Consider the following 72,089-nt stretch of genomic DNA (forward strand, 5'->3'; position numbering starts at 1 on the left):
ATATCGATAGCGGGGTGTTGTATTTTGGTGACAGATGTGTCCGGATCGGGAGGAACTACAGAGGAAAATCCTAGACGAGGCTCACAAGACTCCCTATGCGATGCATCCTGGCTCCACCAAAATGTACCAGGACATGAAGAAACGTTTTTGGTGGCCTGGGATGAAGAGAGACATCGCTCGATATGTCAGCACCTGCCTAACCTGTCAGAGGGTTAAGGCAGAATATCAGAGACCAGGGGGAGTTTTGCAGCCCATACAGATACCAGAATGGAAGTGGGAAGACATTTCTATGGATTTTATAGTGGGATTACCCAGAACCACGAATGGTTTTGATACCATCTGGGTAATAGTCGACAGATTGACTAAATCAGCCCACTTCTTAGCTATCAGGATATCCTACTCCATGGAACAACTAACTCAGTTGTATCTCAAGGAGATCATTAGATTACATGGAGTCCCACGAACCATTATTTCAGACAGAGACAGCAGGTTCACGTCACACTTCTGGGAGTGTGTACAGACAGCTTTGGGCACGAAGTTAAAGTTTAGCACAGCCTTCCATCCGCAGATAGATGGACAGACGGAGCGAGTAAATCAGGTACTCGAGTATATGCTCCGAGCATGTGCCCTAGATTTCAAGGGAAGTTGGTGTAAATATCTGAGTTTAGCAGAATTTGCATACAACAACAGCTATCAGACCACTATTGGTATGGCACCTTATGAGGCTCTCTATGGGCGGAGGTGTAGATCTCCAATCTGCTGGTATGAGAGTGGTGAACAGAAAGAGCAAGAACTTCAGACAGATCTAGTGGCAGATACCATAACAGCTATACAACAGATCCGCCAGAGGATAGAGACAGCTCAGAGCCGCCAGAAAAGCTATGCTGATATACGGCGCAGACCTTTGGAGTTCCTTAGAGTAGCTCCCATGAAGGGAGTAATGCGTTTTGGGAAGAAGGGCAAGCTAAGTCCCTGATATGTGGGACCATACCTTATCAGCAGAAGACTGGGCAAGGTAGCATATGAGCTAGAGCTACCCCAGGAAATGTCAGCTGTCCACAATGTATTTCATGTCTCTATGCTGAAGAAGCATATCCCAGATGCCACCCAGGTGATTGAGCCCCAGTCGGTACAGATCCGCGAAGACCTCAGCTATGACAGTCGACCTATTCAGATAATAGACCGAGCAGTTAAGAAATTACGGAACAAGGAAGTACCATTAGTCAAAGTCATTTGGCACAGTCACACAGCAGAAGAGGCAACATGGGAGACAGAAGCCAGCATGAGACAGAAGTACCCAGAATTATTCTAAGTTCGAGGATGAACTTTTTATAAGGTATGGGGGATTGAAACGCTTGAAAATTCTCAAAACTATTTTAGAAATATTCTATGATTTTTCTGGAATTTTAGAATATTTTTATGGAATTTTTAGAGTAGCGGAAGTAGCAAAAATAAATAGAAAACGAAAATAGCTTAAGCGGGAATTGAACCCGAGACCTATTGGGTCCTACGACTTATGGTGAACCATGGTAACCAAGTGAACCCAGCAGAGCCGTGCTGAAAGGAAAGGGAAACGATTTTATTTAAGTTGGAGTTGGGCCGGAATTATCACTTAATATAAATAGGAAATAATTAGGTGAAGAGTTAAATTCTTGGATCGTAGCTTTCTCCACCACAACCTAATTCTGCCGCCCACTTCTCCTCTCCCTCTCTCGGCGCCAACCACAAGGAAGGCTGAGGTTCGGCCCAAGGACACTTTCTGGCGACGACTTCGACACGAGGATGCTCCCCTCCGCGAGAGGAACGCATAGACGCGAGAAGATCGTCGAAAGGATCGTCTCCTCCGGAAATCCAGCAATTAGAATTGTAAGAAAATCCTAAAAGGAGGTAAGAAACCCCTCACCTGCAGTATAAGTAGCTTCCGTGTGAATTCCATGTTTTAGTTTAGTAATATGTAGACTTTCGGCACAAGGATGCGAATTAGTGCATACTAAGTGTTCGATTAAATTATTTAGCACAGAAAAATGTAACTTAGGCATTTTAATAGCTCAGTAAATGCAATAGAAGCATTTAAATAGTTTAGTTAGCCTTGCCACAGCATATATGAGACTACGGTCCAATGGGTGGGCACCCACAGTCGCCTCGAGGTTCAGATAACCTAGTAGAAGCAAGGTAAATTAATTAGCTATGATTCAGTATTTTATTTTCAGTAGTGGCACTGTACAGGATTAGATATCCATTGGGCTGAGCTCCCATAGTCGGTCCCTAGGTTTAGATAACCTAGTAAACCTTGCTAAATTCGGGATTTGTGACCCCGGGTTTAGTTGAGGATGCGCGCATAGCCGAGCCCATTAGCAGTATGATTATGTATTTTAATCTATTATATTATAGTTTTTCAAAACTCACCAAGATCAGTTATGTTAGTTGAGTTTGAATTCAGTTCCAGACTAGTTTAATTCATGTTCAGCTCAGTTTTCTTTATTGTTACACATGATAGTTATGGTTAGCTTTGTATGTCATGCTTTGGTGTTCATGTTCAGCTTTTATTACACATGTTTAGATGATAGTATGCCATGACTAGCTTTGATTTCTATGTATGATAACATGCCATGTTTCAGTCTAATCAGTGCACTTTCAAACAGTATGTTTTAAAAGCATATTGCATCGAATGCATGTTTTAGTGAGGTAGATGGTTTCTTACTAAGCGAAAGCTTATAGATACTTTCTTTTCCTTATACTGCAGATAAAGGTAAAGGAAAGATGGACTAGCGGAGGCTGGAGGACAATGCTACGAGGATGTGTGTGGCCAGGAACTTGGAAAGAAGATCTTAGGGAACTCTAGCAAGCTTTGTTTAAACATTAGTACTTTTTAGTGTTTTAGCAATTTGCACTTTAGTATGTTGATCGCTATGAATTAGTTAACCATGCACTCTATTATGCTTAGAACATTGTTCTTTATGATGTTAGAATGTTAGTTGTGGTTGTTAGAGTGTTTCCTAGCCATCTTGGAACATGTAATGTGATTGAGGCACGAAATAGTGCTGAAATCAGGGGTTCTGGTTCGAAATCAGAAACCCAGATCGATCTACAGATCGATCAAAATTGGGTTGTGCCACTGGATCGGTCAGTTGACCGTTCTAGATGCGAACAGAGAGTGAACAGAGAGTACAAGAAGCTCACTGATTGGTCAACTGACCGATCAGTGAGCCACTGGATCGGTCAGCCGACCGATCAGTGTACTCCTGGATCGGTCGGTAGACCGATCCAGCCGCATACAGAAGCAATGTAGCTTATGGATCGGTCAACCGACCGATCCAGAGTTTTTCTCCGTGCCGGTATCAAGCTGGATCGATCTCTGGATCGATCCGACAGCCCAATCGATTCATGGATCGATTGAAATGCCTGATTACAGCTAGCAGGACATCCGAGAGGCATAGATTATCTTCCCTAGCATGTGTACAACTCCTAGGTACACCTAGAATATTAAGTTCAGATTTTACAGTAATCAGTTTAGTAAAATTTTAATCAATCCAGATTTCCGCAATAGTAATTTAGCACAGCATAATGTAGCGATCGGCCTCACAGCCTAGTCAGTAGAAGGTGGGTCGTTACAGTCTTTCACCTGGTTTGCGACACCAGGACTTTCCACCTAGGGTTACCACCCCCTAGGACTTTTGCCTGAAGCCATCGACCTGCCAAGACTTTCCGCATAGGGTTACCACCCCCTATGACCTAGGGTTACCGCCCCCTAGGGTTTTCCCTTTGCCTAACCGCAGCTAGGACTTTTCTCCACCTAGGGTTACCACCCCCTAGGACCTTGGGTTACCACCCCCTAGGGTTTTCACCTTCCTAACCGCAGTTAGGACTTTCCTGAAACACTCATTCAACATGTTAGATAACAACAAGACTTAACTTTGAACCCTTTGCCATTATCAAAACTTGGGTTCGATCGTCGGATGCTTCCCGCACCAACACCTTGTTTACCTTATACCCAGGTTCTGGTTAATACAGTTTCTATTAGAGTGTATACTAAAAGCCTAGATTTTGTATAAATATTTATTTTATAAATAAAGAATCACATTGGTCAAATGTTTACATTTATATGCTAAGTGTAATTATTTAATTAATTTATATTGTGGATAACATGGTGTGTGGTGTCACACATAGAAGATCATGTTATCAATTCCTTATAAATTATAAACAGTAGCTCACGACTAAGATGGAAAAGAACAAATCATTGGAATAGTCGTAGTGTAATTTGGTATTAGTTTATCTTAACTATAAAATTACACTAGTACACTTTGAGTGTATTGAGCAGAACCATTTAAGGTAAGTTCTTTTTAGACTGACTGAATAAAAGAACAAGACCTTTGTTATTGTGGAAGTGTGTGCTCTTAATCCTGATATAATAACAAGCACATATATCTAGTATTTATTTCTTTGACTTATCAATGGGTGAGATTTAGTTCGATAAATCAAGAGGCTCGATAAGTTGGGAAATGATATTATTTATAGTGTGTGTTGTTGATTATAGAAGAAATCTGTGTCCTAGTAATCTAGGTTGATAATGTCCCCAAGAGGAGCTCATAAGGATTGCCATGTAAACCCTGCAGGTGGACTTAGTCCGACATGACGATAAGGTTGAGTGGTACTACTCTTGGAGCTAGATATTAATTAAGTGAGTTGTCAGTAACTCATTTAATTAGTGGATATTCTATATCTTAAATACAGGGAGACTAACACACTCATGGTAAGAAGGAGCCCATATAGTAATATGGGATTGACGCGGTAGTTCAATAATAATTCTTTAGTGGAATGAGATATTATTGATGAAATTAAGTTGGCTGTTCGGGGCGAACACAGGAAGCTTAATTTCATCGGGAGATCAAAATCAATTCCTCCTCTCAGTTCCTATCGTAGCCTCTTATTTATAAAGTGTTATACCCACATATACCCACCCTCCTATCCAACCTTAGGTGGCCGGCCAAACAAGCTTGGAGTCCAAGCTTGGGCCGACCAAGCTAAAGGTTGAGCCAAGTAAAGGTGGCCGACCATAGCTTGGAGTCCAAGCTTGGGGTGGCCGGCCATATAAAAGGATTTTATTTTTAAAATCTTTTCTTATGTGGATACCATGGTTTTAAAAGAGAGTTAAAAATTTAAATCTTTCCTTTTATAGCTTTCTACAAAAGATTAAGTGAAAGGTTTGATATCTTCCCTTATTTGTAGTTAAAATGAAGATTTTAATTTTTTGTTAAAACTTTCCTTTTTTGTAACTATCTTCATGATTTAAAAGAGAGTTTTAAAATTAAATCTTTCCTATTATAGTTTCTACAAAAGATTAAGAAAAAATTTGTTATCTTTCCTTATTTGTAGATCGAGAGGAAGATTTTAATTTTAAAGAAAACTTTTCTTTTTGGAAATCATCCACATGTTTTAATAGAGATATTTTAATTTATAAAATTTCCTTTTATAACCAACCATGAAGGGAAAAATTAATAGAGAAATTTTTATTTTAAAAATTTTCGGAAACAAATAAGGAAGTTTTAATTTTGTATTTAAAACTTACCTTATTTGGAGCACATGAGGTGGCCAACCATGTAAAGGGTTAAAAGGAATTTTTAATTAAATTTTCCTTATTAACCAATGGCAAGGAGAATAAGGGAATTTTAATTATAATTAAATTTCCTTATATACCAAGACCAAGGAACATAAAAGAGGGGGTAGAGGTGCCTCACCTCACAACATATCTTCTAGTATTCCCCTCCTCTCTTCCTTGGTGTGCCCGACCCTATTCTTCTCCTCTTCTCTTCTTCTTTAGTGGCCGGTGCATCACTCTCTTGGAGTTCTTGTTGGTGGCCGGTTCTTGCTAGGAGAAGAAGAAGGAGAGAAAGGAGGCTTTGCTCTTGCATCCCTTGGAGCTTGAAGGTTGGTGGCCGAAACTTGCAAGAAGGAAGTTGTCTTGTTGGTTCTCATCTCGGTAGATCGTTGCCCATACAACGTCTGAGATAAGAAGAGGAATATGATAGAAGATCAAGAGGTTGTTACTTACAAAGAAAGGTATAACTAGTAATTCTATTCCGCATCATTCTAGTTTTTCCTTTGTAGGAATTTTGAAATACCAAACACAAGAGGCATATGATTCTAGGTTTCGAATTAGTGATTTGAGTTTTGTGTTCTTTTCTTTTCTTTTTCGATCTTGTGATTCGATTGTTCTTTTTGGTTAAACTTAGGGTTACTATAAGGAGATTGAATATTGAATTTCTTTAAAAGGCTTTGTCAAGGAAGTGGTGGATGATCCCATAACCAAGAAGGCCTAGTGCCTCGCTATGTTTAACCTGAAAGCCAATTTTAGAAATAAATATTTAATCAACTTTGTAACATGGGAGGATTTGGATTAATAATGTTAAGCATCGTTTGCGATCCAAGTCTAAACCTCTAAGAACAGATAAGTTAAATTTGGAATCAATAATGTGCGCTTGCGATTCCTAATTTAATTTTTAAAGAACACAATAGGTTGTTAGGAATGGTTCACGACTTGTACAAAATTTTTGTACAGGAGAACTGGTATGATATTCCGAGTATCAACCAATAGTTTCTCCCCTTTATTTCAATTTTGCATTGTTCCTTTATATATATATATATATATATTCAGGAGATTGTACTTATATTTATTACTAGTTGTTATGTCTTACTATGCATGTCAACTTGGTATCCGCTGAGGAGTTGACTCACCCCGTTGATGTTACCATTTCAGGTTGATGCTGTTGGGAGGTTCCAGTCACTAGTCCCCCTCCAGATCGTAAGGATTTTTCATTTGGTCTTTTGTTTTACTATTATACTATCTAGTCTATGTTTCAGACTTGTGTTGGTTTTGCACCATGGATTTTGTATGGTCTTTTATGTGTCGATGGGTGTTATTCGATATGCCTTGCTACGTGCCTGCCCAAATGACAGAAGAGGTAAGTGTAGATGTTGTTTTTTTTTCATATTTGTGTTGACAATCGAAGGTTGTTTTATAGTTAAATTACATGGTTATGGATTGTTTTATTATTATTATTGTTTTGGCCATGTTGGCTGTGTATGAGTTGATGCAGTAAAGTTTCATATTGTCACCCGTACAGGGGAGATGCTGTCGAAATTTCTTCTGGCAAGGACTACCTGGGGCGTGACATTGAAAATCCATATGGGCACTCCTTTAATTTAATTATTAAATCATAAAATAAATTTTAAACTTCCACTGCACATAAATAGAATACGTGAATTTCAAATTCCGATCCAACATTCTCATCATCACAAGTTTTGATATCTAATTGAAGACATGTTATTTTTTTATAGCCAGTATGATGATAAGGACATCACTGAATAAGGCGATGAAGCTTATTGCAGCAGACCTAGAGGCGTGTAAAGAAACCATCATTGATCTTACCAAAGTGGCACTCAAGAAAGGAACACCCTAACTCTGGTTATAACCCCAACACAGGTGGCTCCCCAATTGGCGACAAAAGCACTAAAGCCTGATGGGAGAGTCGAAGATATCTCCAGTGCATCGATCTGACGCCTCAAGACTGACTTCGTTTGTGGAGTCAGAGGTCCCCCTCAAAATTTCAAGGAAGAGGTGTCGCCCGTCTGGACCCTTGGTCGACCACTTGGGCCTATTCCTCCCTGTACGAGTCCTAACCAGATCCCTTAACCCATTGATCTGTTTGCCAATTTAGCCACCAAACCTGCCAGTTGGGTCAGAGAGATGCCTGGTTATAGCCAATCTTTCCTTGATGCAATTACCACCATCTCCTAGGACCGTAGTTTTGTTAGAGTGTATACTAAAAGTCTAGCCTTTTGTAAACATTTATTTTGAAATAAAGAATCATATTGATCAAATGTCTACATTTATATGCTAAGTGTAGTTGTTCAATTAATCTATATTGTAGATAACATGGTGTGTGGTGTCATACACAGAAGATCATGTTATCAATTCCTTATAAATTATAAACAGTAGCTCACGACTAAGATGGATAGGAACAAATGATTGGAATAGTCGTAGTTTAATTTGATATTAGTTTATCTTGACTATAAAATTACACTAATACACTATGAGTGTATTGAGTAGGACCATTTAAGGTAAGTTCTTTTTATACTGACTGCATAAAAGAACAAGACCTTTTTTTTTATTATGGAAGTGTGTGCTCTTAATCCTGATATAATAACAAGCGCATATATTTAGTATTTATTTCTTTAATTTATCAAAGGGTGTGATTTAGTTCGATAAATCAATAGGCCCGATAAGTTAGAAAATAATATTATTTATATGGTGTGTTGTTGATTATAGAAAGAAACTGTGTCCTAGGAATCTAGGTTGATGATCTCCCCAAGAGGAGCTCATAAGGATTGTCATGTAAACCCTGCAGGTGGACTTAGTCTGACATGTTGATGAAGTTAAGTGGTTCTACTCTTGGAGCTAGATATTGATTAAGTGAGTTGTCAGTAACTCATTTAATTAGTGGATATTCTATATCTTAAACACAGGGAGACTAACACACTCATGGTAAGAAGGAGCCCATATCGTAATATAGGATGGTGCGGTAGTTCAATAATAACTCTTTAATGGAATGAGATATTATTGATGAACTCGAGTTGGGTGATCGGGGTGAACATGGGAAGCTCAAGTTCATCAGGAGACCAAAACCAATTCCTCCTCTCGGTCCCTGTCGTAGCCTCTTATTTATAAAGTCTTATACCCACCTAAACCCACCTTATCCATTCCAAGGTTGTCGGCCAATCCAAGCTTGGAGCCCAAGCAAGGGCCGACCAAGATAAAGCTTGAATGGGTTGAGGTGTGGCCGACCCTAGCTTGGAGTCCAAGCTTAGGTGGCCGACCACATATAAAATAAAAGGAGTTTATTTTAAAGTCTTTCCTTATGTGGAAGCCATGGTTTTAAAAGAGAGTTTAAAATTTAAATATTTCCTTTTATAGCTTTTTACAAAAGATTAAGAGAAATGTTTGATATCTTTCCTTATTTGTAGTTAAAAGGAAGATTTTAATTTTTGATAAAACTTTCCTTTTTTGTAACCATCCTCATGATTTTAAAAGAGAGTTTTAAATTAAATTTTACCTTTTATAGTTTCTACAAAGGATTAAGAGAAAAGTTTGATATATTTCCTTATTTGTAAATTGAAGGGAAGATTTTAATTTTGGAGAAAACTTTCCTTAATGAAATCATCCACATGTTTTAATAGAGAAATTTTAATTTATAAAAGTTTCCTTTTATAACCAACCATGAAGGGAATTTTAAAGAGAAATTTTATTTTAAAAATTTTCGGAAACAAATTATGAAGTTTTAATTTTGTGTTTAAAACTTTCCTTATTTGGAGGAGTTGTAGGGGCCGACCACATTGATAGAAGAAAAGGAATTTTTTTTATTAATTTTCCTTTCTTTAGCAAGGAAAATAAGGAAGTTTTTATTAAAACTTTCCTTATTTGCCAAGACCAAGGAATATAAAAGAGAGGATAGAGGTGCCTCACCTTAATACAACATATCATCTAGTATTCCTCTCTTCTCTTCCTTGTGCTGGCCGACCCTTCTCTTCCTCTTCCTCTCCTATTCTTCTTCCTTGTGTGGCCGGTGGCATCTTCATCTCAAGGAGCTTGGTGGTGGCCGGATCTTGTTAGAGGAAGAAGGAGAGATAGGAGGCTTAGTTTCTTAGCATCCCTTGGAGCTTGGTTGGTGGCCGAAAGTTCTTCATCTCTTGAAGATTAGTGGTGGCCGAAACTTGCTTGGAGTGTTGGGACCGATTATGTAGCTAGAGGGGGGGGGGTGAATAGCTCGGTGCACTCGTCTTGATCTTCGTTGCTTGTTTTTTCAAGATATGCAGCGGAAAATACAAAGAAACAAAATACACAACGCTAACAAGAGGATTTACTTGGTATCCACCTCACAAGAGGTGACTAATCCAATGATCCACACACTCACGCACCCTCCACTAATAAAACACTCCTTTTCGGTAACTACCGAAGGCGGAGAAGCCCTACAATACTCTCAATACAACAAGAAAGCAAGGGAAGACAAATACAAGAAATATCTTACAAGATATGGAATGAAAACCCTAACCCTAGCTTCTTCCTCTTGTTGTAGTCACGCCTCTTGACTTGGATGTCTCTCCAAGATCCTTCAAGAACTGGCGGCGAGAGTGGAACTAGATGTGGAGAAGCTGTTGTGTTGATCGGAGATGAACAGTGTGAGCTCTACCGAAGGAATCGCACGCCAACGGCTTTATCCAGTGCCAACGGTCGGATCCCGATCGATTGGATTGCACCCAATCGATCGGGGAGGCTTTGGATCGATCGGTCGATCGATCTAGAGCACCTCTGTGCTCTCGAGAATTGCCTGGATCGATCGGCTGATCGATCCAGCCTTTATCGCGCAAAATCGCAGCTCCCAATCGATCCACTGATCGATTGGGGGATCTGGATCGATCGACCGATTGATCTAGCGCCGTTCTATGCGATCGCGCACTTGTCCCAGTCGATCCATTAATCAATTGGGAGGAGGCTTGTTGCAAAGACTCGCCCAATCGATCGGCCGATATATTGGGCATGCGCCAATCGATCGGCTGATCGATCCAGCTCATGATTTCTCCCTAAAATCAAGTCTAAAGCCTCCTAAACCAGCATCCAGTCACCTATGACCTGTTGGTACATTATGCCTAGCATCCGATCACCCTTGACCTGCTAGAACTTGCTCACCGAGTGTCTGGTCAACCTTGACCCACTTGGACTTATCTTCACCAGGTGTCCGATCAACCTTGATCCACCTGGATTTCCCATGCGAAGTATCCGGTCAATCCCTTTGACCTACTTGGGTTTCTCAACACCAAATGTCCGATCATCCTTGATCCATCTGGATTTTTCTTGTGCCAAGTATCCGATCAATCCCTTTGACCTACTTATACTTCCCAACACCAGATGTTCGATCATCCTTGATCCATCTGGATTTTCCTTGTGCCAAGTATCCGGTCAATCCCTTTGACTTACTTGGACTTCCCTTCTGCCTAGCTTCACTCACTGGGACTTCATGTCTGCCTGGCTTCACTCACCAGGACTTCCCTTCTGCCTAGCTTCACTCACTAGGTTTTTCACCTGGCTTCACTCACCAGGATTTCCCTTCTGCCTAGCTTCACTCACTAGGACTTCATGTCTGCCTGGCTTCACTCACCAGGACTTTCTCCTGGCTTCACTCACCAAGATTTCTCTTTTGCCTAGCTTCACTCACTTGGTCTTTCACCTGGCTTCACTCACCAGAATTTCCTTGTCAAGTATCCAGTCAACTTTGACCTACTTGACTCTCCTTCACACATGAACAATTGCACCAGCAATCTTCATGTATTGACTACATGTATTGTCAAACATCGAAACCACAACATCAACACAACATCAAGACTCGAGCTTGACTCAATTCAAGCTCAGTCAACATGGTCAACCTTGACCTGGGGAATATTGCACCAACAATCTCCCCCTTTTTGATGTTTGATAATACCTTCTTTAAGTTAGGCTAATCCCATAGCCTCAACCTTCTTCATGCCACTAGGTAATGAAGACGTAAGTTAAACCCTACATTCTCCCCCTAAGAGGGCAAACTCCCTCTTAGATAATGAAGGCCTAACTTAAACCCTTCATTCTCCCCCTATTGACACACATCAAAAAGAAACTCTCCCCCTGAACAATTACTCACCCATTGTTCACAACTTCACTAGTTGTTCACAACACGATTCAAATAAAGGTCCCATACCCTTTATTTTCATCAAATGCTCATCCTTGAGCATATACCACTAAACAATGAAGATATCCACTCTCCATTGTATTCCAATGCTCAGCCTTGAGCATTTTCACTAAAGAAGGTAAAACCACCTTCCAAGGTGTATGAAAATAATTTTTCATGTCCTTAAAGAGTAACTCCCCCTAAAGACATGCACGTAACTTCTGTCATTGCACCAAAAATGACTTGGAATCCCTAAACCTTTAGGAAACCCAAAATAGAAGTTTTGAGGTTCATACATTCAATAATGAAACCAAACCTCAACCTAAACCTCTACTTAGTCTTTCTTAACCAATCCAGCCTTGTTTTCATCATGAAAACTCCCCCTAAATGTATAAAAATGTGTGTTGAGGGGTTAGGAATGGTTACCTAGACTAAAGATGGTCCAAAATACTGAAATCAGGCTTTACCAACCAAAATCAGCATTCCCAATCGATTGGAGTTGGGTCCCAATCGATTGGACCTGCTTGAATCGATCCACTGATCGATTTAGGAGAGCTGGATCGATCGGTGGATCGATCCAGGAAGCTTCTATTCGTGAGAAGCTTGATCTCAATCGATCGCTTGATCGATTGAGACCCTTCAATCGATCGGGTGATCGATTGAAGCTCTGAAAAAGCTGAAATTCCATTTCAGTCCATTTCAGAAACCCCAAGAAAAATCTACAAAATTTCAAAAATCGTGAAACTTGTTGTAGACATTATTTAGGGCATATAGTATTATGGAAAAATAGTTTTCTAAGAAAATACTTCATATTTTCAAAGATTGACACTAAAACTTGTAAAAACTTTAGTGTTTTCTTCAAGTTTGTGCTCAACTATTCAATGATGATTACTATCAAAAGATAGCCTTCACCAAGGTTTTCCAAAAGAATTTTAAAATGATTTTCAAAACCAATATCCAACCATATTCCTTGGGCTCAATGCACATGACTTGCACATTAGCTTTCCCAATGATTGAAAAACACATAACTATGTGTTTCGATGAACCTAAAACTCAAAAGAATGCACTAAATAAACGTCTTGAGTTTTGTTCATCATTCCAACATCTCACTTGTATCTAATGTGTACTAAAACCACATACAAGTCACCTTATAGTTCTTTTGTGAGATGAAAAGTTTGGTTTTGCCCTAATCTAGGGATCATGCATATCTACCTAGGCATTTTGAGGTTATGAACACCCACCAAGGATGTTATTTGTTAATAAATGCCATTTGTCCTTATATTGCAAAGAATTAAAATAATGCATGATATGTTATGGCATACATCAAAAAGAAATAATTTTCAAAAGAAAATATCCTATAACTACATGATGTATGTATGACATGACATGGTATTTTTGTGGTTTTCATAATAAAGTATGAATGCAAAAATAAACATGATGTCATGGCATATGATGGGCAAACAAAGTATGACAAGTTTTAGCACTAATGAAATATACCTAGATTACCTATCTAAGTATCCTTAATCCTTAGCTAAATTAAAATTTCACCCTAGATTGCCCACTATTTCCCAAGAAAATGCCAAACCCCAATTTTGACATTTTTTTTGCTTTTCCTAATTTTGTGCCAATTCAAATTAAGCATATTCCTCAAATTTTGGCGCAAATTACTCTCTCAAAGAGTAACCACCTGAGTTAAGGCATAAATTACCTTTAATTTCCTAAGAACATACCAAAATCCCAACTCGATAGTTCTTATGATTTTCCCAATTTGTGTCACTTAAAATATCATCCAATTTCTCAAAATGTGACACCTTTACTCTTACCAAAAGTAAGCATTTAATCCTTATCATTTTCAAAGATTAACAATAACCTTGAAAATGCTCTTAGAGTGTCAACTTCATCATGATTGGGTTAACTACCCTTTCAATTTGAGTTGACACTCTCTAACCCATCTATGGGGTAGAGAATATGCTCCTAGGAACCCAAAACCTATTTGTGCTCCTTGGATGCTCTAGGTATTCACTAGGGATAACTTCCCTAGATACCTTCCTAGTGACCTTGTTAGGCTTCTTAGAAGCCTTGGTCACATTTTCTAGGTCAACCCTAAGGATTTCTCCCCTTGTGACCTTTTTAGTGACTTTCTTGGACTTCTTAGAATTCTTAGTCACATTTGTTGCAAAAATACTCTTAGGGATGACTTTCCTAGTATTTTTGACTTGACCATTTGACCTAGGGTTGGTTTCATAGCTATATGGAACCCTATGGTAAGAAATAACATCCTTCTTAGCCTTAGGTTTGTATCCCAATCCTCTATGTCCATTGGATGGCTTTTGTACTCCTAGACCTAGGCCATGCTCATTTTGCCCTTTTAGGATATGTTCCATCCTTTTTAGGATCTTTTCCATTTTATCAAGTCTTGACCTCAAGACTTGATTTTCTTTCCATAAGTCCTTAGTTTTTGATTTATCATTAAGTCCTTGAGAATTTTTATTTTTAGGCTTATAACTAAAATCCTTAGAGTCATTGCCTAAATTCTTATCTACCTTCCTAACCCTAGGTATGGTAGTTTTAGCATGAAGAGCCATATGTTTTTCTTTAAAGCTCTCATGCTTTCTATTCTTATGGTAAATAACATTAAAATAATAAAAATTAGAACTAGCATGCTTTTTTGTAATACCCACTAAGCTTGTAAGCTAAATATATGAATGTGGGATTTTTCCTTAGAAAAATAATAGGAAGTGAGTTGAAGCAAAAAGAAATAAAATGAAATAAAAAGAAGAGGAGGTCAAGGATTGAACCATGAACCTCTTATATTATATTTCATAGAATTAATTAGTAGAAACCAATTGGGATAGAGAGAAGATGTTGATAGCAAAGGAGGGAAACTCATGATAAAGGTAAGAGTAAAAGCTAGCCAAAAGAAAATAAGAAAAGAGCAAGAGAAGGGCAACTTGCCTTCCTTCTTTCTCTCCCTCTTTCTCTCTTCATTTTGCCGAAAATTTAAAGAGGGAATTAAGAGGATTCATTCCCCCTTATTTCATCATGAATGGTGAGAATAAATTAGGAAATAAAATAAATAAAAGAAAAATAGAAAATGGGTTAAGGGAGAAGGAAAGCAAAAATCAATTTTGCTACCTCTTCCCCCTTAACATAAAAGGGAGCAAGAAAAGAGAAAGTTATTTTTCTCTCATTTCCTCATCCTCCCTCTTCCTCACCGAGAACACCCACTCCCTCTCCTCCATCTTCGGCCCCAAAGCTAAGGGTTTTCTCCTAAGAAAGCTAAAGATACAAGGAGGACTTAGCAAGGGAATCAAGGGAAAGGAACTAGAAGAAGAGGCTACTTCTTCCATCACTATACCTTAGATCCACAAGCGAAAAGGATGTAAGCTTCCCCTCACCTGTGGTACAAGGCTTTTTATGTGATTTTCAGATTTTATAAGGATTAGAAAACCTAAGAAAGAATTTAAGAAAATTCGGCTAAAGAAAGGGTTTTCAAATCTAGGAAGGTTTAAACAAGTCCTTATTTCATGATATGTTTTCTATGCTATGTAGGAAGGATTTTCTTCATATTTTTATACCTAAATGATGCTTGATCAGAGAAGTACCTAACCCTAGAATTTTGGCCAAAAATATTTTAAAGAGGTTAGAGAAAACATTGTTTAACCAAACTAGTACAAGATTTCCTCTATGAACAACTAAGGGTCTTTTATTGGTTTTCTTGCTTGAAAGTTACTTGGAACCAAAGTAAATCCATTCATATGTTTCGGCCAAGAAAAGGGTTTAGGGTTAGGTAGACCTTTAAATTTAAGTAACCATGTTTGTAAGATACAATATAGAGTTCTCGTAAAGAATTGCATGTTGAACATTGCTAGAAATTCATGAACTCTTATGTGAGATTTTCGGCTATGATAAGATGGATAGTTTAGAAAAGCTTAAACAAAATTCTAATATGCTCAAGACCTCTGTGATATTATGATATGAAAGTTGTTTAATGCTCTTATGTTTAAATTGAGTATAGAAAATTAGTTACAGGATATATGACATGTAAGAGCACAAGGGTCCTAGCTTGTTTATGGACCAACTTTGTATATGATGTTCTTAGTAATTTTTGCCATGAAACTTACTTAGGTTTTCCATGCTTTAGGCCACTTAAAACCTAGTTTAAAGATTGGTAGGTTTCGGCCATGAGGAAAAATAAAAGATAAAGGGAAAGAAACCTAGGAAGCCTAAGACACAATTCACATGTATGTTTATTATGCTTGTCTTTATACATGCTATGAAACTTGTATGATTTCTTATGCTTTTAGGCTATTTGAAGCAAGTTTACATACTGTTGAGTTTCGGCCAAGTAGGGTTTAAAAGACCTAGAGGCCTTAGAAATGAAACCAAATGTGTTAAAAGTGCTTCTTATGAAAATAGGATAATGTGTTGATTGTGTCACATGCTTGTATAATTTTTCCATGACCTAAATGGACCATTGTATGTTTCGGCCATGAAGGAATAGATGCCCTAGAAACCCTAGAACAAGAATTAAATATGATTATGTCACTTTACATGGAATATGATAAGTAGAAAGACAAAGTTCCCATGCTATATGTTGTTTAATGACCTAATTGAGGCTAGGGTAAGTTTCGTCCATACATGTTGTATAATGTTTTGTTATGAATTTATACATGATGTTAGTTCAAGTTCACATGCTTGTATGTTTGTTTTTAGCCCTCATGAACACTTGTTAAAAGTTTGACATGACATATGTTAAGGGCTTGAAGGACTTAAGAACTAGCTCAATATGCTTACTATGTTACTTGAAAAAAATGCTATAAATATGGTTTAAGGTTTCCATGCTTTCATGACATTTGGGACCTTATCTATATACTGATAGGGTTCAGCCACATGGGTTTAAGGACTTAGAGAACTTAGAAACCAAGTAAATCATACTTATAATGCTTCCTATGAAATTCATGTAATGATAATTTAGGTTCCACATGCTTGGAGATTGTTTTTACCTAAATTGAGACCTAAGGGGGTTCAGCCATGATAGGAACCCAAGGGTTTAGGAAGCTTAGAACCCAAGTTAACTATGTTACCATGTTTCTTATGATAGTATAATCACATGATACACCCTTATGCTTAACCATGTATGCTTGTGATTTATACCTTTTTATGATATGATATGTGGATAGAGATATGCATGTTTTTATGATATGATATGTGTTTAGAAATATGCATGCTTTGATGATATGTTATGTGCTTAGAATATGCATGCTTGATGATATGCTATATGCTTAGAATATGCATGCTTTTTATGATATGCTATGTGGAAGGAAATATGCATACTTTGATGATATGCTATGTGCTTAAAATATGTATGCTTTTATGATATGCATGTTAATATGATGTATGCCTAAGTGATGCATACTTTTATATGATGTATGCCTAAGTGATGCATACTTTTATGACATGATGTATGCCTAAGTGATGCATACTTTTATATGATGTATGCCTAAGTGATGCATACCTTTATGACATGATGTATGCCTAAGTGATGCATACTTTTATATGATGTATGCCTAAGTGATGCATGCTTGTATGATGTATGATATGTATAAGTATGACATGTACTTTACTTTGTAAGGCTTGTACCAAGGGTGGACTCCTAATCAGTCTATAGGCCTTGCTTTGTGATCTAGGCTAATAAGGGATGGGCTCCTTAGTACGCCCCTAAGCCTTGCTTTGTGATCTAGGCTAATAAGGGATGGGCTCCTTAGTACGTCCCTAGGCCTTGCTTTGTGATCTAGGCTGATAAGGGATGAACTCTTTAAGTATGCCCCTAGGCCATGCTTTGTGATCTTGACCTAGTTCCTAGTATGATTCAAGACTTGCTACCTTGGATATACTTAGGACGCGCGCATTTATGTTATGTATGTATGGTACAAGCCGGGGCCCTGAATATGTTGATATTATGTTCAAGTATATATGTAAGAAGAAATGGTTTTAAAGATCATGAGACATATACATGTTTTTCGGATACATGTTTTCAAAATCATATTGCATATACCTTATGATCATGTTGTGATGATGCTATGATTTATGATATGCCATGATTGGATATGAGTATGTTATGTTTCATGCTATGCTTGATATGCCATGTTACTTTATGATGATGCTATGATATGCCATGATTAGATATGAGTATGTTATGTATCATGCTATGCTTTAAGAGATGATATGCCATGACTAGTATGATTTTGTTATGTTGCATGATATGTTTAAAGAGTATGATATGTTATGTCATGATTAGTTGAGATCATGTTATGTCGAGATATTCTTTGATCATGTGATGATTTTTGGTTTTAGTGAGTAGGAAAGGAACTTACTGAGCCATGAGTGCTCATAGCTTACTTTCCTTGTACCACAGATAAAGGAAAAAGCTGGATGAGCTAAAGGAGCAGCAGGAGAGGCAAGGAGATGTGTGTGGCGGTGGCTAGGCAACCAAATAAGAACCTGCTTTAAGAACCTTTTAAGAATTACGTTTTGGTTTCGTAAATAGTAGTACTATATGGGTGACTTGATGTCATGTTTTTATTTATCTTGTTATCATGTTATGGAAACCATATTAGTGTAGTTCGGTTTTATTAATCTAAGAATTTTTTTTTTAAGTCTTCCGCTGTAGTATGTACGTAGAGTATCGTAGCCCCGTCCCTTAGGGTTAGCAGGGAGGGCGGGCGTTACAGGTTGGTATCAGAGCCAAGTTATTGCCAGCTCACTACACACACATCAAGCCTCCGACCTGCCGCTCCAAGTAAGAATGCTTATGTTTAATTTTCTTGTTATATGTTTATGTTTGATTTTCTTGTCATATGCTTATGCTTTATTTTCTTTCTTGTTATATTGCCTATGCTTTATTTTCATTACTACATTGCTTATGCTTTATTTCCTTATGTTACATTGTTTGTCATTATATTCCTTATTTTTCCTTATGTTGTTTATGCTTTAGTTTCATGTTTTACTTGCTTATGTTTGATTCCTTATTTTATGCTTTTAGTTATAAATTAGATTAGGATTACATATTGGTAGGTTAGGAATAATACCAGAACAAATAGATAGAAACAAAACAGTAAGTTAGATTGGCTAAAAACGATAACCAAGCACTGACCGGAGGACAAAAATCGCACAATACCAGAACCGATTGGAAAGGAAACAGTGGAATAAACCAAAAGGTGATCCGGCCAATAAGCAGACCAAGTACCCTCAGTGTGCCACATGTGGGAAGATGCATTTTGGAGTATGTCTTCTGAGCACCAAAAAGTGCTACAACTGCGGAAAGGAAGGTCATTTGATAAGAGATTGCCCTACTCAGCCTCAGGCACCACCTTCACAGAACTTCCAGAACAGGAGTGCCCCCGCACAGCTTCACCAGATGCAAGCTGCCATAGAAGGGACTTCAATCAGCCAAGGAAGATTGGAGGCCCCTCCCACTATGACCAATGCCAGAATCTACTCACTTACCCAGGAAGACGTGGCGAACGCCTCTACTGTTGTCACAGGTCAGCTACTTATTTACAATCAGTATGCTGTAGTATTATTTGATATCGGGGCAACACACTCGTTCGTCTCAACACCTTTTATGAAGAAGCTAGATATACCACTCTGAACTCTAGAGGACACGTTCTTAACAACCTTACCATCCGGGGAGATTATGCCATCGGACCATATGCTGCAAGCAGTACTCATTCGGATCGCAAACAGAGAACTCTACTGCAATCTGATAGTACTTGATATGCAAGATTATGACATAATTTTGGGCATGGATTTCCTTAGCAAGTACGGCGCTTCAATCGAGTGCCGCAAAAGAAAAGTGATTTTCCGACCCGAAAATGAACCAGAGTTTGAATTTTACGGGGAATCGAAAGGAACGGAGAAGTTATTGTCATCTATTAAAGCACAAAAGATGTTAGATAAAGGATGTATGGGATTTCTAGCACACGTGGTTGATACCAATCAAGTCAAAGACCCGAAGTTAGAAGACGTCAGAGTAGTATGCAACTATCCAAAAGTATTTCCTGATGAACTACCAGGGTTGGCCCCTGACAGAGAGATAGAATTCGGAATCGAATTGATTCCTGGTACTCAGCCGATTTCAAAAGCACCTTATCGTATGGCTCCGGCTGAATTAAAGGAGCTTCAGGAACAGTTATCCGAATTACTCGACAAGGGACTTATTCGTCCTAGTCACTCTCCATGGGGAGCTCCAGTACTATTCGTAAAGAAGAAGGATGAGTCTATGCGAATGTGTATAGACTACCGAGCGCTGAATAATGTGACGATCAAGAATCGGTACCCACTCCCGCGGATCGATGACCTGTTCGATCAACTGAAGGGTGCGACTGTTTTCTCAAAGATAGATCTACGATCCGGTTATCATCAAGTGAAGGTGAAACCAGATGATATACCAAAAACGGCATTTCGAACCCGATATGGACACTATGAGTTCATAGTTATGCCTTTCGGAGTAACCAACGCTCCTGCAGTATTTATGGACCTGATGAATCGAGTATTTACAGCATATCTTGATAAATTTGTAATCGTCTTCATTGATGATATACTTATCTACTCGAGAACCCCGGAAGAACATGCTGAACACCTGAATACTGTACTACAGATCCTCCAAGAGAAACAATTATATGCAAAATTCTCCAAATGCGAGTTTTGTCTTGACCGGGTAATATTCCTAGGACATGTCATCTCCAAGGATGGAGTTATGGTGGATCCAAGTAAAATCGAAGCTGTAAATAACTGGAACCGACCAAGGAATGCCAGCGAAGTCAGGAGTTTTCTCGGACTAGCAGGCTATTACAGGAAATTTGTAGAGAATTTCTCCAAAATCGCAGCCCCTATGACAGCCCTCACCAAGAAAAATACAAAGTATGAATGGACAGAAGCTTGCGAGGAGAGTTTCGCGGAATTAAAAAGGAGACTGACAAGTGCTCCGATTCTTACTCTTCCGGAAACCAACAAAGGCTTCAATATGTACAGCGATGCTTCCATCACAGGACTTGGAGCTGTACTCATGCAAGATGGCAAAGTTATTGCCTACGCTTCAAGAAAACTTAAAGAACATGAGAAGAATTATCCCATTCACGACTTAGAACTAGCAGCCGTGGTCTTCGCTCTAAAAATATGGAGACATTATTTATATGGAGCTCAGTGTAAGATTTATACTGACCATCAGAGTCTGAAATATTTCTTCACACAAAAAGACCTAAATATGAGGCAACGTCGATGGCTCGAGTTAGTTAAAGATTACGACTGCGAGATTCTTTATCACCCAGGGAAGGCGAACAAAGTGGCCGATGCACTCGTCGAAAATTGCTCCGCCTCAATCCTAGAGGTGGAGGCTTCTTCATCTTCATCTTGTACATGGAACAAGGAGTATGCCCTCTCCTTGCCCTCTTCATTGCATTCCTTTGAAGATGAGGCTTCTTGGACTTCTTCTTCTTCGGAAGTTGAGCATCTCTCAACTTCGGAGTCCTCTTCCTCTTGATCTTGATCCAATGAGTCACCCTCTTTGGATTCTTCTCGGATTGGTACAGTGGAGGGGATCTCATGAATCTTTGCCAACTTGCTCCATAGCTCCTTGGTATATTTGAATTCTCCGATTTGAGCCAAAATATTGCTTGGCAATAAATTGACCAATAGCTTGGTCACTTTATCATTTTCCTTGCTCCTTTGAATTTGCTCTTGGCTCCATTTGCTTTTCTTGAGAGGCTTGCCCTTAGAGTTTGTTGGAGCTTCAAATCCTTCCATGAGAGCAAACCATTGCTCTATCTCCATCATCAAGAAATTCTCGATCTTTGATTTCCAAAGATCGAAGCTTGTTGAAATAAATGATGGAGGCACCCTTGTATCGAATCCAAGCTCGTCTTGGAATTCCATTTGAAGTTGAGCTTCTTGTGATGAAGTCTTCGACTTGTAGAATTGCTTCAACTTCTTCACCCTCTAGCTTGTTGACCCTTCCGGCGATGATTCCGGTGAAGAGCGGCCTCGCTCTGATACCACTTTTTGGGACCGATTATGTAGCTAGAGGGGGGGGGGGGGTGAATAGCTCGGTGCGCTCGTCTTGCTCTTCGTTGCTTGTTTTTTCAAGATATGCAGCGGAAAATACAAAGAAACAAAATACACAATGCTAACAAGAGGATTTACTTGGTATCCACCTCACAAGAGGTGACTAATCCAAGGATCCACACACTCACGCACCCTCCACTAATAAAACACTCCTTTTTGGTAACTACCGAAGGCGGAGAAGCCCTACAATACTCTCAATACAACAAGAAAGCAAGGGAAGACAAATACAAGAAATATCTTACAAGATATGCAATGAAAACCCTAACCCTAGCTTCTTCCTCTTGTTATAGTCACGCCTCTTAACTTGGATGTCTCTCCAAGATCCTTCAAGAACTGGCGGCGAGAGTGGAACTAGATGTGGAGAAGCTGTTGTGTTGATCAGAGATGAACAGTGTGAGCTCTACCGAAGGAATCGCACGCCAACGACTTTATCCAGCGCCAACGGTCAGATCCCGATCGATTGGATTGCTCCCAATCGATCGAGGAGGCTTTGGATCGATTGGTCGATCGATCCAGAGCACCTCTGTGCTCTCGGGAATTGCCTGGATCGATCGGCTAATCGATCCAGCCTTTATCGCGCGAAATAGCAGCTCCCAATCGATCCACTGATCGATTGGGGGATCTGGATCGATCGACCGATCGATCCAGCGCCGTTCTGTGCGATCATGCACTTGTCCCAATCGATCCACTGATCAATTGGGAGGAGGCTTGTTGCGAAGACTCGCCCAATCGATCGACCGATCGATTGGGCATGCGCCAATCGATCGACCGATCGATTGGGCATGCGCCAATCGATCGGCTGATCGATCCAGCTCATGATTTCTCCCTAAAATCAAGTCTAAAGCCTCCTAAACCAACATCCGGTCACCTATGACCTGTTGGTACATTATGCCTAGCATCCGGTCACCCTTGACTTGCTAGAACTTGCTCACCGAGTGTCCGGTCAACCTTGACCCACTTGGACTCATCTTCACCAGGTGTCCGATCAACCTTGATCCACCTCGATTTCTCGTGCCAAGTATTCGGTCAATCCCTTTGACCTACTTGGGATTCCCAACACCAGATGCCCAATCATCCTTGATCCATCTGGATTTTCCTAGTGCCAAGTATCCGGTCAATCCCTTTGACCTACTTGTACTTCCCAACACCAGATGTTCGATCATCCTTGATCCATCTGGATTTTCCTTGTGCCAAGTATCCGGTCAATCCCTTTGACTTACTTGGACTTCTGTTCTGCCTAGCTTCACTCACTAGGACTTCATGTCTGCCTGGCTTCACTCACCAGGACTTCCCTTCTTCCTAGCTTCACTCACTAGGTCTTTCACCTGGCTTCACTCACCAGGATTTCCCTTCTGCCTAGCTTCACTCACTAGGTCTTTCACCTGGCTTCACTCACCTGGATTTCCCTTCTGCATAGCTTCACTCACTAGGACTTCATGTCTGCCTGGCTTCACTCACTAGGACTTTCTCCTGGCTTCAATCACCAGGATTTCTCTTCTGCCTAGCTTCACTCACTAGGTCTTTCACCTGACTTCACTCACCAGGATTTCCTCGTCAAGTATCCAGTCAACCTTGACCTACTTGACTCTCCTTCACACATGAACAATTGCACCTGCAATCTTCATGTATTGACTACATGTATTGTCAAACATCGAAACCACAACATCAACACAACATCAAGACTCGAGCTTGACTCAATTCAAGCTCAGTCAACACGGTCAACCTTGACCTGGGGAATATTGCACCAACATGGAGAAGAAGGAAGCTTGGGTGGATTCTCATCTCGGTAGATCGTCGCCAACATGACGTCCGAGATAAGAAGAGGAATACGATAGAAGATCGTGAGGTCTATATGCTACAAAAGGTATAACTAGTTATTAGTTTTCGCATCATAACTAGTTTATCTTTTTGTTTAGATCTTGAAATACCAAACACAAGAGGCTAATATTTCTAGGTTTCGGATTTATGATTCGAATTTGTGTTTCTTTTATTTTTTCGATCTTGTGATTCAATTGTTCTTATTAGTTAAACCTAGGGTTACTATACGGAGATTAAATATTGAATTTCGTTGAAAGGATTTTTCTAGGAAGTGGTGGATGCTCCCATAACTAAGAAGGCCTAGTGCCTCGTCATGTTTAACCTAGAAGCTGATCTCTTAAATAAATATTTAATCAAATTTGTAACATAGGTGGATTTGGATTAATAATGTTAAGCATCGTTTGCGATCCAAGTCTAAACTTCTAAGAATAGATAAATTGAATTTGGAATCAATAATGTTAAGTTCTGTTTGCGATTCCAAATTTAATTTCTAAAGAACACAATAGGTTGTTAGGAAAGGTTCAGGGCTTGTACAAAATTTTTATACAGGGGAACCGATACGATATTTCGAGTAGCAACCAACAAGTTTTCCCGCCCCCTATAGAATTAGGAACCTACTGTTGGAATGTATACTGAAAGCCTAAGCTTTTGTAAACATTTGTTTTGAATAAAGAATCACATTTGGTCAAATTATCTACATTTATTTGTAGTTGTTCAATTAATTTATATTGTAGATAACATAACATGTGGTGTCACATGCAGAAGATGATGTTATCAGTACCTTATAAATTATAAACAGAAGCTCACGAGCAAAATGGAAAGGAACAAATCATTAGAAGGTCGTAGTGTAATTAGATATCAGTTTATCTTAACTGTATAATTACACTAGTACACTTAAAGTGTATTGAGTAGGACCATTTGAGGTCGTTTCTTTTATACTGACTTTATAAAGGAACAAAGACCTCAGTAATTATGGAAGTTTGTGCTCTTAATCCTAATATAATAACAAGCACATATATTTGATATTTATTTCTTTAATTTATTAATGGGTGAGATTTAGTTCGATGAATCAATAAGCCCGATAAATTGGGAAATGGTATCACTTATAGTGTGTGTTGTTGATTATAGAAGGAAGTTGTGTCCTAGAGATACTAGGTTGATAATGTCCTCAAGAGGAGCTCATAAGAATTGTCATGTTAAACCCTACAAGTGGACTTAGTCCGACATGATGATAAGGTTGAGTGGTACTACTCTTGGACTAAGATATTAATTAAATGAGTTGTCAGTAACTCACTTAATTAGTGGACATTCGATATCTTAAACACAGGGAGACTAACACACTCATAATAAGAAGGAGCCCAAAAATGTAATTTGGGATTGGTGCGGTAGTTCAATAATAATTCTCTAGTGGAATGAATTATTATTGATAAAATTAAGTTGTGTGTTCGGGGAGAACACGGGATGCTTAATTTTATCGGGAGACCAAAACTAATTCCTCCTCTCGGTCCCTATCGTAGCCTCTTATTTATAGAGTACTATACCCACCTATACCCACCTTCTGTACCCACCTAAAGGGGGCCGGCCAAGCTAGCTTTGGAACCAAGCTAGGGCCGGCCTAAGCATGGGTTTAGGGTGGCCGGCCCTAGCTTGAACCAAAGCTAGTAGGGCCGGCCATAATTAAATTAAAAAAGATTTTTAATTTTAATTTTTATTATGTGGAAGATATAATTTATTAAAGAGAATTAGAATTAAAATATCTCTCTTGAAAAGGATCTACAAAAGATTAAAGAAAGAGATTAGATCTCTTTCCTTATTTGTAGATTGGTGAGATATTTTATTTTCTCTTTAAAAATTATTCACATGTTGTAAAATTAAAATTATAGAAATTTCTTATTATCAACCATGAAGAGATTTTTTGAAGAGAAATTTTATTTTTTAAAATTTCCGGAAACAAATTAGGAAGTTTTAATTTGTTGATTAAAACTTGTCTAAATTTATTTCTCTTAATGTGGCCGGCCAATATTGATCTAATTGGGAAATTTTATTTTATTTTTTCTCAATTAAATTATGTCAAGAAATTAAGGAAATTTTATTGTAATTAAATTTCCTAATTTGTCAAGGCCAAGGAATATAAAAGAAGGGGTGGGGGTGCCTTCATGAGATGAACATCTATTATTTCTCTCCCTCTTTTCCTTGGTGTTGTGGCCGACCATCATCTCTTCTCCTCTTCCTCTTTGTGGTGGCCAAAACTCTCTATTGATTGGAGCTCTTGTGGAGGCCGGATACTACTTGGAGAAGAAGAAGAAGGAGAGAAAGCTTGCATCTCTTGGAGCTTGGTTGGTGTTTTTCTTCTTCCTTGGTGAAGCTTTATAGTTTTGGCCGAACCTTGCTAGGAGGAGAAGAAGGTGCTTGGTGGTTTCTCATCTCGGAAGATCGTTGCCCACACAACGTCTGAGGTTAGAAGAGGAATACGGTAGAAGATCAAGAGGTTTTTCTACAAGGTATAACTAGTAATTTTTCTTTCCGCATCATACTAGTTATTTTTGGAAATAATACCAAATACAAGAGGCTTACGTTCTAGTATTTCGAATATGTTTTTTGAAGTTGTGTTTTTTTAATTTTCCTTGTGATTTGATTGTTCTTTTCAGTTAACCTAAAGTTATTTTAGGAAATTAAATATTAGATTTCTATAAAAGATTTTGTCTAGTCGGTGGTGGTTGCTCCCATATCCAAGAAGGCCATGTGCCTCGCCACGTCAGTACTGAGAACCGATTATGGAAATTAATATTTAATGGAATTAATAACTTAAGGTGATTTGGGTCGAACGTGTTAAGTTCCGCAGGAGATCCAAGTCAAAACCTAAAAGAACAAATAGATTAAGTTTTGGATCAAACGTGTTAAGTTCCGCAGGCGATCCAAAATTTAATTTAAAAGAACACATGGTAGCTAGGAAAAGGTTCAGACCTTTGTACAAAATTTTTGTACAGTGGAACCTCTAGGTTTTCCGAGTAGCAACCAACAATTGGTATCAGAGCTAGGGTTTTGCCTCTGTGTATTTGGTATTAGGTTAATTATGCACATGTCATACATAATTTAGGTAGGTTAATAGTAGGATGTGCTAACTTTGTGGATGCAGGATCTAGCTATTATGGCTTTTAATTATTATGTGTGTGATTGGACCCTTGGACATGTCAAGAGCATTTATATGTGTGTGCATGATTGTATTAAAATACAGCAGGAGTTGTATTTAGTTTTATTAGGATTTTATTTTTGATCTAGATACATGTACATTCCTTTTATGGAATATAGGATCAAAAATGTAAAATTCTATTTATGTCGCGGATCGAATCTTGCAAAGCGTGGAACCTTCTAAGGACCAGAGGCGCAGCGGAACTAGGAGCAAGATGGAGGCGACAGCTAGACCCGGTGGCGGTGGCCAAATATGGCAGCAGCTTGGGATGACAACACACGGAGGACAACTAGAGACAAAAGCCATAATAGTTGAAAATTAGATTTTCTATTTATTGCTTTTATATTGTGCTGTGTGTGCATGTTAGTTTACAAGTTTAGTAGGCTAGCATAGTTAAAATTCCTCATTTATAAATAACTAAGTGGGAGAGGAATTTTTAAGTAAATCCTATGGTCTCCATTACTGGTTTGTAAGTGATGCAAACAAGCTTACGCGTTGGCTCTGAGTGCCTTCCTCCATAACGGATGAGCTTGTTTGTGGATCACTAGAACAGACTTCCATTTTTAGATGACTATAGGAAGTTAATTAAGAGCGTGTGATCTTCTCCAACGGAAGGGGCATAATCTTATTAATGGACTTAGTGTCAAGTAGTGGTATACACTTAGACACATCTAATAGTATCCTCCCCATCGGAGTCACTGCTATTATTTGTGTGACCAAATGATACCAACTATTAATTTTATTTGTAAAAAAGTTAGGTTGACAAGATAATAAAATTAACGGGTTAAAACCCTCCTTTTACAAATGTTGAATTTGTATATGTTCACACTAACGTGGCATACAAAATTCACGGTGTTTTGAGGTGTTGGTTAATTTAAAATAGTATTGTTTGAGGAATCAATATTATTCTAAATTTAGAGTTCTGACCAAAAGTTATTTGTGATTCTTAGAATGACTTTCAACCCACTGTCCATCATACTTCAACAGAATAGACTTACTGGACCTAATTACATAGATTGGAAAAGGAACCTGGACATTGTCCTTACTGCTGAAAGCTATAAATTTGTACTGACTAGGCCTTGTCCTGAAGCACTTACTGGTGAATCTACCCAAGAGGAGATTGAATATCATAGGAAATGGGTAAAAGCAGATGAGATGGCGCGGTGTTACATTTTGGCTTCAATGTCAAATGTATTGCAACATCAGCATCAAGATTTACCAATAACCTATGATATTATGAACAATCTCAAGGAACTCTTTGGTCATCAGGATAAGACTTCTAGGCAAGAAGCCATGAGAAAGATAATGACAACCACCATGCAAGAGGGTACTCCTGTAAGGGATCATATCCTAAAGATGATGGCTTATCTGAACGAGATACAGATCCTTGGAGGAGAAATTGATGGGGAAACCCAGATCGATATGATTCTCCAAACGCTACCTAGAAGTTTTGAGCAGTTCCGCCTGAACTATAATATGAATAAGAGGATTTATTTATTAGCGGAACTACTGACAGAACTTCAAGCAGCAGAAGGATTTATTCGTCACAATTCTCAAATTCACTATGCTGAGAATGGTTCTACTTCTAAACCGAGAGGAAAGAAGAAGAAGAAACAAGGTGGCTCAGCAAAGAAAGTGAATAAATCTCAGAGTACAGGATTTAAAGCTGGAGTGAAGAAGCCGAAGGGCAAATGCTTCATCTGCAAGCAGTCAGGGCATTGGAAGGCGGACTGTCTTCGTAGGAATCAGAACAACAAAGGTATATCTCATGCTCTAGTTGTTGAAACATGTTTAGCGGTGTTATCTACCAGCACCTGGTGTGTAGATACGGGAGCCACTGATCATGTCTACAATTCCTTGCAGGGGTTCCAGGAAACCCGACGACTATCTGAAGGAGAGATTACCGTCTACATGGGCAATGCTACTAAGGTGGAAGCTGTTGCAGTGGGAGACGTCTACTTATCTTTTAATAGAAATAGAAATTTGATTTTAAGAAATTATCTTTATGTACCCAGTTTTAGAAAGAATTTAATTTCAGTTTCTAAACTGTTTTTAGATGGATATTCAGTTTCTTTCAGTAATGATGTAATTATTAAAAGAAATAAAGTGATTATCTGTTCTGGTGCATTAGTTGGCAATTTGTATATTTTAAATCCAATTTCTTCCACAAGGCAAAACATGGAAATTTATAACTCATCTTCTAGCTCTAATAAAAGAAAAGAACCTTCGGAAATGAACCAAGCATATCTTTGGCATCTAAGGCTTGGTCATATTAACTTAAGTAGGATTTAGAGGCTTATAGCTGATGGACTTTTGAGTTCATTAAAGTTGGAAAATTTTTCAACTTGTGAATCTTGCTTGGAAGGTAAAATGACTAAGAGACCGTTCAAGGCCAAGGGGTAAAGAGCCAAAGAAGTGTTAGAATTGGTTCATTCTAATTTGTGTGGTCCTATGTCTGTCCAGGCAAGAGGTGATTTGGAATATTTTGTCTCTTTTATAGATGATTATTCAAGATATGGATACATTTACCTAATGCGCCGCAAGTACGAGTGCTTTGATAAGTTCAAAGAATACAAGGCTGATGTGGAAAAACGATTAGGTAAAAGTATCAAGACACTACGATCTGATCGTGGTGGCGAATACCTCTTAGGAGAGTTTAGGAATTACTTATCAGAGGTCGGGATTCAATCCCAATTGTCTGCACCTGGAACACCCCAACAGAATGGTGTAGCAGAACGAAGGAATAGGACTCTTATGGAGATGGTTAGATCGATGATGAGTTATTCAGAATTACCAAATTCGTTTTGGGGATATGCTCTGGAAACAGCAGTATACGTTCTGAACTTAGTACCTTCTAAATCAGTTTCTTCTACTCCCATAGAATTGTGGAATGGGCGAAAACCCAGTCTAAGACATATTCGGATTTGGGGTAGTCCAGCACATGTGCTGAAACCAGATGCTGATAAGTTAGAATCCCGTACAGAAGTTCGCGTGTTTGTAGGATATCCCAAAGGAACGAAAGGTGGTTTATTTTATAGTCCTAAAGACCAGAAGGTCATTGTTAGCACCAATGCCCAGTTTTTAGAAGAAGACTATATAATGGATCACAAGCCCAGTAGTAAAGTTGTTTTAGAAGAACTAAGAGAGGACACGTCTACTTTAGTACCAACAGTACAAGATGAAGTACCACAAGAGACTGCAACACGTGTCACACATGATACACAACCACAGACAGTGCCTCGTCGTAGTGGGAGGGTTGTAAGGCACACTACAACAAAAATATTAAAAGACAACGGTTAAAAACCGTTGTCATAGGCCCTTTAAACCCGTTGTAACTGACACTATTGTTAAATGTGTAGTAAAAGACAACGGTTTGAAACCGTTGTCTTTGACCACATTAGACAACAGTCATGCAACGGATTTAAAGTGTTGTCTTTTAATACCAAAGATAACAGTTCTGCAACAGTATAAAACCGTTGTAATTGCCAGTTTTGCAAAAATTTGATCGCAGATATGCTTTTGACAACAAATACACTGTTGTCTTTCTTCAAAATTTAGTTTAAAATCATTGTCTTTGAATACTTTTCACAACGGTTAAAAAATCGTTGTCTATGTTGATTAGAAAATGCATCACGAATAGATAAAACATTATAATTCTTTTGAACACAAACTGGTACAACATATATACATTCACAAAAACTGTTTTCAACATATATACATTCAGTTGTCTTTTATACATCTTGTCTCAATCAAAAACTGGTACAACATATATGTACATTCACTTAAATTTATAAACTTCTACAATTACTACAAGCTATCCAAACATGACCACAAGTAGTTTATCAGACCATAACCACAAAAGATAAGACCATAAAATTAAGTTTATCAGACCACAACCATCTTCACGTACTGGTCCATTTTCTGCATACAGAATTTCATAGACTTAGCTTACAAACCCAGCTTTCTCCCTTTTCTGAAAATAAAATATAATTAAAGCCATAGAAAAAAGTATAAACATGCATGTATAAACTGATAATCATTGCAAACTGATAATTGAAACGAATAAATCTAATAAACCACTACAAACTAAATTGGTAATTGAAACAAACAAGCTCCAAAAGTAGAAAACTTATCAACATGTATAAATAATTATAAACTTCTTGCAGCTTTGCATCTTTTGTACAGTAGAAACCAAATTGTGAAGTACGTACATAAATCTAGACCTTCTGAAATGTTTAAGTAAAAGAATGGACAAATAAGCACGAGAAACGTTGCCGCTTCACATTTTCATGAGTAGTCAAGCAAGTGAGCATGAAAAAAGTTGATGAATATATAAACTTGACATTATATCTTAAACCATGTATTATGTGAAAGCAGCTAGATCGAATAGCTAACAGCAGCAACAAAAAGAAGGAATCATAGAGGAAGTCATGTACCTTATGTCTCAACATTACAGCAGCAACACTCTAGTAAGATCTCAAAGCTTGAGGATGTGCAGTTTGCATAAAAACCACAAAGCAGTATACTGAGCAACTACCTTTTTCATCAGTATTTAAGTCGCATGCACCCTTTCTGAACATTGCTTTAAGTTTCTGTATGCGTTCAACATTTGAAGAATTTTTTTCAATCAATATATAAGAATTGGCAACCACTGTTATAGCCTTGCATATAGCAAAATGAATAAAGCTCAATGGAGTGAATAGCTTCATGTAGCTGAAACCAAAAAATTGGGACAAGCATAGCTTAATGGAGATGATGTAAGAATTGGCAACAAGTTAATTCCAATAAACTGACCAGTCCTGCCCCAACATGATCACGAATGAAAGTTGCATCGATGTATCGCTCTTCCTCTATAGCTCTCTGTGGCAACAAGAGTGCTTAGAATATAAATTAAATACAATAAGTGTATAAGACAAGTTTCATACATTCATAATAGTCAATGCTGCTCCAACAATATCCTTTTTGTAGCACCAGTTATGGCCAACTTCAGCTTTGCAGCTTCTCCATAATCCTCTCTTAAAATAGCCTCATTCAATTGTGACTGAAATAAGGCCATCACATAGCATGAAACTATCAGCAAAACTAAAGCCACAGTAGTATGAACAAAATTGTACACTAGAACATAATAAACTTGACTCTAACAAGAGGAAATCAAGTTTGGTATATTTAGTTAAGCTTCAACTTCTAATTTAGTGGTGTTGTTTGTGCTACTCTCTTTGGGCATAACAAGCCAGAGTGACCATGGTCCAAAACTTTGAACAAGACTGATTTTACCAGCTAGTTGATGGCCTATACCATGTGAATCATTTTCATATAACCTTTACAAACCTATAATAAGATCTGAACTAACATTGGCATAAACCAAATTGTGCTAACTATACCAATTTTATGGATCAGTATAACTGTTAGAACCAGCTGATATCATTTCAACTCGTCACAAGTGAAAATATTCGTGACCTATACCATATGTTGCTTTCGTTTTTAAAAATCGTTGTTTTAAAAATGCACATGAATACTCATTTTCATTAGATTAGGAGTCTCCAATACGGAAGCTGAAAAATGCACATATGAAAATATTCACCCTTGTTTTATCTCGTATAACAAACAGTAGAGTAGTCTTACGAGGACAAAACCGTCTCAGCATCACCTGTCATGAGGTAAACGAAAGCAACTAAGCAAAACTCAAATTAAAAGTATATGTAAAAAAGTTATTGTAAGACTCAATTTGTTCAGGGGAATATGGTTTGGTTGAAGCAGCAATTCGCCAGCTCCTACTCTGCAAGCAAGTACGTGTTGAATTCAAGAGTAAAGCCAACAAGTAGGAAATTAATGGGTAATTATGAAGAATATTTTACCATTTTTTACTAGCTATTAGCTAGGCCACAATCACTACAGCTGTTCTGGTTATGGAACTTGTTGGCTGATGCCTTCATGTATTCGTCAGTTAAATTTATATCAGAGTTCATAAATTTGAACCATAATGATGAAAAAGATGCACTTAAGGAGGAGACTTAATTTTTTTGAGACTTACTCAAGTGGGGATTTGAAAACAAAGAAGCATGCACCAATTGCCAAGTAGCACAGCAAGGGAACAAGCCCCTTTAAGTAATGTGAAGTTCCATCCTGTAAAAGTACCATTAGTTGAGTCTTGCAGGAAGAATTTTGGTTGAATCCTAGCATTTCAAAATAACTGAAAAACAACAACAGAAGTTAGTGTAACTAACAAGCATACCCCAATGAGTTACCTGTAACGTGAATGCTATTACTAGTATTGCCATGATCAATGAGCCAGTTTCTAACAGATTAAGATCAAGATCCATCTTGATTCCCGTTATCCAAGCCACCATAACACATAATGGAACCTTAAAAGGGCAAATTAGTACATTGTAAGCTATTCTTTAACATATACACAACATTTCATTTCAAAGCTACATCAAATTAAATCCTTACAACAAACATGGAGATCTGGGTTGCTGAACCAAGGGAAACACCAAGAGTAATATCCTGTGTGAGTTCAACAAGAAAAAATAATTATCACCATGAGAACAATCGTGTTTGACATTTGTTTTCCTTTATTCTTTGATTTGGGTGGATAAGCTAATTCATACGAGCAATGCAAATGTAAGTAATAGAAATGCATTTAGCAGCATCACAAATATGGAAACAATTTGATATGAAATATTATGTTTTAAGAAATTTATACTGACATATTTGCCTTGTGTTGCTCAACAAGTTATGCACCTTCATGCATCAATATCAGAAACAGTATGATCTCACACATAATGCCCAAATGTTCTTGTGAGTCCAGCTATGTGTATCTATTATGAGAAAATATACAAAGACCAAGTCATTTAAAGTTTAGTGTTCCAAAAGAAATAAACACGTCGAGTTAGTATAATTTAACCGTTAGCAAGCTCATGATAACATGCACATCAACAACAAAAGAGTCATGAATTAGAATTGCGTACAGATTACTAAAACAATTTTATAAGATAAATTGGCTACATATTGTGATTGCTAACATAAAATGCAGATCATTTGTCTGTAAGTGTTGAAGTACCAATCACAACGCAAGCAGCAGGCAATAAGATCCATCGAACCACCAAACACAAGACGGTTAAGTGGACCAAACACAAGACGGTTAAGTGGTTACCCATAAATTGGTTTGATACTCCATGGAGAATGAGCAACAGAAACTAGAAACTGTGATGAAGACGGCGATAACTTCAGTATGTCTTTCATCTGGTAAGAAATTGCAGTCCACACAAAGGATCTGAAACCCTGCCAAAGTATATAAAAATGACGATCGAAATTACGTCTTTTATAGAGAAACAAGATCAATGAAAACTACCAAAAAGGCAGGTACAAGAATGAATCGACAAAGAAGCCCTACTCTACAAGGTCGGAAATAAGAGCCAAAGGAAGGGAACCTGAGTGAAGTAGACCAAAGTGACGAGCCAAAGGAAGAAAGCTCCGAAGGAGGCCCGCATCCGCGTCGCCCAGGAAATCCACATCTCGATCTGCCGTACGGTGCTCAACTAACGCAGCCCTGAAAACTGGGGGGCGAACAAATCAAGAATGCACTCGACGGCGAGATGACCGGGAAGATTTGCTCCGGAGATTTGGTTTTCCCCTTGGGGATTGGCTTCGGTTCGTCCCCTCTTCGTCCCCCTCACCCAAACTCCTCCACAATGATGACGAGTTCATGTTCGGAGATCTCAACGACAACATCCTCATCAAGAAGCAGGTAAGATGAAACCCTAATGAGTAAGCAGAGGAAAGAGGTGAAGGGAGACATTAACCTGATGACACTTCCACCGGACAAAAGAGAGAGCATCGACCATGCCCTAGACGCAGTCAAGCTAGCAAACAAGGTTCGGCGAGTTCTCGTCATTGGCGCATGTTCCGGTGAACAAACTCATCACCTTCCTCCACCTCCTCTCCACTTAAAAATTTGTGGAGAGGGGTTCGCCGGAGAGGGGTTGAATGAAGATGCTTAGGTTTTCGGTAGCAGGAGCGTGAAGAGATCGTATGGAGAGAGGGAAATAAAAATGGATAAGAGGGGTTCAGGAAGGCTAAGGCGGAAAACACGGCGCCAAAAATTTTTCACAGAGAGGGAAAAACACCGAAAGAATAAAGTAAAAGACAACGGTTTACAAAACTGTTGTCATATCGCCTAAAAAAGTGCTTAAAGACGACGGTTTTAGATAACCGTTGTAAAATGCGTTGTTGATTTAAAAAAATATTGTTCAACGACAACGGTTTTCACAAAACCGTTGTCTTTTGTATTTTATGGGAGCTCAAAGACAACGGTTTTATCTAAAACCGTTGTCTTTTACCAAATTTACAACAGTTTCTTCTAAAACCGTTGTCTTTGTGGTGTTGTCGTTTAACATTTTTGTTGTAGTGGCAGCCTGAAAGATTCATGTTTTTGGGAGAGTCTTCGGACTTGATCCCGGGTAAATATGAACCTGATCCCCAAACATATGACGAAGCACTCCAAGATATAGATGCAGCATCTTGGCAAAAGGCGATGAATTCTGAAATAGAGTCTATGTACTCTAATAAGGTCTGGGAGCTTGTAGAACCACCTGATGGTGTAAAAGCCGTTGGATGCAAGTGGATCTACAAAAGGAAAAGAGGGACAGACGGGAAGGTAGAAACTTTCAAAGCTAGGCTTGTTGCGAAAGGGTATACTCAGAAAGAGGGAATCGATTATGAGGAAACCTTTTCACCGGTAGCCATGCTTAAGTCTATCCGGATACTCTTATCCATTGCTGCTCATATGGATTATGAGATTTGGCAAATGGATGTCAAGATAGCTTTCCTTAATGGAAGTCTTGAAGAGAACATCCATATGAAGCAACCAGAAGGGTTCATTGAAAAAGGCAAAGAGCATCTAGTGTGCAAGCTCAATCGGTCCATTTATGGACTGAAGCAAGCTTCAAGGTCTTGGAACATTCGGTTTAATGAAGTAATCCAGTCATATGGATTTATTCAGTGTCCGGATGAGTCTTGTGTATACAAGAAGTGTAACGGAAACGTGGTGGTATTTCTTGTACTATACGTAGATGATATTTTGTTAATTGGCAACAATGTCAAGGTATTATCAGACGTAAGGGTATGGTTGTCCAAACAATTTGATATGAAGGACTTAGGAGAGTGTGCACACATTCTTGGGATCAAAGTGATAAGGGATCGCAAGAAAAGAATGTTGTGTCTGTCCCAAGCTTCATATATAGATACAATCCTTGCTCGTTTTAGTATGCAGGATTCCAAGAAAGGTTTCTTACCTTTTAGGCATGGAATAGCTCTATCTAAAGAGATGTCTCCAAAGATATCAAAGGAGATAGAAGACATGAAAGTAGTTCCTTATGCTTCGGCTGTAGGAAGCCTTATGTATGCAATGCTATGTACGAGACCTGATATTTGTTTTGCCGTGGGCATGGTCAGCACATATCAGAGTAACCCTGGACAAGGACATTGGACTGCGGTAAAGAATATATTAAAGTACCTGAGAAGGACTAGAGATTATATGCTAATTTACCAAGCAGACGATTTGCTCCCTGTGGGTTACACGGATTCAGATTTCCAATCAGATAGGGACAATAGTAAGTCTACATCAGGCTATGTGTTTACTTTAGGAGGTGGAGCCATTTCATGGAGGAGTGTTAAGCAGAAATGCGTATCGGACTCAACCATGGAAGCTGAATATGTAGCAGCCTCTGAGGCAGCTAAAGAAGCAGTATGGCTCAGGAACTTTCTAATGGACTTAGATGTGATTCCTGGTTTGCCCAAAATCATCACAATTTATTGTGATAATAGCGGTGCAGTTGCAAACTCGAAGGAACCACGAGCTCATAAGGCAAGTAAACATATAGAGAGCAAGTACCACCTGATACGAGATATCGTGAAGCGAGGAGAAGTTGTCATCGCCAAGATTGCATCAGCGGATAACCTGGCAGATCCTTTCACTAAGGCCCTTCCGGCGAAAGCTTTCGATCGGCATGTGGAGGGAAAGGGAATCAGATATATGGTAGAAGATATGGCAGCTTAGTCATTAGTATAAGTGGGAGATTGTTGGAATGTATACTGAAAGCCTAAGCTTTTGTAAACATTTGTTTTGAATAAAAAATCACATTTGGTCAAATTATCTACATTTTTTTGTAGTTGTTCAATTAATTTATATTGTAGATAACATAGCATGTGGTATCACATGTAGAAGATGATGTTATCAGTACCTTATAAATTATAAACAGAAGCTCATGACCAAAATGGAAAGGAACAAATCATTAGAAGGTTGTAGTGTAATTAGATATCAGTTTATCTTGACTGTATAATTACACTAGTACACTTAGAGTGTATTGAGTAGGACCATTTGAGGTCGTTTCTTTTATACTGACTTTATAAAGGAACAAAGACCTCAGTTATTATGGAAGTGTGTGCTCTTAATCCTAATATAATAACAAGCACATATATTTGATATTTATTTCTTTAATTTATCAATGGGTGAGATTTAGTTCGATGAATCAATAAGCCCGATAAATTGGGAAATGGTATCACTTATAGTGTGTGTTGTTGATTATAGAAGGAAGCTGTGTCCTAGAGATACTAGGTTGATAATGTCCTCAAGAGGAGCTCATAAGGATTGTCATGTTAAACCCTGCAGGTGAACTTAGTCCGACATGATGATAAGGTTGAGTGGTACTACTCTTGGACTAAGATATTAATTAAATGAGTTGTCAGTAACTCACTTAATTAGTGGACATTCGATATCTTAAACACAGGGAAACTAACACACTCATAATAAGAAGGAGCCCAAAAATGTAATTTGGGATTGGTGCGGTAGTTCAATAATAGTTCTCTAGTGGAATGAATTATTATTGATAAAATTAAGTTGTGTGTTCGGGGCGAACACGGGATGCTTAATTTTATCGGGTGACCAAAACCAATTCCTCCTCTCGGTCCCTATCGTAGTCTCTTATTTATAGAGTACTATACCCACCTATACCCACCTCCTGTACCCACCTAAAGGGGGCCGGCCAAGCTAGCTTTGGAACCAAGCTAGGGCCGGCCTAAGCATGGGTTTAGGGTGGCTGGCCCTAGCTTGAACCAAAGCTAGTAGGGCCGGCCATAATTAAATTAAAATATATTTTTAATTTTAATTTTTATTACGTGGAAGATATAATTTATTAAAGAGAATTAAAATTAAAATATCTCTCTTGAAAAGGATCTACAAAAGATTAAAGAAAGAGATTAGATCTCTTTCCTTATTTGTAGATTGGTGAGATATTTTATTTTCTCTTTAAAAATTATTTACATGTTGTAAAATTAAAATTATAGAAATTTCTTATTATCAACCATGAAGAGATTTTTTGAAGAGAAATTTTATTTTTTAAAATTTCCGGAAACAAATTAGAAAGTTTTAATTTGTTGATTAAAACTTGTCTAAATTTATTTCTCTTAATGTGGCCGGCCAATATTGATCTAATTGGGAAATTTTATTTTATTTTTTCTCAATTAAATCATGTCAAAGAAATTAAGGAAATTTTATTGTAATTAAATTTCCTAATTTGTCAAGGCCAAGGAATATAAAAGAAGGGGTGGGGGTGCCTTCATGAGATGAACATCTATTATTTCTCTCCCTCTTTTCCTTGGTGTTGTGGCCGGCCATCATCTCTTCTCCTCTTCCTCTTTGTGGTGGCCGAAACTCTCTATTGCTTGGAGCTCTTGTGGAGGCCGGATACTACTTGGAGAAGAAGAAGAAGAAGGAGAGAAAGCTTGCATCTCTTGGAGCTTGGTTGGTGTTTTTCTTCTTCCTTGGTGAAGCTTTATTGTTTTGGCCGAACCTAGCTAGGAGGAGAAGAAGGTGCTTGGTGGTTTCTCATCTCGGAAGATCGTTGCCCACACAACGTCTGAGGTTAGAAGAGGAATACGGTAGAAGATCAAGAGGTTTTTCTACAAGGTATAACTAGTAATTTTTCTTTCCGCATCATACTAGTTATTTTTGGAAATAATACCAAATACAAGAGGCTTACGTTCTAGTATTTCGAATATATTTTTCGAAGTTGTGTTTTTTTTATTTTCCTTGTGATTTGATTATTCTTTTCGGTTAACCTAAAGTTATTTTAGGAAATTAAATATTAGATTTCTATAAAAGGTTTTGTCTAGTCGGTGGTGGTTGCTCCCATATCCAAGAAGGCCATTTGCCTCGCCACGTCAGTACTGGGAACTGATTATGGAAATTAATATTTAATGGAATTAATAACTTAAGGTGATTTGGGTCGAACGTGTTAAGTTCTGCAGGAGATCCAAGTCAAAACCTAAAAGAACAAATAGATTAAGTTTTGGATCAAACGTGTTAAGTTCCGCAGGTGATCCAAAATTTAATTTAAAAGAACACATGGTAGCTAGGAAAAGGTTCAGACCTTTGTACAAAATTTTTGTACAGTGGAACCTCTAGGTTTTCCGAGTAGCAACCAACACCTGCATGGGGGCGGGTCCCTTGCATTCTCCCGTGGATCTAAATTTTACAGGTCATCGAGAGGATTTTTCAAGTGAAGAGGGCATCCTATTCATCGTGGAGCTATCCCAAGACCCAATTCAAGAAGAGCATAGGTTGGATCTCACTCTCTATGGTCTAGGGGTCCTCTCATGGAAGAACGGTGAAGAAACGACTAAGGACATGCCCTTAAGAGCTTTAGTAGAGGAACTTCTGCTGAATGGGGCCAAGATTATGCCCTAATTGATGGTATTTGACCAGCGATACCTTGAGATCTGTGTTGGGGTTGCAAGGTTGCAAACATAGTCCCATATTGGAAACAGATGGGAAAGATCATGGGTTTATAAGAGAAAAGATATCTCCATTGGCATGAGGCCTTTTGGGGAGAGCCCAAGAGCAAAACCATGAGGGCTTAGGCCCAAAGTGGACAATATCATGCAATTGTGGAGATATCTAAATTATTTTCAATCCTACAAGTGGTATCAGAGCCACGTACGAAGCGTATACATGTTTTAATTTGTATTTTTATGAAAATTATAGATCTGTAACTTTCTGTGAATTTATGAATTTTATAGTTTTTATGGGTATTTTTCTCGTAGAAGCGAAGCACAAGTGTTTAGACACTTATAGGCTTCGACTATTGAGAAGATATTTTAGAAATGGCAAGGTTTCACCCCAAATTATTTTGGGACAGCGGGCTAAGGCGTTGTAGGATCGCTAAGGAACACTCGCGATGGTAGGGGTGCTGCCCCTGACCCCGCAAGGGGCTTTGTTCCGCGATTGCACCCGAAAATCGCTAAATGGGGCCGCCGAGAATTTTTACTCATAAAAATTGTAAAAATTGTAAGAAAAATTACAAAAATTTATAGAAATTACATAATTTAGAATTATGTATTATTTTGTGATGATCATGGCCCAAAAGACCCAATTAGATTGGAAATTTGTATTGTAATTCATATTATGGCCTGCGTGCCATTTTCTGTGATGTACGTGTTGTATATGATACGCAACCTGCGCGTCGTGCCTTTCCTATTTTTATATTCCTGTTGTAAATAGTTTAGACTCGAATGTAACTTGAGTTTCACCTTTGTAATGTACAAATTGGAGCGGTGGAAGATCCACTCGAGACGGAGTTACGAGGAGGGCGCGAGCAACACAAGATGGTCAAAGGAAGGAGCTTGAGAAGCTGTTGACCTTAGGTTGACCATCCGATCTTCTCATTGGCTTGAGAAGATCGTAGTAGGGCCATGACTAATCACAAAATATTTAATTAATTGCTTGTGTGTGTATATGTGATGCATGCTAGAATAGTAATTAATTAGCGCCTTAATGATTAGATTAGATCTAAATTGTGTACATGATGCGCCCTAACGATTAGATTAGATCTAAATCGCGTATATGATACACCTCGTCGATTAGATTAGATCTCAATCACGTCAACTCGTAATGCCTACCATGTCGCGATACCTATCACTACCTTGATCACAAGTTGTTGTTGAATCTGCCAAAGTAGAGCAACACATATTATCTTGGTAGGGTACGGAGGGACAATCTTGGTCCCGCCTATCAACGCATGGGTGAGTACAACTCAATTAGATTGAGTAACTAGTTAACTCAATTGGATCGATTTAACTATAGGCATTTTCCAATGGTTGGTAGATAGGTCAAAATCACGTTTATATTAACTCTTGGGTGTATTAGCCAAAGCTAACTCGAGTTTTAATATAAATGTGGATTTTGATCCTATAAACAAGAGTTGCATAGAGATGTAATTGGTAATTAGTTACCTACCGATCATATTAAGTCTTGGGTGATTTAGCCAAAGCTAACTCAAGGCGTAGTATGATGTGGATCTTGTTCCACTTGAATTATAGAATTCAATGGGAGCACCATTTAATTAAAGGCCTAATTAAATGATTAATAGAATATGATATTTATTTTTCTACATTTTTCTATTGTAGATAACCATGACGTCAAATACGAACTCTTTCTCCCTGCGTTCTGTCCTTGAGAAGGACAAGCTCAACGGAGCTAATTTCCTGGACTGGTACAGGAACCTGAGAATCGTTCTCACACAAGAACGTAAACTGTACGTTCTGGAGCAGGCCATTCCGGAGGCACCTCCTGCCACGCGAGCTGACCGTGATGCTTACAAGAAGCATCAAGATGACGCATTAGATGTGTCATGTCTTATGCTCGCGACCATGAACTCTGAGCTTCAGAAGTAACACGAGTTGATGGGTGCTTATGATATGGTTGAACATCTTCGTCAACTATATCAAGGACAACCGAGGCACGAGAGATTCGAGATCTCTAAGGCACTGTTTCAGTGTAAGATGCAAGATGGGAATCCCGTAGGCCCATATGTACTCAAGATGATTGGGTACATAGAAAACCTACAAAGGTTGGGATTTCCCCTTGGCCAAGAGCTGGCCACTGACTGTTAGAGTGTATACTAAAAGACTAACTTTTGTAAACATTTATTTGTTGAAATAAAAGAATCACATTGGTCAATTTCTGTATTTATTTGTTAAATGTAATTGTTCAATTAATTTATATAGTAGATAACATGGAGTGTGGTGTCACACTCAAAAGATCATGTTGTCAGTTCTTTATGAATTATAAACAGTTGCTCGCGACTAAGATGGAAAGGAATAAATCATCAGTATAGTCGTAGTCTAATTAAGTATTAATTTATCTTGACTAATAAATTCCATTGATACACTTTAAGTGTATTGAGTAGAATCATTTAGGTAAGTTCTTTTTGTACTGACTTAGTAAAAGAACTAAACCTTAGTTATTATGGAAGTGTGTACTCTTAATCCTAATATAATAACAAGCACATATATTTAATATTTATTTCTTTGACTTATCAAAGGGTGAGGTTTAGCTCGATAAATCAATATGCCCGATAAGTTGGGAAATGATATTACTTATAGTGTGTGTTGTTGATTATAGAAGGAATTTGTGTCCTAGTTATCTAGGTTGAGAATGTCCCCAAGAGAAGCTCATAAGGATTGCCATGTTAAACCCTGCAGGTGGACCTAGTCCAACATGACAATGAATTTGAGTGGTACTACTCTTGGAGCTAGATATTAATTAAGTGAGTTGTCAGTAACTTACTTAATTAGTGGACATTCATAATCTTAAACACAGGGAGAATAATACACTCATGATAAGAAGGAGCCCATAATGTAATTTGGGATTGGTGCGGTAGTGCGATAATAACTCTTTAGTGGAATGAGTTATTATCGATGAACTTGAGTTGTATGTTCAGGGCGAGCACGGGATACTCAAGCTCATCGGAAGGCCAAAACCAATTTCTCCTCTAGGTCCCTGTCGTTGCCTCATTATAGCCTCAAGTCCATCCAAATGTAAGGCTCTTCTTGGTGTCCAAGAAGGGGGCCGGACCATTGCTTGGTGACCAAGCAATGACCGACCACATCCTCTTATAGGGGTCGGCCCTATAGGTTGGTGACCAAGCTTGTAGGGGCCGACCAAGATTAATTCAAATAGGAGGGGTGTTTTGAATTTTTAAAATCTTCTCTTTGAAGAAAACTATAAGTTTTAAAAGAGAGATTTTAATTTTTAAAACTTTCCTTATTTGAATTAGGCCACATGTTTTAATAGAGAGTTTTAAAAGTTTTAAAACTTTCCTTTTTTAACCATCCTCATGGTTTAAGAAAAAAAGGGAGATAAGTTTTAAAATTAAAATTTTCTATCATCATGTTAAAAAAGGAAATTTTATAAGAGAGTTTTTAAATTTTAAAACATGGTTTTAATTTTTAGAAACTTTCCTTTTTTAACTCCTACTTTAGGAAAGAGAGCTTATAGAATTTTATAAGAATTTTTCTTGTAAAATTTTATATAAAAATTATTTATTTCTTTCTCTTGTGGGGGCCGACCAACCTTTCTTGGTGCCCAAGCAAGGTGGCCGGCCATATTAAAATTATAAAATCATCATCCAATTAATTTTGGTGATTGATTCAATCAAGAGGAAAGAAAAGGAAAAATAAAAGGGAAAAGGAAAAACTCTTGGATGATTTTATTTTTTGTAAATTTTTTTTCCTTATTTACCTTGGGCAAGTAATATAAAAGAAGGGGTGAGGGGGCTTCATGAGACACAACTCTTATTCTTTTGCTTGGGTGATCTCTTGGTGGTCGGCCCTCTCCTTTCTTCCTTTCCCTTTGTTCTCTTCTCCTTGGTGGTGGTGGTGGTGGTGGCCGAATTCTAGAGGAAGAGGAAGGTCTCTTTTGGGTGGTGTTCATCTTGGAGGATCGTCGCCCACACAACATCCAAGGTGAGGCGAGGAATACGGCAGAAGATCTTGAGGTCATTAGCTTACAAAGAGAAGGTATAACTAGTATTTTTCTTCCGCATCATACTAGTTATTTTTCTTTGTATGAATTCTAAATACAAGAGGCAATTAGATCTAGTTTAATTGAATTTATTTTTCGATTTTGTGTTTTCTTCTTTTTCGAATTTGTGATTCGATTGTTCTTTTTGGTTAACCTAGAGTTATTTAAGGAAATAAATATTAGCTTTTTTTAAAAGGCTTTGCCTAGGCGGTGGTGGTTGCTCCCATATCCAAGAAGGCCATGTGTCTTGCCATGCAGTCCTGGAAGCCAATTTTGGAAATTAATATTTATGGAATTAATAACCTAGGTAGATTTGAATCAATAGTGTTAAGTTCCGTTTGCGATTCAAATCTAAACCATTAAGAACAGATAAGTTAAATTTGGAATTAATGATGTTAAGTTCCGCCTGCGATTCCTAATTTAACTTCTAAAGAACACAATAGGTTATTTAAGGAAAGGTTCGACACTTGTACAAAATTTTTTTATAGAGTGGAACCGGTACGTTTTCCTAGGATTAACCAACACTGACTTGATCTTGCAGTCCTTGCCAGAGAGCTACAGTCAGTTTGTTATGAACTACAATATGAACGAAATTGACAAGCCACTGCCCGAGCTGTTTAGCATGTTGAGAACTACTGAGCTCAACCTTAAGAAGGTTAAGCCTAACTCTATTCTGATGGTTCAGAAACATAAGGGCAAGGGCAAGCCCAAAGGTAAAGGAAAGTCCCAAGCCAAGGGCAAGGGCAAGACACTGAAACCCAAAGGAGGGGTCGCCAAGGATACTACTTGCTTCCACTACGGTCAGATCGGGCACTGGAAGAGGAACTGCAAAGTGTACCATGAAGATCTTAAGAAGAAGAGAAGTGAGACTTCCACTTCAGGTATCTATGTTATAGAAGTCAATCTATCTATTTCTTCATCATGGGTATTAGATACCGGATGTGCTTCTCACATTTGTACTAATGTGCAGGCGCTAAGAAATAGTAGGGCATTGACGAAGGGCGAGGTGGACCTACGCGTAGGCAATGGAGCATGGGTTGCTGCTGTTGCTGTAGGAACTTATCATCTATCTCTGCCTTCTGGGCTTGTATTAGAATTAGATGAATGTTGTTATGTGCCTGCTTTAACTAAGAACATAATTTCAGTTTCTTGTTTGGACAAGAAAGGTTTTTTATTTATAATAAAGAACAAATGTTGTTCAGTTTATTTAAATGATATGTTCTATTGTAGTGCACATCTGATGAACGGACTCTATATTCTAGATCTTGAGAACCTTATCTATAACATTAGTACCAAGAGGTTCAAGTCAAATGACATGAACCAAACCTATATCTGGCACTGTCGTTTAGGTCATATAAATGACAACTGCTTATCCCAGCTCCATAAGGATGGTTTGCTGGACTCATTTGATTTTGAATCATATGAGACATGTGAGTCATGCCTTCTAGGTAAGATGACCAAGACTCCCTTTAGTGGACACACTGAGAGAGTGACTGACTTGTTAGGTCTTATACTTAGTGATGTATGTGGCCCTTTCAATGTCACTGCTAGAGGTGGTTATAGGTATTTCATTACATTTACTGATGACTTCAGTAGATATGGTTATGTGTACCTGATGACACATAAGTCAGAATCCTTTGAAAAGTTCAAAGAATTCAAGAATGAAGTACAAAACCAGATTGACAAGAGTATTAAGATACTTCGATCAGATCTAGGTGGTGAATACCTTAGCCATGAGTTTCGTGACTATCTAACTGAGTGTGGGATTCTATCCCAACTCACTCCTCCTGGAACACCATAGTGGAATGCTGTATCTGAAAGGAGGAATCATACCCTATTAGATATGGTACGGTCTATGATGAGTCACATAGATCTTCCTACATTCCTTTGGGGCTATGTTCTAGACACAGCAACCTTCATTCTCAACTAAGTTCCATCTAAGGCTGTAATAAAGACACCATATAGGATATGGACTGGGAGAGATGCCCAGGTGTCTTTTATAAGGATTTGGGGTTGTGAGGCTTACGTTCGACGTCAAGTCTCGGACAAACTGGGACCCAAATCTGATAAGTGCTATTTTATTGGATATCCCAAGGAAACGAAGGGATATTACTTCTACATTCCCATTCAACACAAGATAGTTGTGGCTAAGACTGGGGTATTTCTAGAAAGGGATTTTGTTTCTAGAAAGACTAGTGGGAGTACGTTCGATCTTGAAGAAGTTCAAGATGTGAACCATAGCACTGAAGCCTCGATGGAAGTTAAACTAGAACCACAAAGTGTTGTGGATGATGTTGTTCCACAAGGAGTTGAGGAACAACAACCAGTTCAAGTAGACCTACCTCTTCGCAGATCTGATAGGGTACGTCGTCAGCCTGAGAGATACTCATTTCTCTTGTCTGACCATGATGACGTTGTGCTCATTGAGGATGAGCCTACCCCCTATCAGGAAGCTGTGATGAGATCAGATTCCGAGAAATGGCTTGAGGCCATGAGATCCGAGATGGAATCCATGTACACCATCCAAGTATGGACTTTAGTTGATCCACCTTAAGGGGTCAAACCCATAGGGTGTAAGTGGGTCTTTAAGAGAAAGACTGATATAGATGGACTTATTTATAAGGGTCACTTGGTAGCTAAAGGTTTCAAGCAAATTCATGGTATTGACTATGATGAAACCTTTTCTCCAGTAGCGATGTTTAAATCCATTCGTATCATGCTTGTTATTGCAGCGTACCACGATTATGAGATCTGGCAGATGGATGTCAAAACCGTGTTTTTGAATGGAAACCTGCTCGAGGATGTGTACATGACACAACTTGAGGGTTTTGTAGATCCACAGCATACTGGCAGAGTATGCAAGATGCATAGGTCCATTTATGGACTAAAGCAAGCTTCTCGGAGCTAGAATATTCGATTTGATGATGCAATCAAACAGTTTGGTTTCATCAAGAATGAAGATGAAACTAGTGTCTACAAGAAGGTTGTTGGGAGCACAGTATCTTCCTTATATTGTATGCGGATGACATACTACTCATTGGGAAAGGTATCCTTTTGCTGCAGTCTGTCAAGACTTGGCTAGGGACTTGTTTCTCAATGAAGGACTTAGGTGAAGCATCCCGCATTCTTGGCATACAGATCTATAGAGATAGATCTACGAGATTACTTGGCCTAAGTCAGAGTACATACATTGACAAGGTATTACTTCGGTTTGCCATGCAGAACTCCAAGAAGGGATTTCTGCCGATGCCACATGGTGTGAGTCTTTCGAAGACTCAAGGTCCCTCTTCTAGAGAGGAGAGAGACCGCATGGATCAGATCCCTTATGCCTTAGCCATAGGATCTATCATATACGCCATGCTATGTACTCATCCTGATGTCTCGTATGCTTTGAGCATGATGAGCAATTAACAGTCAGATCCAGGTGAAATTCACTGGATAGCGGTTAAGAATATTCTTAAGTACTTGAGAAGGACTAAAGAATATTTCTTGATATATGGAGGCGATGACGAGGTAGTTGTAAAGGGTTATAGTGATGCCAGCTTCCAGACCGACCAGGATGATTATTGATTGCAGTCAGGGTTTGTGTTTTGCATAAATGGTGGTGTTGTGAGCTGGAAGAGTTCAAAGCAGGACACAGTAGCTGATTCTACGACAGAGGCCGAGTACATTGCTGCATCAGAGGCAGCAAAGGAGGCAGTTTGGATCCGCAAGTTCATCACTGAACTTGGGGTGGTTCCCAGTATCGCTGACCCTATTGTGCTCTATTGTGACAACAATGGAGCTATAGCACAGGCGAAGGAACCTCGCTCACACCAACGGACCAAACACATACTACGGCGCTTCTATCTCATTCGAGAGATTATCGAGAGAGGAGATATGAAGATTTACAGAGTACCTATAGAGGTTGACATCGCAGATGCCTTGACCAAGGCTTTGGCATAGAGGAAGCATGATGGTCACACTAGGTCATTGAGGCTTAGAGCCTACACTGATTGACACTAGTGCTAGTGGGAGATTGTTAGTTAGAGCCTTAGAGCCAATGATTTGATGATTGTATCATGGACTTGTTGTATCATATTCTTATATAAATAAAGGCATTTGTTTTGGGGTTATTATACTTACTTGTATTGGTGTCAAATAAACTAAGTATAATAGCGTCCTTGAGTAGAAGGTTCTTACCTATATCAATCGATTGGTTGAATCGATAGTGAGATGATATAGGGAACACTACTCTTAATCATTCCTAGTCGAGTATTAACATTCAGGGACAATGTTAATGCAATAAGACTAGCATGTAGGTCAGCTCGATGACTTGATCTCACAAGTCATGGATATAGAGATATCAAGTTGACACATGGGTATGCATTGGAGAATGTATACTGAATGACCCGCCATGAGAAAGTATCATGGATCGTTAAATGAGTGGCATATACTTTCTCATGTGTCTATTAGTATGACTACTAGTCCTTAGACCTGAAGTCAACATGGTTCCCTACACAAGGAGTTATGCACTTTGGTTTCGTCTAACGTCACCCGTAACTGGGTGGACTATAAAGGCGATTACTGGATATGTAACTAATTATGCAGAGGGATGTGAGTGATGTAGATGGGATCTATCCCTCCTATATGACGGGAGCGACATCGATATTTTTGATAGAGTGAGACCACGAAATGCATGGCCATGCCCAAATGAGTCAATATGATATATTGAGCTCATTTGATTTTGTGAGTCTACTTGGAGATCAAGATTTAAATTGGTCAAAGGATGACACGGTCTATGCCTTATATTGATCAATCTACATGTCTAGGATAGAAGGACACTTGTCATATATTGTGAGGAGTCACAATTAGTAGTCACAAGGTGATGTTGGATCTCAACATTCTTGTAACTTGGGTAGTAATGATGTGTTGCTAGATACCGCTCATTACTTATGCTCCTAAATGGGTTTAGGGGCATTGCCAACGTTACAAGAACCTATAGGGTCACACACTAAGGACAATTAGATGGAGATTAGGTTCATATAATGAACCAAGAGGATTAGATTCATGTGATGAATCAAATTGGATTAAGAGTAATCCTAATTGGGCTAATTGAGTTGGACTCAAGTTGATTCATGTGTTCAATGAGTCTAATTTAGATTATGACTCATTGAATCAATTTAATTAAATGAATTAGATTCATTATATTAAATTGTCTTGAATTAAATGGTTGGATTAGATCAACCATGAGAGAGATTAAGTCAAGTTTGACTTGACTTGAGAGGAAGAGGAAGAGTCAAGTTTGACTTGATTATTTGCCACCTCATTTGTGAGTTGGCATTAGGAGGACTAATGATGATGTGCCACATCATCATAGTTGGCACATGTGTGTGTCACCTCATGGAGGTTACAAGTCCCCTCCTTAATGGCCTCCACATTTAATGAAAGGGAGTTACACTCCTTAATGTGGCCGACCACTTTTGTAGTGAATGAAAATTTGATTTTTCATTCAAGAGCATTCACTTCATCTTCTTCCTTGCTCTCTCTTCTTGCTCTCCCTCTCCTCTCTTGGCTGAACCTTACTAAGGTGCTAGCACACCTTTGTGTTAGGTTTCTCCGCCTAGTTTGTTCGTGTGGATACTTCTAGAGGATTGTCTACTTTGACAATCTTGAGATCCGGCACCTTGGACGAGCGGGATTCGCGAAGGGCGCTCATCAAGGGTAAAGGCTCTTCTCCTAGTTTAGATCTAGGCTTTAGTAAACTCGTACTCATATTTTTGTTTTATTTTACTTCGCACGGATTCGGTGGCTTGGGGTTTCGGGGTTTCCGTGACGCGAAAAAGCGGTTTTCGCGGCCCAAAAAATCCAACAGTTACAATCCCCTATACCTTATAAAAAGTATGTCCTTGAACTTAGAACAGCTGTGGATACTTCTGTCTCATATCATCCTCGCATTCCCATGTTGCTTTTTCACACTGTTGACTTTGCCACAGCACTTTTACTAATGGTATCTCTTTGTTTCTCAGTTTCTTAACTTCTCGATCTATTATCTGAATAGGTCGACTCTCAAAACTGAGATCCTCTTAAAATTGTACCATCTGTGGCTCAATCACTTGATTTGTATCGGGAACATGCTTCTTCAGCATTGAGACATGAAAGACATTATGAATAGCTAACATTTCCTGAGGTAGTTCCAGCTCATAAGCTACCTTGCCAACCCTTCTAGTGATTCGGTATGGCCCCACATAACGTGGACTCAACTTTCCTTTCTTTCCAAACCGCATCACTCCTTTCATAGGAGCTACTTTGAGGAACACTAAGTCCCCAACCTCAAATTCCAGTGGTCTATGGCGCATATCCGTATAGATCTTCTGCCGACTCTGAGCCATTTCTATCCTCTTGCGAATGTTCTGAATGACTTTGGTGATGTCCTCGATAAGGTCTGTCTGGAGTCCCATTTCTTTCTTTTCACCACCTTCTTACCAATAGATAGGAGATCTACATCTCCTCCCATATAGAGCCTTATAGGGTGTCATTCCGATAGTAGCTTGATAGCTATTATTGTATGCAAATTCTGCTAAGCATAGGTATTGACACCAACTTCCTTTGAAATCTAAAGCACATGCTCGTAGCATATCCTCTAAAACTTGGTTCACACGTTCTGTTTGCCCGTCAGTTTGGGGATGAAATGCAGTGCTAAACCACACCTCTCTGAACACACTCCCAGAAGTGTGAAGTAAAATGACCATCTCTATCAGAAATTATGGTTTTGGGAACTCCATGCAATCGGATAACCTCTTTCACATACAAATGTGCTAATTGCTCAATAGAGTAGGATATTCTGATAGCTAGGAAATGAGCAGACTTGGTTAATCTGTCCATTATTACCCAGATCACATACTAACCATTCGTAGTTCTGGGTAGTCCTACTATAAAGTCCATAGATATATCCTCCCACTCCACTCTGGTATTTGGATAGGCTGCAGAACTCCGCCTGGTTTCTGATGTTCTGCTTTAACCCGTTGACACGTCAGACAGGTACTGATGTATCTAGCAACATCTCTCTTCATTCCAAACCACCAGAAGCGTTCCTTTAAATCTTGATACATCTTGGTGGAACTAGGATGCATTTCATAGGGTGCTCTATGGGCTTCATCTAGAATTTTCCTTCGTAGTTGTTCTTGATTAGGGACACAAAGACGATTACCACAATATAGCATCCCACAGTTTGATATTCGAAACTCCCCTTTTCCTCCTTCTTTTATTCCCTGCTTGATCTTCTAAATATTAGGATCTTTATCTTGCCCTTTCTGTATATCGTCAAGCAAGGTTGAAACTAGTGTCAAAGTGGAGAGCTGCCCAGCAATAATTTCTAGCTCAAAATTTACTACTTCCTTCCATAGGGGTTGGGACATGGAAGATAAGGACAATAAAGTTACGCAAGGTTTTCTACTTAGCGCATCTGCCACCTTGTTCGCCTTCCCTGGATGGTAGAGGATTTCACAATCATAGTCTTTGACTAACTCAAGTCATCTCTGTTGTCTCATGTTTAGGTCTTTCTGAGTGAAGAAATACTTCAGACTCTGGTGATCTGTGTAAATCTTGCACTGAGTTCCATATAAGTAGTGCCTCTAGACTTTAAGAGTGAAGACTACTGCTACTAACTCGAGGTCATGAGTGGGGTAGTTCTTCTCATAATCTTTGAGTTGTCTCGAGGCATAGGCAATGACTCTACCATTCTGCATCAGTACAGCTCCGAGTCCCAATTTAGAAGCGTCGCTATATATATCGAAGCTCTCGCTATTTTCTGGAAGAGTCAGGATTGGAGCACTGGTCAGTCTCCATTTTAGGTCAATGAAACTCTTCTTCCCATTCTCCGTCCACTCAAATTTTCTATTCTTTCTGGTAAGTGTTGTCAATGGAGAGACAATCCTTGAGAAGTTCTCAATGAATTTCCTATAATAGCCTGCTAATCCAAGGAAACTTCTACTTTCACTGACATTCCTGGGTCTATTCCAATTACTCACAGTTTCTATTTTTGTCGGGTCTACCATGACCCCATCCTTGGAAATAATGTGACCTAGGAAGGTCACTTGATCGAGCCAAAACTAGCACTTGGAGAATTTCGCGTACAACTGTCTCTGCTATAGAATCTGTAATACTACCTTCAGATGTTCAGCATGTTCCTCCTGACTTTTGGAGTATATAAGAATATCGTCTATAAAGACGATTACAAACTTATCCAAATACGCTTTGAACACTTTGTTCATCAGATCCATAAACGTAGCCGGAGCGTTCGTCACTCCAAAAGGTATGACTACAAATTCATAGTGTCCATACCTCGTTCGGAATGCCGTCTTCGGTACATCATCTGCCCTCACTTTCACTTGATGATATTCGGACCGCAAGTCTATCTTGGAAAAGATTGTATCTCCCTTTAACTGATCAAATAGATCATCAATCCTCGGCAAGGGATACCTGTTCTTGATTGTTACTTTGTTCAGCGCTCGGTAGTCCACACACATTCGCATAGACCCATCCTTCTTCTTTATGAACAACACCAGAGCTCCCTATGGTGAGTGACTAGGGCGAATGAAGCCCTTATCGAGTAGCTCCTGTAGCTATCCCTGAAGTTCTTTTAATTCTGCCGGATCCATGCAGTAGGGTACTTTTGAGATTGGATGGGTATCAGGGGTGAGTTCAATCTCAAATTCAACTTCCCTATCCGACGCTAAACCTGGCAAATCCTCGGGAAACACTTCCAGGTAGTCACACACGACTCTAACTTCCTCTAGCTCTTGATTTCTTTCTTGCTGGGTATTAACCACATGAGCTAGAAACCCAGCACATCCATCAGCTAACATCTTCTGAGCTTTCAGGGCTGATAAAAATTTCTGGGTTCTCTTCTTTGGATCTTCGATGAACTCAAACTTAGACCCTGCCTCAAGTTGAAATAGAACCCTTCGCTTACGACACTTGATGGAAGCACCATACTTGCTCAGGAAGTCCATCCCAAAAATAACTTCATAATCAGACATATTCAGCAAGATCAGATCGCTGTACAGTTCTCTATCTGAAATTTTGACTGGCACAGCTTGCAGCCAGTGCGTAGATGTCATTATCTCTCCCGAGGGTAGTGTCCTCGAGAATTGTCCACTTAGGACCTCCGAGGGTATACCTATTCTTTCAGCAAATACTATGGAGACAAACGAATGGGTTGCCCTGGTATCAAATAACACAGTTGCATATTGATTAAAAATGCATATCTGACCTATGACAATGGTGGAGGCGTTTGCTACCTCCTCTCTAGTAAGGGAGAAAACTCGAGCATTTGTAGAACTTGGTGGAACTTCCAGTCTACCTTGGCTAATATGAGGACCCTCTAACGCGGCCTGCATCTGGTGTAGTTGTGCTTGCTGGCCTCCATATTGCACAGGTTGTGCAGGAGAAAGGTTGATCTTGGTTGGGAAATTCTTGGCCATATGCCCCTCTTGACCACATGTATAACAACCACTCGTTCCCTTACGACAGATTCTAGGATGCATCTTTCCGCAGGTGGAACATGTGGCATACTTAGGTTGCTTGTTTACAGATCCTCCCTTCTTATTACTCCACTGCTTCCTCTTGGAGCTCCCTTTCCAAGTTGACCCATGACTTTGGGGTTTCTGAGTGTCAGAACTCCCTTGACCTTTGTTCTCCATTAGTACTGGCTTCTGCTGCTTGATACTATTCAGATAATGCTCCGTGATCAGGGCACTACTAATCAACACTTCTGCAGTCTGTAGTCTATTAATTCCGCCAGCTACATTCAGAGCTATCTCAGGCCTCAACATCTTGAGCATTAGTCTTACCCTTTCTCTTTCTGTGCTGACCAACTCGGGACATAGGTGAACCAACCTATTGAATTTCTTCACGACTTCATCTACTGATAAACTTCCTTGTCAGAATTTCGTGAACTCATCGTAATGTTTGTTTGTGACTCGCATATGGAAGAACTCTTCGAAGAACTCAGTCTTGACGTCAGAACAGGTCATTTGATCTACTTTTCATTTTGCCTTGATTCGTTCCCACCACATTCTTGCATCCCTAGTGAAGAAGAAGGAGGCACACTTAATCTTTTCTACCTCTGGCCAGTCCAGTAGCTCTATTATACTCTCTAGGGTTTTGAACCATGCCTGAGCATCCCATGGTTCATTGGTGCCAGAGAAATTCTCTGGTTTCAGTTTCTGCCACTGGATAAGGTATGCTTCTTGCCTCACCACCTTTGCTGGGGCTACAGGTGTAACGGATGGTACTTCAGCTATAGTAGGTGTTACCATATTGGCTTCCGGTGGGACTACAGGAGGAGCTTGCTGATTAGCAGTTAGAGTGGCAATGAACTACTGCTGCTCCGTTAATGAACTACTGCTGCTCCGTTAATTGTCTCTGTAGTTGAGCTACTACTTCTTGTTGGTGTAATATCTCTCAGGTCAAGGTTGACCTGGTTGACCAAGCTTGAGTCTTGGTTTGGATTTCGATGTTTGACAATACAAGACTTCGATGATATGGACAAGTGCAAGTGCAGTTGTTCATTTGGGGAGATTGTTTGGTGCAATTCCCCTCTGATCAGGGACTGATCAGGTTGGTTGAAGAAGAGTCAAGTAGGTCAAGGTTGACCAGATACTTGACTGGGAAGTCCTAACTGGGATGTTAGGCAAAAGGAAATCCTGGTGAGTGAAGTCAGGTGGAAGTCCTAGTGAGTAAAGCTAGGCAGAAGGAAGTCCTGGTGAGTGAAGCCAGGCAGACGAGAAGTCCTAGTGAGTGAAGCTAGGCAGTTGGAAGTCCTGGTGAGTGAAGCCAGGCAGATGAGAAGTCCTAGTGAGTGAAGCTAGGCAGAAGGAAATCCTGGTGAGTGAAGTCAGGTGGAAGTCCTAGTGAGTGAAGCTAGGCAGTTGAAAGTCCTGGTGAGTGAAGCCAGGCAGATGAGAAGTCCTGGTGAGTGAAGCCAGGCATGGGGAAAATCCAGATGGGTCAAGGTTGACCAAACATCTGGTGAAAGTCCAAGTAGGTCAAGGGATTGACCAGATACTTGGCACGAGGAGAAAAGTCCAAGTGGGTCAAATGGATTGACTAGACACTTGGTGAGGGACTCCTAGCACGTCAAGGGTGACCGGATGCGAGGTATGATGAACCAACAGGTCATGGATTGACCGGATGTTGGTTTGGGGGCTTGGGACTTGGTTTTGGGCAAAAACCAATGTCTGGATCGATCAGCCGATCGATTGGCTGATGCCCAATCGATCGGCCAATTGATTGAGAAGGTCCCCACGACAAGCCTCGAGTGGGCAAGTCGCAGAGCGCACAGAACGTCTCTGGATCGATCGACCGATCGATCCAGAGACCCCAATCGATCAGTGGATCGATTGGGGTGGCGCGTTTTCACGTGATAAAGGCTAGATCGATCAGCCGATCGATCCAGGCATTTCTCGCAGAGCACAGAGGCGCTCTGGATCGATCGATTGATCGATCTAAAGCCTCCCCGATCAATTAGGAACAATCCAATCGATCGGGATCAGATCGTTGGCGTCGTATTTAGCTACAGGCGTTTGATTCCTGCGACATTACTTCACCGATTCATCTCAGATCTTCACCAGCGATCACAGAGCTTCTCCACAGGGTTCTCACCGCCAGTTCTTGAAGCTCTTAGAGGTTTTTCCAAGTCAAGAGGTGGATCTACAGCAAGAGGAAGAAAGCTAGGGTTAGGGTTTTCTATACTCATTGTAAGCTTTTGCTTGTATTTGTGTATCCTTTCCCTTTCTTCTTGTAGAGTGAACTTGTAGGGCTTCTCCGCCTTCGGTAGTTACCGAAAAGGAGTGTTTATTAGTGGAGGTGTGTGTGAGTGTGTGGATCCTTGGACTAGTCACCTCCTTTGGAGGTGGATACCAAGTAAATCTACTTGTTAGCGTTGTGTGTGATGTTTCTTGTATATTTTCGCTGCACATCTTTGAAGAAACAAGCAACGCCGACCACACGCACGCGACGAGCTATTCACCCCCCTCTAGCTACATTTTCGGTCCCAACACTTCTATCAGGTTGGGCTGGGGTGCAGACTCATTTCCCACTGGTTGGGGTTCATTAACTCTCGGCTGTCTGGTTAGTCGTCCTCTAGCCATTCTACATATCCATAGACCATCAACCAGTGAGATATTTCGTCAGCCTATCATCATTCTTATTTACTATTATTTGTACTTCCCTGTATAAGCATACTACTACCTATCATAAGCACTTGATAGCATTTTCATGTATAAGCGTGCTAAATCTGAACAAGCATTCTTATTAATTATAACAGAACTAGATGCATAAAAGTTATGAAAACTGTAATTTCTTACTTGGAGGCTGCGGGATCAATACTTGATGTGTGTGATGGAAGGATGGAACTTGCTCTGATACCAAACTGTAACGCCCACCCTTACTCATACCCTTAAGCTACAGGACAAACGTTACGCTTTCCTCGTACTGTCTTAATTTTTCGGCATTTTTACCTGTTACAGGCTGCTTAGTCCATAGACCTATTCTAACCTGTTACGACTGGTAGGACTTAACTTGCAACCACGTAGGGCCGAAGGGAGTCAGAAGCTTCTAGCGGGTCTGGGCCATGTGGCCCTGATAGGTGTTGTACTCTTAACTGACACAAGACACGGCCGTGTGAGGGGTCGCATGGTCGTGTCACCTAGAAGCGCACAGCCGTGTGAGGGGGACACGGTCGTGTGACCTAGAAGCGCACAGCCGTGTGAGGGTCACACGAATGTCTGAATCCACATGGTCGTGTCACCTTGGCCGAGAGGGAGAGAGACACGCCCGTGTGGTTTCACACGGTCGTGTAGCCTTGGCCGAGAGGAGGAGGTGCACAGCCGTGTGTTTTCACACGACCGTGTCACCTTTGGCTGAGAGGAGGAAGGGCACGACCGTGTGCTTCCACACGGCCATGTCACCTTGGCCGAGAGGAGGTAGCGCAGGACCGTGCGAACCCGCATGGCCATGCCACGGGTCGTGCGAAGGACCCCCTTTCTCCACCAGAAAAGCTTGTTCTCCTCTTATTCACTTTCACTTTCCATTTCAAAATTCTGCCAAGCCATCAAATCCATTCTAAACCAATTAGTGCCAGTATCTTAGGTAAAGTGGAGTAAAGAAACAAAACTAAGGTTCTACATGTTCCCCAAAATAACCAAATCTCGAATCTCTTTCCATTGTTCCGCCACACACACACATCCCCAAGCACTGCTCCTGCTGCCTCCTCCTACTCGAGCTTTCCTTTACATTTATCTGCAGTATAAGGAAATGTAAATCTATAAGCGGATGCTTAGTAAGTACAGTCTACTCAAAAAATAATGCATTAAAAGATATCATGTTTTTTAAAAGAGAACATGCTTTCCAAATTGCTTGCGGAAACACAAAACATGCACTTGTCCATAATTCACCACGAACTACATAAATCAGAAATATGTATATAGCATGCATTTTAAAATAAGTTTATCATGCAAAATATCCACTTAAAACCATGCAATGAAAAACATAAAATTTGCTATGCTATAGAGATCAGACCCTGCACTCTCTAACTCTAGTTCTCAACTTAATAATGGTTTCACTTTAAGAAATCAATAAGCTTTGAAAACTTTATCTTACATACTAGTAAAAATAGTAATCAACTTGCTTTGGGCCCGACATTGTACCACTTTACGCGCATCCTTAATAAGATCCGAGGTAGCTAATCCCGAATCCATTAATGTACTACTAGGCAGTCTTGGAGCCTAGGGGCAATCTAGGAGCCCACCCATGGACCTTGTGTCCGGTACATGCCTTTCTAAAGTAAAATAATTTTTTTACCTTTAATTTCTTGTACTTGCACTTGCTTGGCATTTAACCAAACACCTTATGTGCGCTTATTTCCCCCATATCTATAGGGAAACACTTTAGGCACTTGATTATACTTCTTAGTCCCAAAACTTTATGGGAAGCAAATCAAGATAATCTAAACATGCTCTTAATCCCAAAACTTTTAGGGGCATCACATATATCATAGCATCTATCTTTTCTTAACATGTAATAAACATCTCATAACATGCATCTTCCTTTACATGCTTAAAACATATCAATCTAAATAACATCGAAGCAACTTATATTGCAGGTGAGAGATACTTACATCCTTTCGCTAGATCTTACTATTATGGAGGGTGTAGGGAAGAAAATCCTCTCTTTTGTATGCCTTGATCTCCAAAACACCCTTCACGTGTGTAAGAACCTTGTGGAATTATCCTCTTAGATCCTCCCCTTGAATACTTAGAACTTTAGAAACCCTAGTCCTAGATCTTGGCCAAAAGCCACAAAGGTGAAAGAGAGGATTTTGGCTAGAGAGGAGAAGAGGAAGAGGGAGATGAAAAGTTAGATTTTCATCTCATCCTTTCCCTTTTATACCAAGTGGAAGTTGAAGCATCTCTTCACATATATTTTACATATAATGAATTGTTTCATATTCCTAATGTGATGCTTTACCACCACCTAATGGTTACTTAAACTAATCTTAAATAAGAGGTGTAAGGTTCAAATCTTAGCCCGGGCCATTTATGAATATATTTTTATTTCTTTTCTCTTCTTATATTTCTTTTTGCCCATTTAAAAATAGGGAAAATTTACGGGTGTTACATGTAGGCAGGCTAGAGAGGGGTGAATATCCCTGCAAATTATGAATTGAAACTTTATTTGCTATTATTTTTAGCAAAGACAAGCACACATTAGATAATTAAAATCAACATAAACAAAATGTAAGGGACACAACAAATTTACTTAGTTTGCAACTGGGAAGGATGCTAATCCAAGGTAGCGGAAGGTCAACTAGAAGATCTCCTTCGGTGAAGGTAGAGTAGCCTCTTACAAACCTAAATGCTTGAACAAAATAAAAATACGAATATGAAAATGAATTACAGCATGTGCTGTACTAAACTTTGAGGATCAGACCTCTTTTTAAAGCCCATTGGTCAAGTCTAATTGTTGGCTGATGTGCCAACTCCGGGTGCCTAGACATGGTCCAGGATGTTAGTTAGAGCCCTAGAGCCAATCATTTGATGATTGTATTATGGACTTGTTGTATCATATTCTTATATAAATAAAGACATTTGTTTTTGGTTATTATACTTACTTGTATTGGTGCCAAATAAACTAAGTATAATAGCGTCCTTGAGTAGAGGGGTCTTACCTATATCAATCAGTTAGTTGAATCGATAGTGAGATGATATAGGGAACACTACTCTTAATCATTCCTAGTCGAGTATTAACATTCAGGGACAATGTTAATGCAATAAGACTAGCATGTAGGTCAACTCGATGACTTGATCTCACAAGTCATGGATATAGAGATATCAAGTTGACACATGGGTATGCTTTGGAGAATGTATATTGAATGACCCTCCATGAGAAAGTATCATGGATCATTATATGAGTGTCATATACTTTCTCATGTGGCTATTAGTATGACTACTAGTCCTTGGACCTGAAGTCACCATGGATCCCTATATAAGGAGTTATATACTTTGGTTTCGTCAAACGTCACCTGTAACTGGGTGGACTATAAAGGCGATTACTGGGTATGTAACGAATTATGCAGAGGGATGTGAGTGATGTAAATGGGATCTATCCCTCCTATATGACGAGAGCGACATCGATATTCTTGATATAGTGAGACCACGAAGTGCATGGCCATGCCCAAATGAGTCAATATGAGATATTGAGCTCATTTGATTTAGTGAGTCTACTTGGAGATCAAGATTTAGATTGGTCAGAGGATGACACGGTCTATGTGTCACATTGATCAATCTAGATGTCTAGGATAGAAGGACACTTGTCATATATTGTGAGGAGTCACAATTAGTAGTCACAAGGTGATGTTGGATCTCAACATTCTTGTAACTTGGGTAGTAATGATGTGTTGCTAGATACCGCTCATTACTTATGCTCCTAAATAGGTTTAGAGGCATTGCCAACGTTACAAGAACCTATAGGGTCACACACTAAGGAAAATTAGATGGAGATTAGGTTCATATGATGAACCAAGAGGATTAGATTCATGTGATGAATCAAATTGGATTAAGAGTAATCCTAATTAGGCTAATTGAGTTAGACTCAAGTTGATTCATGTGTTCAATGAGTCTAATTTAGATTATGACTCATTGAATCAATTTAATTAAATGAATTAGATTCATTATATTAAATTAGCTTGAATTAAATGGTTGGATTAGATCAATCATGAGAGAGATTAAGTCAAGTTTGACTTGACTTGAGAGGAAGAGGAAGAGTCAAGTTTGACTTGACTTTATGCCACATCATTTGTGACTTGGCATTAAGTGGCCAATGATGATGTGCCACATCATCATGTTTAGCACATGTGTGTGCCACCTCATGGAGGTTACAAATCTCTTTAATGACCACATTAAATGAGAATGGGGGTTACACTTCCCATTGTGGCCGACCACTTTTCATAGTGAATGAAATTGATTTTTTCATTCAAGTGAATTCAACTCATCTTCTTCCTCCTAGAGCTCTCTCTTCTTGCTCTCCCTCTTCTCCTTGGCCGAACCACCTAGGTGCTAGCACACCTATTGTTTGGTCTTCTCCACCTAATTAGTTCGTGTGGATACGCATAGAGAGTTGTCTACTTTGACAACTTGAGATCCGACATCTCCTTGGATAAGCGGGACTCGCGAAGGGCACGCATCAAGGGTAAAAGGTTTTCTCCTTATAAATCTAGTTTAGAACTAAGTCTAAGAAACTTGTACTCGTAGTTTTTGAAATTTTTATTCTTTGCACGGATTCGGTGGCGGGGTTTCGGGGTTTCCGCGACGGGAAAAAGCGGTTTTCGCGGCCCAAAAAACCCAACACGGGCTCCTGGACTAAGTCACTTCAATCCACTCTATAGCGACTCTTCGTCAACGAGTTATCAGCTTCTGGGTGCCTAGACCCAATCTGGGCACTTGGAATCTTGCTAACATGGACTCCAATCTAATCCTTGCTGCAACGGTTCAATGACCTAGCCTATATTACTCCTGGCGCCTAGAGAGAGTCAACATAATGTTGACTTGTTCGGTCTCTTTGGAGATCTTCTAGCCATCCAGAGTTGAGCTTGTTGGTTGCTACTCGGAATACTATTCTAGTTCCCCTGTATAAAAATTTGTACAAGTATAAAACTATCCTAGCTACCCATGTGCTCTACTGAAGTTAAATTTGGATTGCAAACGATGCTTAACATTATTAATCCAAATTGTCCTTCAGAAGATAAACTTGGATTGGAAACGATACTTAACATTTTTACTCTAAGTTTAACCGATGTGTTCTTCATAAGTTAAACTATATTACAGAAGTTAATTAAGTATCTATTTCAAAGATCAGCTTCCAGGTTAAACATGGTGAGACACTAGGCCTTCTTGGGTATGAGATCATCCACCACTTCCTAGATAAAGATTTTCAAAGAAAATGGATATTTAACTTCTTGCAGTAAACTAGGTTTAACTACAGAGACCTCAATAGAAGCATAATATCGAAATATGAAATTGAAACACAAAAACGATAGCCTAAAATCGATAGCCTCTTGTGTTTGGTTTTTCAAGATCTATACAAAGAAGATGAACTAGTTATGATGCAGAAACAAATAACTAGTTATATCTTTCTTAGTAGCTTATAGACCTCTTGATCTTCTGTTGTATTCCTCTCCTCCTCTTGGACGTCGTGTGAGCGACGATCTACCAAGATGAAATCCACCGAAGCCTCTTCCTTTGCTTCCAAGTTTTGGCCACCAACTAACCTCCAAGGGATGCTAGACAAGAGAGCTTCCTTCTCTTCTTCTTCTCCTTCAAGCAACCGGCCACCAAGAGAAAACCAAGCTTGATGTCGCCGACCTCCAAGAAAGAAAACAAAAGGAGAAGAGAGAAGGAAGAGGGAAGGCCACCAAGGGAATAGAGGAAAGGAGTTTCGGCCACAATAGAGAGGATGCAAGGCTTAGGTTGTTGTCTATGAGGCACCTTCTCCCTTTCTTTTATAATCCTTGGTGAATCCAAAAAAGGAAACTTTTAAAACAAAAAATTAAAACTTCCTTCTATTCCTTTACATGGTCGGCCACATCATGTCCAAACAAGGAAATATTTTAAACAAAAATTAAAATCTCTCTTTTAAAATCCCTTTTGTGGTTAGCTATAAAAGACATGTTTTATAAAATTGAAATCTTCTCTTTTAAATCCTTTTGTGGATGTCTATAAAAGAAAAGATTTAAAATAAAACTCCTTTTATATCATGGTTACAAAAAGGAAAGTTTAAAATTAAAATCTTTCTTTTAAACATTATAGATAATTACAAATAAAGAAAGATTTCAAATCTCTCTTTTAATCCTTTGTAGAAAGCTATAAAAGGAAAGATTTTAAAATTTAAAACTCTCTTTTAAAACCATGTGGAAAGCATCATAAAAGGAAAGTTTTTAAAAAATAAAAAATTCCCTTTTATTTCCTTTTCTCTTCTTATATGGCCGACCCCTTGCTTGGGCACCAGCAAGGCTTGGCTGACCCTTACTTGAGCTCCAAGCTTGGCTTGGCCGACCCCTTGCTTGGGCTCTAAGCTTGGCTTGGCCGGCCACCTTGGGATGGGTAAGAAGGTGGGTTTAGCTGGGTATACAACTTTATAACTAAGAGGCTACGACAGGGACCGAGAGGAGGAATTTGTTTTGGTCTCCCGATGAACTTGAGCTACCCGTGTTCGCCCCGAACACCCAACTCAAGTTCATTAATAATAACTCATACCACTAAAGAATTATTATTGTACTACTGCACCAATCCCATATTACAATATAAGCTCCTTCTTATCATGAGTGCGTTAGTCTCTATGTGTTTAAGATATCGAATGACCACTAATTAAATGAGTTACTGATAACTCACTTAATTAATATTTAGCTCCAAGAGTAGTACCACTCAACCTTATTGTCATGTCGGACTAAGTCCACCTGCAAGATTTACATGACAATCCTTATGAGCTCCTCAAGGGGATATCATCAACCTAGATCACTAGGACACAGTTTCATTCTATAATCAACAACACACCATATAAATAATATCATTTCCTAACTTATCGGGCCTATTGATTTAACTAACTAAATCTCACCCTTTGATAAATTAAAGAAATAAAAATTAAGTATACGTGCTTGTTATTATATCATGATTAAGAGTACGCACATCCATAATAACAGAGGTCCTATTCTTTTTTACAATCAGTATAAAAAGAACAACCTCAAATGGTCTTGCTCAATACACTCAGAGTGTACTAGTATAATTTTATAGTCAAGATAAACTAATACCAAATTATACTACAATCATTCCAATGGTTTGTCCCATTCCATCTTAGTTGTGAGCAACTATTTATAATTGATAAGGAACTAATAACATGATCTTCTGTGTGACACCACACACCATGTTATCTTCAATATAAATTAAATGAACAGCTATATTTAACATATAAATGTAGACATTTGACCAATGTGATTCTTATTTCAAAATAAATGTTTATACAAAAAGCTAGACTTTTAGTATGCATTTTAACAGAGCTCATCCAAACCTAACTCTGGCCTTCTTCTCAAGCAGCCTTCCTTCCTAGATTCTCCTCCCTCAAAAGTGTCACACGAGTCCTTCTTATCCGTTGGTCTACTCTTTCGCAGTACCTCATCCCTCGGATACACTAAGCCCGTTGACTCACTTCCTGTGCCATCCTTCAAGCTAACTACATTTTTCGTTCAACTTATTGTGTTCCTAAGTCCCTGCATACTTAGACACAAGGAATAAAATATGTAGAGCCTAACTTAACCTGGTTGATCACATCAAAACTCACTCAGGGTACTTACAATCTCTCCCCTTTTGATGTGAACCAACCCAAGTTAAGTTAGGGTTTGTAAGTACCTTATGATGATTTTAATGTAATCAACCAAGTCAAGTTAGGTTCTATTGTTATTTTGATGCCTTGTGTCTAAGTGTACAGGAACTTAGGAGCACAGGAAGTTGAGTGAAAGACACAGCTAATGAGAAGGACGACATGGTAGAGAGCCAACGGGCTCGGTGCTCCTAAGGGATGAGGCACTATGGAAGAGTATGCTGGCAGATGAGAAGGAGGCGCGTGACATTTTTAAGGGACGAGAAGCCATAGCGAAAGACTGCTCAAAGGTCGGAAAATGGGTTCGGGTGAGCCTTATTCCGGATGGTTGAAATCACCTACGTAAGCGGTGTCGGAGCGGAAGATCTGGACCTAAGCAAGCGGAACCGAAGCGGAAGACCCGGACCAAAAAGTCAACCTACTGGTTGACTTCGTCTAGGCACCTAGACCTGGTCCGGGCGGCCGGATCAACTGGGTGCCTCTGAGGTGCCCCACAGTCCGGGCCACCTGAACCCTTCCGGGCGCCCGGAATAGAAATGTTATCAAAATGCGACGTGGCATGATCTGTTGTGACGAGGATAAAATTCTATCCACGTCTAGGTGCCAGTAAGCCTTCCAGGCACCAAGATCAGGGATATAAATACAACCTTGATCCCAGTAGTTAAACATAGCACTTGTAAATTAATCTCTTTTTGTTCTACTACTGTTTGTGAGCCATCAACGTTGTAAGATGCTACTCCACCCAAAGGAGATCTTCATAGTGCATTTCACTTGCCTTGGATTAGCAATCCTCTGATTGCAACCAAGTAATTCTTTCTGTACCTCTATCTTTGATTTACATGCTTCTTTGTTCTTTTTATACAAGTGTTTGCTCTAATAAGCTATAAGTTGAGAAAGGTTTTTTTGATTTTATTTGTAGGGCTATTCACCCCCCTCTATCCGACCACCAGGGACCAATAATTGGTATTAGAGCAAGGACACTTCAAAAGGACTAACCGTCGACCGAAGCCAAGAAATCAATGGTCGAACCAAGCCTCATTCCGTGAAAATTTGAGGTGGAGTTCGCGCACTGGAAACGCCGAATGGAGGTATTCCTAAAAACTACTTTTGAAATTCTTTTAATTATCAAGTATGGTTTTGCAGTTTCAAAAGATCAACAAGGTGTAGAGAAAGAAGAGTATCTCTGGACAAAGAAGGAACAAAGTGATTTTGTCGCTAACAGCAGAGCAGAATATCACCTGCTAAGAATGTTGCTGCCTCAAGAAGTCAATTGCATCAGAAGATACTCGTCGGCCAAAGACCTTTGGGAGAAATTCTTGGAACTCCACGAAAGCACATCCAAATCGAAGCTCGCATGATGAGACCTTCTTCAAAATCAATTAACAAATGTACATCTGGAAAAGGTGAGAAGGTAGCTGATGTGCGTATATCTTATGATCATTTATATATATTTTGACGTACATTCACTTACTTTATTCACGTATATTCTATGCATGTTCACCTCTTTTAGTACATATTCATCATAAATACTCTTTTGTTCAGAGATATGCTCTTTTATGTGTTTTCTGATTGATAGGACGTGATTTAGAGTAAAAACGAAGCCTACATGAATTCTACAGCTTCCAGAGTGTCATGGGCAGGCGAAAACTAAGTTTTCTTCATGTTCTGGCCATGTAGAACCCACACGGCCGTGTGGAGGCCGTGTGGGGGGCGTGTGAGGCTGTGTGGAATTTTTAGCATTGTAGACTAAAAGTAAAATGACCATAACTTTGTGGTCCGCTAGAGTTTTTGGCTTTTCTTTATACCAAATTGTAGCTAACTTCAAGATCTACAACTTTCATGAAGACCACATCTCAAGAATACCATGCTAAGAGGCACTAAAATGGCTTACAAGAAGAGCCATGACCTTGATATGTAACCAGAGCAGCGGAAGAGCATGGCCATGCGGAATCGCACGGTCAAGCCACTTAACCAGAGCAGCGGAAGAGCATGGTCGTGCGGAATCGCACGGCTGTGCCACTTGACCAGTGCAGCAGAAGAGCATGGCCGTGCGGAATCGCACGGCCGTGCCACATGACCAGTGCAGAAGGAAGACACGGCCGTGCGGCTTCACACGGTCGTGTGGCTTCGCACGGCCGTGTGGCTTCGCACGAAGAGAGGATGGGCGTGGTCGTGCCAACCTTGCACGGCCGTGCCACAGGCTGTGCAGCGCCCATACCCTAGCTTATAAAAGGGTCAAGAAATCTATTTTTGGAAATATCTTTTGGTTTGGGACTTCGTCCCTCCCCTTGGGGAAAGCCGTAGAGCTTCATCCACTGCCGTCCCTTCATGATCCGTCCATCTCTGGAGCAAGGAGGCATCCCCAAGACATCGGAATCATCGGCAAGCATCTCTTCTTCCCTTTGTTCTCACACCTAGGGTTTTAAGTATGCTTTTCTTTATGTTCTGGGGTTGTTCTTCCCCCACAATGGAGTAGATGTCATCTTCTAGGATTATGGAGTATTTGTAATGCGATGGAGATGTAGAACTATGTAGATTCACTTTGTTTCTATACGATCACTTGTTAATGTCTTGTTCATGCTTGTGTGAGATGTTTATATTTCTATTCTTTGATTGATTGATGTGGAGGATTGTTGATCCCACAAAGGGGATACCTTAGAGTGTATTGACCAAGGTACCCTAGTGACAGGGGTAACCCTTTCCGGACGTCTAAGACGTTCCCTCAAAAGGAGAGACAATGCCTTAGGAACTGCTGCTCTCGTAAAGAGAGTGCTCTAGATCGTATACCCGAGGGGCCCTAGTGACAAGGGTAACCTGTTCACGGACGTCTAGGACATTCTTTTGAAAAGAGAGACAATTCCTCCATAAGGAAGTAGGTAGCCGTACCGAACCTCTACCATTATCCTTATTGTTCTTTACTAGATATGTATCCCAGTGATCTACCGAGCCGCTCTCGTGACAGGGGGGTTAACCGTTACAGGATTTCACAGGGATCGTCTCTACGTGATACTTAGGGATACTGGCCAATCTAACTTCCTGCAAGAGCATTGACATAGAGGATAGAAACTAAACAATCTATGTAGTATCTCCTAGTATTATAATGAAATCGAAATCCTAGAATCCATATCCCAAAGCTCATTCCCTCCAAGATCGATTCTCTCTCTTCTCTCTCTTCTCACTTTCCTCTTCTCTCTCTCTTACTCTCCTTTCTCAACAATCTTAGGTTTGTCTAGATAACTTACTTTGCGATATCTCTAGTGCTTAATCAATAGTCCCTGTGGTTCGACAATCTTTTATATTACTGACGACGAATCCGTACACTTACGGAATCATAACAGTAGCCCAACTACACGTGAAGATCAAGGAGCTCATCACTGGACTGGTCAACCTCGAACAAATGGTAATAAACTGGGACTCAGTACGCTCGCACTCAATACTTTTCCTAGGACTCCAGAATGGACTTCGATAATTGACGCCTACTACACCTCGAAGGACTTGGAGGTAAGTACACTAGAAGAATTGTTTTCGACCTTAGAATTACATGAATCCGGATGTGAAGGATCATGTAAAGAGTTAAGCCAGAACTTGGCACTCAGATCCTCTAAGAAAGACGAATTTGAGTTAGACTCAGATCTAGAAGGAGACCAAGAAGCCTACATGGTAAGGAACTTTAGAAAGTTTTTTAAGTCTAATAAATTTAAAGAAATACAAGATAGAAAAAAATTCAAAAAATATAAGAAAAGTTTGATGCTACCAGTGTCAAAAAGGACACATAAAGAAGGACTGCCCAGAGCTCAAAAAGAAAAAAAAAAAAGACAAAGGCCCCAAGAAAAACAAGCATAAGAATCTCAAGGTCACTTGGGACGAAAGCTTATCATCTGAATTAGAAATAGAAGCATATGCTGGACTAGTGCTGATGGCTAGTCACAAAGAACAAAGCTCCTCAGAAGCTATCATTGATGAAGGGGGAGCGACATCAGATGAATGCAGTGAAGTAGGGGGAGAATCAAGCTTTAGATTTGACATGGTAATTGAGGTATGCCTCTTACCTCTTGATCAACTTTACTTTGGCATTAAATCTATGACTAAATTAATGTGTAAATTAAAAACCAAAAAGGAAAATTTGAAAAAAGAAAACATAGAAATAAAAATAATCTTAGCAAAATCTTGGTTAATAGAGGAGCTTGATAAATTGAAAATTGAAAATTGAAAATGCTAATTTAAAGGAACAAATAGAAAAATTAAAAAAATTCTGCATGCTCATATTCTAGATATTATCAAGGACTAAATTGATATTTTAGATACCATAAGGGTTAAATTAGAAAGTTATCATCGAAATATGTTCCTAAAGGATACTTGATAAATCTAGTAGGAAGAATTTATATTGGGTCCCCAAATCTTGCTTAGAATAAATTAATTATTTTTTAAAACTTATAATTTGTAGAAAGAAAATTAAATGTTTAATTTTTTTAAAAGGCTTTGTCTAAAAGTGGTTGTTTTTCTAATATCCAAGAAGGCCTAGTGTCTCGCCACAGCCTAAAAGCCAATTATTAAATAAATATTTAATTGACTAATTGTTAAATAGTTAACTGTCATAAAATTTTTTCCCAATCTAAAAATATTTGTTAATCACTCAGAAAGGTAGCTTTTAAAATTTAAGTTTTTATAATTTATTTTCTGCATAAGTTAACTCCTTTGTATAAAATTTTATATTTGCTTTATATATGTCTATTCAATACCTATTAAAATTTTCAAAATTTTTCAATGCTTAAAAATATTGTTCAACTTATTTTTTTTCAAAAATTTGTTTATAACTTATTAAAGTCTAGAGTTTATAGAAACTTAAACTTTTATGATTTTCTGGATAATCATTATAATAGTATTTTTCCCCTTAGAATCTGTTTTAGATTTTTTTTTGTCATTTTAAAGTACACCTATTTTTAATGTAATCAAGGGGAGAAGAAGTTAAGTTTAAGGGGGAGGTATATATTTCTCAAAATATTGCATCTTACTATTTCAAATCTTGCAATTCCATTCAATGTCTTTACTTTAATATCTTGTTTTATCCTAACTTAACTTGTGTTGATCCACATAAAAAGGAAGACATTGTAAGTACCCTATGATGATTTTGATGTGATCAACCAAGTCAAGTTAGGTCATGTTGTTATTTTGATGCCTTTGTTGGTTACTACTTGGAATATAGTATCGGTTCCCATGTACAAAAATTTTGTACAAGTCCTGAACTTTTCCTAACAACCTATTGTGTTCTTTAGAAATCAAATTAGAAATCGCAAACACAACTTAACATTATTGCTTCCAAATTCAATTTATCTATTCTTAAAGGTTTAGACTTGGATCGCAAACGATGCTTAACACTATTAATCCAAATCCACCTATGTTACAAATTTAATTAAATATTTATTTCAGAGATCGGCTTCAAAGTTAAACATGGCGAGGCACTAGAACTTCTTGGTTATGGGAGCATCCACCACTTCCTAGACAAAGCCTAGGTTTAACCAATAAGAATAATCGAATCACAAGATCCAAAAAACAAAAGAAACACAAACTCGAATCATAAATTCGAAACCTAGAAACGTTAGCCTCTTGTGTTTGGTATTTCAAGATCTAAACAAAAAGATGAAATAGTTATGATGCGGAAACTAATAACTAGTTATACCTTTTGTAGCTTATAGACCTCATGATCTTCTATCGTATTCCTCTTCTTATCTCGGACGTCGTGTGGGCGATAATCTACCGAGATGAGAATCCACCCAAGCTTCCTTCTTCTCCAAGAAAGTTTTGGCCACCACTAATCTTTAAGAGATGAAGAACTTTCGGCCACCAACCAAGCTCCAAGGGATGCTAAGAAACAAAGCGTCTCCTTCTTCCTCTAACAAGATCCGGCCACTACCAAGCTCTTTGAGATGAGATGCCGCCGGCCACACAAGGAAGAAGAAATGGAGAGGAAGAGGAAGAGAGGGCCGGCCACCACCAAGGAAGAGAGGAATACTAGAGGATATATTGTTGTTGTAAGGTGAGGCACCTCTACCCTCTCTTTTATATTCCTTGGCCTTGGCAAATAAGGAAAGTTTTAATAAAAACTTCCTTATTTTCCTTGCCATTGAAAGGAAAATTTAATTAATAAAAAAAATTCCTTTTATCTTATTAATGTGTCCGACCACCTCAATTTCTCCAAACAAGGAAAGTTTTAAACACAAAATTAAAACTTCCTAATTTGTTTCTGAAAATTTTTAAAATAAAAATTTCTCTTTAAAAATTCCCTTCATGGTTAGTTATAAAAGGAAACTTTTATAAATTAAAATCTTTCAATTAAAATATGTGGATGATTACAATAAGGAAAGTTTTCTTCAAAATTAAAATCTTCCTTTCAATCTACAAATAAGGAAAGATATCAAACCTTTTCTCTTAATCTTTTGTAGAAACTATAAAAGGAAAGATTTAATTTTAAAGCTCTCTTTTAAATCATGGCTTCCACATAAGGAAATATTTTTAAAAAATAAAATCTTTTTAATTTCATTGTGGTCGACCACACTTCAACCCATCCAAGCCTTATCTTGGCCGACCCTTGCTTGAGCTCCAAGCTTGGCTTGGCCGACCACCTTGGGATGGGTAAGAAGGTGGGTTTAGGTGGGTATAAAACTTTATAACTAAGAGGCTACGATAGGGACCGAGAGGAGGAATTTGTTTTGGTCTCCCAATGAACTTGAGCTTCCCGTGTTCGCCCCGAACACCCAACTCAAGTTCATCAATAATAACTCATACCACTAAATAGTTATTATTGAACTACCACACCAATCCCATATTACTATATGGGCTCCTTTTTATCATGAGTGTGTTAATCTCTCTGTGTTTAAGATATTGGATGTCCACTAATTAAATGAGTTACTGACAACTCACTTTAATTAATATCTAGCTCCAAGAGTAGTACCACTCAACCTTATCGTCATGTCGGACTAATCAACCTGCAGGGTCTACATGACAGTCCTTATGAGCTCCTCTTGGGGACATTATCAACCTAGATTATTAGGACATAGTTTCATTCTATAATCAACACACCATATAAATAATACCATTTCCCAACTTATCGAGCCTATTGATTTATCGAACTAAATCACACCCTTTGATAAATTAAAGAAATGAATATTGAGTATATGTGTTTGTTATTATATCATGATTAAGAGAACACACTTCCATAATAACAAATGTCTTGTTCTTTTATGTAGTCAGTATAAAAAGAACTTACCTTAAATGGTCCTACTCAATACACTCAGAGTATACTAGTGTAATTTTATAGTCAAGATAAACTAATACCAAAATACACTATGAGTATTCCAATGGTTTGTTCCTATCCATCTTAATCGTGAGCTACTGTTTATAAATTATAAGGAATCGATAACATGATCTTCTGTGTGTGACACCACACACCATGTTATCTACAATATAAATTAATTAAACAACTACACTTACCATATAAATATAGACATTTGACCAATGTGATTCTTTATTTCAAAATAAATATTTACAAAAAGCTAGGTTTGTAGTATACACTCTAATAATCTCCCACTTATACTAAAAGACTATGTTGTCATAAACGCTGCCATACATCTGATTCATATTCCTTCAACATGTCGATCAAAAGCTTTCACCGGAAGGGCCTTAGTGAAAGGATCTGCCAGGTTATCTGCTGATGTAATCTTGGTGACAATAACTTCTCCTCACTTTACGATGTCTCGTATTAGGTAGTACTTACACTCTGTGTTTACTTGCCTTATGGGCTCATGGTTCCTTCGAGTTTGCTACTACACCACTATTATCACAATAAATTGTGATGATTTTGGGAAAACTAGGAATCACATCTAAGTCCATTAGGAAGTTCCTAAGCCATACAGCTTCTTTGGCTGCCTCAGAGGCTGCCACATACTCAGCTTCCATGGTTGAGTCTGAAACACATTTCTGCTTAACACTCCTCCATGCAATGACTCCACCTCCTAAAGTAAACACATAGCCTGATGTAGACTTACTATTGTCCCTATCTGATTGGAAGTCAGAATTCGTGTATCCCACAGGGAGCAAATCATTTGCTTGGTAAACTATCATATATCTCTAGTCCTTCTCAGGTACTTTAATATATGCTTTACAGCAGTCCAATGTCCTTGTCTAGGGTTACTTTGATATCTGCTAACCATGCCCACGGCAAAATAGATATCCAGTCTTGTACACAGCATAACATACATTAGGCTTCCTACAGCTGAAGCATAAGGAACTGCCTTCATTTCTTCTATCTCTTTTGATGTCTTCGGAGACATCTCTTTAGATAAAGATACTCCATGCCTAAAAGGTAGAAAACCTTTCTTGGAGTCATGCATGCTAAAACAAGCTAGGATTGTATCAATATATGAAGCTTGGGATA

The 72,089-nt window shown here is 39.0% G+C and overlaps 2 long non-coding RNA genes across 3 annotated transcripts; both read right to left on the reverse strand.

Annotated features, from left to right (window-relative positions):
- Window positions 1-30,838: 30,838 nt before the first annotated feature.
- Window positions 30,839-32,814, reverse strand: LOC122025368. Of its 2 annotated transcripts, none has more exons than XR_006123679.1 (6): window positions 32,742-32,814; window positions 32,468-32,662; window positions 31,812-31,927; window positions 31,681-31,746; window positions 31,323-31,599; window positions 30,839-30,859 (listed from the first exon to the last, which is right to left on the reverse strand). It is a non-coding gene; the product is annotated as an uncharacterized LOC122025368 (long non-coding RNA). The 2 variants fall into 2 exon arrangements; XR_006123678.1 differs by having other exon boundaries at window positions 32,468-32,657; window positions 32,742-32,807.
- A 108-nt stretch (window positions 32,815-32,922) lies between these two features.
- On the reverse strand, window positions 32,923-34,110 carry LOC122025489. The gene is made up of 5 exons (XR_006123734.1): window positions 34,040-34,110; window positions 33,594-33,704; window positions 33,337-33,390; window positions 33,132-33,248; window positions 32,923-33,009 (listed from the first exon to the last, which is right to left on the reverse strand). It is a non-coding gene; the product is annotated as an uncharacterized LOC122025489 (long non-coding RNA).
- Window positions 34,111-72,089: the final 37,979 nt, after the last annotated feature.

Source organism: Zingiber officinale, chromosome 9B (genome assembly GCF_018446385.1).
Source record: "Zingiber officinale cultivar Zhangliang chromosome 9B, Zo_v1.1, whole genome shotgun sequence".
Classification (NCBI taxonomy): domain Eukaryota; kingdom Viridiplantae; phylum Streptophyta; class Magnoliopsida; order Zingiberales; family Zingiberaceae; genus Zingiber; species Zingiber officinale.